Source organism: Pan troglodytes, chromosome 18 (genome assembly GCF_028858775.2).
Source record: "Pan troglodytes isolate AG18354 chromosome 18, NHGRI_mPanTro3-v2.0_pri, whole genome shotgun sequence".
Taxonomy (NCBI): domain Eukaryota; kingdom Metazoa; phylum Chordata; class Mammalia; order Primates; family Hominidae; genus Pan; species Pan troglodytes.
The window spans coordinates 50,200,771-50,272,859 of NC_072416.2; the positions used below are offsets into that span (position 1 = coordinate 50,200,771).

General features: G+C 38.8%; 1 long non-coding RNA gene across 3 annotated transcripts; it reads left to right on the plus strand.

The window, feature by feature from the left end:
- Positions 1 to 35,175: 35,175 nt before the first annotated feature.
- Positions 35,176 to 44,086, plus strand: LOC112205876 (uncharacterized). 3 transcript variants are annotated; one of them, XR_002939983.2, is made up of 3 exons: positions 35,417 to 35,700; positions 43,426 to 43,507; positions 43,828 to 44,086. It is a non-coding gene; the product is annotated as an uncharacterized LOC112205876 (long non-coding RNA). The 3 variants fall into 3 exon arrangements; XR_010152619.1 differs by lacking the exons at positions 43,426 to 43,507; positions 43,828 to 44,086 and adding exons at positions 36,943 to 37,050; positions 37,533 to 37,885; XR_002939982.2 differs by lacking the exons at positions 43,426 to 43,507; positions 43,828 to 44,086 and adding an exon at positions 37,533 to 37,885 and having other exon boundaries at positions 35,176 to 35,700.
- Positions 44,087 to 72,089: the final 28,003 nt, after the last annotated feature.

Sequence of the window (72,089 nt, forward strand, 5' to 3'; positions counted from 1 at the left end):
TATTAAATCATGATGTCTTTCTTTTAAAAACCAATTTATAGCAGAGGGCTCCTCCATACCACTGCCACTTCTGCAAGGTTGCTTATAATTGCTTCATGCAATGCTTTGACTAATTAAATCACACGAGATTGTTTCTTAGTAACACACCTGGTCCACTCTTTGTTGTTGGCTTTCATTAAAGCACGGTGTCTCATGCTGCCTCATAGCATGAAAGGATATTAATCAGGTAAATGGCCATTAAAAGTCATATCAGTGTTTGCTATGCAGTGATTGTTTTCTCAAATCTTGAACAAAGGAGGTTTCTTTGAAATCTCAGGGCTGGCCTCCAATCACAGGGAGAATAACCAGGTTGAAATGCTTTGTTTTTCAACCTTACCAAGAAGAAGAAAAAGGAACAAAATGCAAGATGTGGCAAGAAGTTAAATTATATTTTTTGCACCACTGAGCTATTTGGGACAAAAAGGGACAAGGTGAACAAACTGCAATCAGTGTATGGCAAGTGGGGGACAACAGATAGGAAGTGTTTTCTAATGGCCCCCATTCCCTGGGAGAGCAAAGCTCGACTTTGGAGGCATTGCTGCTAATTAGGTTGCATTTCAGAGCTCTAGTTAGAAATAAAAATGCCCCGGGAATTGAATGCTACTTGCATATTAAATTGAAAAGGGAAAATGTTGCTAAATATCTCCTTTTGTCAAGAAAGTATCCTTTATGGTTTACTGATCAGGTACTGTATCTGGACATGGAATATGGTCACGCCAGTTTGATTTTTGAGTTACTTTGCTCCTCACCCACCCCCACCGCCCCAGAAAAGCCCCTACAAATTAACATGTATTTATATAGCCTAGCCCACATCTAGCAGAGCAAACATTCCATTCAGGAGAGGGAGAGAGGTGACTATAAGGCACCTGAATAAATGACCAGCTTGCCAAAGGCATCTGCGTATAATCCTGGATCCTGCAACCTTTTCTTGTTTTCTGCCATAAATGGCGATTTGTTCTGGATTGAGCATGTGGCCTCGTAGAAACTGGGGTAAAGCATTCTGCTTAAGAACCCAGGCTCTGGAATACACATTCTGGGGTTGGAATTCCATGTTTGCAACCTTATGGCTGTGTGACCGTCAGCAAATTACTTAAATCTTCTGTGCCTTGGCTTTATGTCTATAAAAGTCACAAAAATAACAGTAATAAGACTCCTACAGTTGTTATGAGAATTAAATGAAAGTATTATATATAGTCTGAGATACACACACCCACATATATTTATATATACACACATTATGTATATACACACGCACAAACACACACACACACATATACATATATATATAGAGAGAGAGAGAGAGAGAGAGAGTCTGGTTCATAAGAAGTCCTCAATAAATGTTAGCTGTTAATAGCTGCCAAAGGCTTACACAGTATATGTATAATAATACATATATTTTATTCAAATCAGAATGTCAAATGGAGACTCAGTAACTAAATACTCCTGGCGGGTTGCCTTTTGTGATGCTGTATCATGAGAGAAGGGTGTGAGCTTGAATTGGTGCTAACTGAGTTAGTGGGGAAATGAAATCAAGGTGTCCTGTTTTGGGGCACTTCTATGGCTCTCCAGTGGGATCCCAGCAAGAGGCTTCTGCCTAAAGCCAAGCGTACCCCACTGGGGCAGCCTTTGAGACGGTTATCCACGATGCCCACTGCACAAGAGCACCCAGAGAAGGAACGGGGGCTGAAATTGAGACCGCGGCCCACAGTCCACTCTGCATGCATTTGAGCCAGCTATGCCTGACAGGGTCTTCCAACAGAGGGAACCTCTGGGCATCTTCTTTTGGTGTAGCCTCAGTTGCCTGCACAGGGGCCTTCCTGACACTTCCCAAAGGACAGAACGGGCAACTGCAAATGACAGAAAGGCCAACACCACTTGGCTCAGGCAGGAAGGCCAAGAGCTTGCAAAACCAGGAATTGCTGGGGGTGGCTCCAACTCTGAACACAACACGGCACCTCCAGGGCCCTGGGCATTTCCAGGGTCCAGGGCCCTGGGCGTCTTCAGGCTGCCTTCTCTCTCCCAGCAGATCCTCGTTGCACAAGGCTGTCTAGTGCTCCATGGTGACCAGAAGAAGGGCAGCACCTCCAGCTCACTAAAGCACCTGTGCAGCTCTCAATGCTCCAGAGAAACTTGCCCCTCATTGGTTGGGATCCAGTCACGTGCTATTCCTGACCCAATAACGCTGGGCAAGAGGAGCTGATATTCTGATTGGCCATGTCGGGGAGGGCGGCGGGGTGGTTCCAGGGTATTTCAGTCCCCATGGGTGGTGCCACAAGCATGTGACCTTCAGGGCTCAGAGTTGGAGACAGCAGGCGAGCTGGTTATGCAGGGGAAAGCGGAGGTGCTGTTACTAGAAGTAGCATGACTGGATGTTGGCTCAGTAAAATGGCAGACGTTCCGTAGAATGGAGAAAGGAGGAGGCCATGGAGCAGTGGGATGGGGCTTATAGGGAAAGCAACATGACAGGCGTTTTCTCCCTAGGTGTCTTTCTGAAGACTGTTGCTGACCGTTGAGCCGACATGGACAACCTGAAAGCCCCTGCTGTGACACACAGGGCGTCAGAAACTGACCTAAATCTCGAAGGTTGTGGTTCTCACATTGGTTGCACATTAAAATTACCCGAGGAGCTTTTCAAACATCTCTATGCCTGAATTCCACCCCCAGAGATTGATTTAACTGTTGGAGAGGGGATGGGAAGAGGTTAGGTGCGGATATTTTTTAAAAGCTTCCCCAAGTGATTCTGTTCAGCCATGACTGAGAACTACCATCCTAGGGCATCTGCCTGTATTCTTTAGCAAACTTGCTCACAGAAGGGGGAGAAATTACCAAACTCCCGAGAATCTTCATCCTGGTTAGCCATACTAATTTTCCCCACTCCAGGGCAGATTCTAAGATTAGGGGAATTATGCTAGGGGCACTTGGGAAGAGAATGGGGGGTTGCTCTTTTGAATGATGAGAAAATAAGTAAATTAAAAGGCACCACGCTTTATCTTCTCACTGTTTTGTTTTCACACTGCTTCCTCTAATATGCTTTTACACTGCTTTCAACAGCAATGATGTCATCATATAAGCTTACAAAAGAAATTGCTGAAAAGGTGGAACTTTTGGGAAATGTGCTCAGAGGGGGAAATTATTCTCCTGCCCTTACTCTCTCTGTCCACCAGTTTCATTTCTGTCCCCTTTCTCCAGAGAAAGGGGGATTCCTTTTTTTTTTTTTTTCTGATTGGAAGGAGACCCCCATTCAATGTTTGTATGGGTTCTTTTACTAATTACAATAAAAGAGCTGCCATTCAAGAAGCCAAGTTTCTAATGAGGAAGTGAAAATAACCATCCTGCATATTAACTGCCGACCATCTCCACTTGCTGGATTAAATGTCAAGAAAAGATGCATTCACTGCTGGGTTTCTAATCTGCTTTGATTCACTAGTCTGCTTATGCATACTAGCTTTCCTGTTTTTTTTTTTTTAAGGTGTTATTTTCTTTACTGTTTAACAGGCTCAGGAAAGGCTTAAATTCATAAAGAGTGGGCCTGTAATAGGTTTGCAAGCAGAAAGTTAAGAATGCCTGGGATGTGTCTTGGGGTCATCACCAGTGTGGGTTACTATTATATTCACACACAGTAGCCATCTGTTGATATTGAAGGCAGTACTAGAACACAGCCAAGTGGTACTAAAACACAGTCTCTACCCCCACCCCTACCCCAGTCTACCCAGTACAACAATTTTTATATGACTTACTAAGATTTAAAGGACCCCCTCAGATGCCACTCTATTCCATTACTTTCACATGGTCAGATTTATTCTGAAATGTACTCATCATGAAAGTTTATTGCATTCATTTTTTTGTTCTTTACATCCTCTCTTGTATTTGTAAACCACATCCATTTTACAGAACACTTTTATATTTGTTATCATATTTTAATCCTCACAGCCACCCTGGAATAATGAAGTATGTTAAGGACACAAATGCTGTTAATGATTCCACTCTTTAAGGTTATATCTTAATTAGTCAGTGAATGCACAGTTTCACGGCAGACTTTTCGAATGCTTTGGCATATGACTGCAGGTTAATGGCCTTCCCTGATGGGTGCTGCTATAGTTTGAATATGTCCCTCAAAGTTTATGTGTTGGAAACTTAATTGCCCTTTTAACAGTATTAAGAGGTGGGGGCTTCAAGAGGTGATTAGGCAATGAGAGCCCTACACTCACAGATGGATTAATGCCATTATCAGGAGAGTGGGTTAGTTATCATGGGAGTTCATAAAAGGATGCGTTTGGCCTGATTTTCTCTCTCTTTTTCATGTGCTGACTTCCACTTTCTGCCTTCTGCCATGGGAAGACCCTCACCAGATGACAGTGCCATGCTTTTGGACTTCCCAACCTCCAGAAATGTGAGTCAAACAAATTTCTATTTTCTATAAATTACCCAGTTTGGGGGTATTCAGTTATAAAAAGAGAAGATGAACTAAGACAGGTACATAACATTTTCATATAACCGAAAAGCACCAATTTTTATTATCCAGTATCATGTGCTACAGCCACCCTCAGCTGTTCTTTGACCCTGCCATCCCATTAACTAAGGATCAAGTTCAAATGCACACAGTGACAAGGAGGGAAGAGTAGTTTCATAGCAAAGGATGTATAGGGACTATGGCAAACCAGAGAACACAAGCCACTTATTGCCATGAAAAAACAAGGTCCAGGTGTTGTCAGATCTTTCACTTTCTCAAGAGAAGCTTTTAATCAAGATCCCAATTTAATATCTCTATCTTTACATTGTAACTAATCTTTTTTTACTGTCTCTCTTTCTAACTGTATAGACCACATCAGTCATTTTATTCCAGCTGGATTCAACCCGTACACTGTTATTTGTGTCTCCTGCTCATTCCTCATTTTTCTATTTTGATTAGTTCAGGATTGGCAATGACAACATTACTCACTCAAAACAGCCAAATCAGTATGTTATGGGAGAACCAAATGGTCAGTCATGTCAAAGTATCTTTTCTCGTGCCTGAGTATCTCCTGCACCAAACAATTTTGATTACCATCTCTGTCTGTTTCTATTGTAACTTAAATATAATTCTGATACCATACATATCCCATTGAATGGTAATTGTCTATGTAGATATTTCTCTCCTATTAGATAGCTCCTTAAAAGCTAAAACTGTTTCTTTTTCATCTTTCTGTCCCCAGTTGCTAGTCCACAATGGACCTCAATTTTTATTTAATGAGCATAGAAAACTTTGCACAGCTATTTGTAAAAGGAACAATTTTAGTGATTTGGAAAAGTGAATAAACCCTACTGTGATGTGTGTATACATACATATATATACACATACAAAGATACATACAGACACACGCACCACACCCCTAACAATATCGTCATCACACAACCGAATCCTGTGGTTGACCCATTAGGAAAGATAAGGCCAAGGTTCTTTATAATCACCAATAATAATGAATGTAGTTCTGAGAACAGAAGTAGTAAGCAATGAACTTGAACTAGATGCTTCCCCAGATGCTTAAACATTTATACTGGGCTCTTGAAATACACTTCCTCCTCCTTCTTCCTCCAAGCTTCCATGACTGATACCCATCCTATCACTTTGCCCTGAACCCCAGCCAGAGCAACATGGACACAGGCGTCCGTGTTCCTATGTTGCTTCCTCTCCCTGTACACTCTGTCCCTCCCCCGTCCTATTCATCCTTCGCAGAAGCTCAAACTCCATCTTCAGTAAAGTGTCCTGGTTGCTTCAGTTACAGAAGACCTCTTCCATTTCAAAACTTTTGTAGTGCTTATATTCTAGTCCTTCCACTTTGCTACTTTATTATATTTAGTCTTTCTTGTGTTAATGTGTAGTTGCATCCCTAATAAATCTTTATAATTATTATTATAAAGAATATTGTTTTTGAAATTGTTATTTTGAAGGATGAAATGGGAATGAGGAGACAGAGATCTACAGATTCACAGTAACAAAAGTTGTTATATTGTCTTCACTAATTTTGAGATTAATAGATCCTGTGCATAGCTATGAAATGTAAATATCACTGAATAAATCCAGTGTTGGAATACGTTTAACTTCTGCTCAAGCAATGGCCTTTGTCTTTTTATCATGCATATTCTTGATATCTTTTTCTCTCTCATTCATTCAGCAAAATTTATTGAGCTCCAACTGTGTGTCAGGCACTGATCTAGGTGCAAGGGATACAGCTGTAAACAAGAGACAAGATTTATGCTGTCACTCAGCTGACGTTACATTAGAACAAGCAAACAATTTCAAACAGCAATTACTACCATGAGGAAAACCAGGTTGACAGGCTAGAGAATACCTGGGCCTGTGAGAGAGGAAACAAGCTTGGTGTGTTGATGGAACAAAGGCAACACACAAAGCCACTCAAACTAAAAGATTTTGTCACAAGTACAAGTGTTTTATTTTTCCCCTTAAGTAGAAGTTGCTAGATTCTAGACTCTACTGGTTGCCTCACTTTATTTTTCAACATTTTAACTGAACTATAATATACGTATAGGAAAGTACACAATCATAAGTTTACAGCTCAATGAATTTTTTTCTCAGTGAAGACACCTGTGTATGTACTTAAATTAAGAAACTGTGTATCACTGGCCATGACTATCCTCAAAAATGCCCCTTGTCCTTCTTTTCAGTGACTAACTCCCCTTTTTATCACCACACATGAGGTTTACCTGGTTTTTAAATGTATATGAATGGAATTAAGGTGTTATTTGGTAGTCTCTTATTGAGTGTACTATAATTTATTTCTCTATTCTATTGTTAATGGGCATTTGAGTTATTTTTAGTTTTTGACTATTAAAAATACTGCTATTATGAAGGTCTTTGTACAAGCCTTTGGTATTTGTATGTATACATTTGCTTATATAGGGTGTTTGTATTTCCAGCGTTAGTAGATGCTGCTAAAGTGGTTGAACTAACTTATACTTCTAAACCAGAAGTTAGTAAAATTCAGTCACTCCATATCTTCACCAACACTTGATGTTCTCTGTCTCCTGCAATTTAGCTTTTCTAGTAGAATCACAATAATATCCACTACGACTTTAATTTTCATTTCCTTTATTACTAATAAGATATTGCTTTTCATATGTTCATTGGTCATTTAGATATCCTCTTTCTGAAAAGACTGTCTTTCACCTATTTTTTATCGGGTTAATTTTTCCTTTCCATGTAATTTGTGGAATTTCTTTATATATCACAAATATTTATTAGATATATGTCTTGAAAATGAATTATCCCACTCTGCTTTTTTACTTCCTTAAATTTTGCTTTTGATCTACAAAAATTCTTAAGTTAATTCAATGTTTCATTTTTTTCTCTATACATGCATATATATATATATGTTTTTCCCTTTGAGTTAGTGTTTTACAAAACCTTTGAAGAGATCATTAACTACCCAAATCTCATGAAGTGATAGAGCTGTGGATACACAGTGACAGCAGGGAGGAATAGGTTTGGTGTCCAGATGATCCACTTGGATACCTGTTGGTCTTGCTTGACAGATGATATCTGTAAATACACAAGTACAGCAGCCATGGCTTGGGAAGGGCATAGTGAACAGGAGCTCGTACTGCTCAGGAATAAGGATCTGGATCACAGCATCAGGTAAGCCACCGAGTTCAGCAGAGGTGCTAGGTAACAGTGAGGAGTATCTAAAATGGCAGAGAAGAGGGAAATGGTGACTATTAGTTATAGCTCTGAGACTAGCTGCAAGTGGCAGGAGCTGAAGATTATACCATTAGCCTTCATCTGAGTTTCCCTTGGGAAAAGAAGCCCATTGGAGTTCTGGCGTGGGGGTGGCTGTTCCCAGAAGCTCCCTGAAGAGGTGAATTGGAGTGGTACACGAGGTGGACTGTAGTGCATGTGGTAATCTGCCTCATTTGGTAAGTGGTGTATCCAGCAGGCCTTGCCTCAGGACCATAGACATATGATGGGTTATTGGACTTGCATCGTATATCCACCTAATACACCCAATTCTCTAATCCTTTTGTTCTTTCCTCCCACTGACTGGCATGGTGGTTCTTTACCGCCATTTCTGGTTTTCCTAGCATTTCTAGTTCATTTGGTGTAGGTCATCACTATTTTCATCTGTGTAGAAGCCACTCTAACAGTGTATTTGTGCCATCTTCCAGAGTCCTTGCCAGGATGTTAAACTCTGCATTTGACAGAGTGTTTCCCAATCAATGAATTGTGTCTTACTGAATGTTCTATTCTCTCCCTAGATCAAGCACCTTCAGACTACAGTCCCATGAATATTTTCTAGTTTCTATTCATACATGTTACCTAAGTCTTACATCTCCTTTAAGTCTAGACCCTTTTCTCCCTTATCAGGCCCACTATATCCCTGCCCAGGTTATTTTGGACTTGACCCTTGTTATTTATAGTCTTATTGGCCATGATGAAAATGGGGGCATATCCTGAAGGAGTGGTTGGCATGTGTCTTGCAGGGGAGAGATGTCTACAGTCTTCAAATAAGGGAATGTGGTAGGCCATTAAGGCAGTTGTGCACCATTTCTATATGTTCAGAGGCTCAGGGCAACCTTGATATGTAAGGTTTTAGTCTGCTTTAATTCTCCTCTTTCCTAATCAAAGACATAATAGATGTGCCTAGGTTTAGAGTTTAATTTCCAATGTCACTCATATGATTAAGTTTTGGGCCTGGTCCTCAGCTATCTCTGCCCTTATGCTGCATGAAATGTAAGTGTCTTTATTTGCTATCAAGCAGGACCTCTGCATTTCCTCTTTATCTTTTCACTGGCAATTAATTACTGTCAGTCATTCATGATCTTTTTCCACAGCATCAGTGGAGCTTAGTAATAGCTATCTGAGATGACTGTCCCTTTTTTATGGTTACCACATTGTTTCTCAAATGCCTGCTATTGCACCAGCTTGTGAATTCCCTTCTGCTAGTATGCTATCCTAGTTAACCAGCAGTAAAAACTCTAATAATTGCATTGCCACCTCATGCCAGGAACTATCTGTATTCTTACCACCAACAATGAGTCCTCCTTGCCACTTGGACAGCAGCAAGTGATCCAGCTCCAAAATCCCATCTCAGCATCTGCTTTCTCCAACTACTTCTAATACCAACTGTTGCAGATCTGATTCCCCAGAAAGCAGAATTTGAAATGGAGACTAGTATACAGGAAGCTTTTGGAATCAACACTTATGGAAGGGATGTGAATAAAGTGGTACTGAACAGGAAAAGTTGGACTATAATACAGCCTCAACAAAGTCCTCAGTCAACTGTATATGGAACTGTACAGCTACAACCCTCAAATTCAAGTGACAGAGCTGGGATTTTGCACATGCACATCCACCAGTTATTGAATAAGGCTGCTCTGAAAAGGGAGTATGGCCTAGAGCAAGGTGACTCCCTTAACTGAGGCAGCTGTAAAATGCTGGGAGTGCTGCCTGCAGAGAGCCCTCAGATTTTAACCCCTTTTAAAGTGTGGTGTAATTTACTATACCAACAGAACAAAGAAGATTAAGTTGGCACTTTTATTTTTACTTCAACCCAAATACTTATTTCTCTCCTCTTACTGTACTGAGCCTCTGATATGGTGACAAATACAAGTAATGATAGTCAACATTTTTGTTTCACTCCTAGTTTCAGGGAGGAAACCTTTTACATTTTACTAATAAATATCATATTTGCTGTAGGCATTTTTGTCCATACCTTTTATTAGGTATTAATTTCCCTTCTCTTTCTAGCTTTTAAGGAACAAATATTGAATTTAATTAAATGTATCTTCTGTATCTATTGAGATAATTATATAATATATTCAGATTATTGTCTTTTATTCTATTCACATGGCAAATTATAGTAATTTTAAAAAGCTCAACTGGAGAGATGGGGGACAAGATGGGTGACTAGACAAACCAGGAAACACTGCTCCCATGGAAGGGACCAAAATATCAGGTAAACCAATGTAATTTGAGCAGGTCATCAGAGAGAAAACACCGAGAGTGGATGGAGAGGTGACACAGACTTAGAGGCTGAAACAAGGCGAAGCTTGGAACCCTGCATGGTGTACTCAAATTCCAGGGCAAGTTCCTAGCAAAAGGCTCCTGGGGAAGGGTTGAGTGAAGGGACTGAGGCACAGGCCACTCTCACCACTAATCTCCGGGATCCTAGATACAGAGGTTCCTGTGACCCCCATAAACATTTGAGCTAGAAAGGGGATCTGCTGAGAGAGTAAGCCGAGACAGGCCTTCAGCCAGTGCAGAGTCCAGGGGCTTTTGTCTGTGGAGCAGCTCCGGTGGAGTGGGACCATAGGCACCCATCCCCCAGGGCTCCCCATCTCCCTCTGAGAAGCTCTAGCCCTAGCTGACTGCTGGGCCAGGAGAGAAGAGAACTAGCTTCTCAATGGGAATGGGGTGTGTGTGTTCTGCAGGCCATCCTGCTCACCAGCCCCTTGCTATGCTTCTGCCTGGCTGTCCGGCAGGAGCATGTGCCCAGTACAGTCTCTGCTTCCCAACCTGGGTGCTTTGCTCCACCTGAGTACTTTGCTCCACCTGAGTACTTTTCCAGTGACCTGGGAGAACTTTGGATCCCCCAGTACAGCCAGAGCCCAACACTAAGCCATGGGCCAGTCAACACTAGAGAGTGCTAAGCTGAGATCTGTGCCAGAACTCAGACTGGGGAAGAGCCCCAACTCTCAGAGCACTGACAGGGGTGAGACACACAGGTTTGTGGGCTGGTGTGGGAGCAGGGTGTGCCTTTCTTTACAGGGCCAGTCCAGAAATGGTGTGGCCTATCTCACTGCTTCAGCCTCTACCCAATGAGTCCCATAGCCAAGAACACCTAACATAAGAAACATGGGTGTGGTGCCAGTGATTGAAGGGGCTCCCCCAAGGTCCAGGGGCAGACCTGGTGAGGAGGTCAATTCTCTCTTCTTTACCAATGTAGAGCACATCTGCAAATATGAGGAAATACAAAAGAGACACATGGCTAAGAGCCTACCAAACAGCCATTACTCTTAAATGCCAACTACTGGATAGCAGTTCAGCCTACACCACCAAAAATATTCTGCTAACACCTTTGAACCCAAGAGTAAGAATCCAGCCACATGTAAAAACCCTGTACAGAGCCTTGGCCCTCTGAAAGCATATAGAAACTAAGCCAACTAAGTATACTTATCTTACACCACAATTGAAAGAACACCAACCTTCCCAGATAAGAAAGAATCAGTGCAAGAACTCTGGAAATTAGAAAGGCCAGAGTGTCCCCTTACCTCCAAATGAACCCACTGGCTCCCTGGCAATGGTTCTTAACCACACTAAACTGGTAGACACAGAATTCAGAATCTGGATGGCAAGGAAGCTTATTGAGATTTAGAAGAAAGTTGAAACCCAACCCAAGGAATCCAAGAAATCCAGTAAAACAATACAAGAGGTGAATGATAAAATCACCATTTTAAAAAATAACCAATCCAAGCTTCTGGAACTGAAAAGTTCACTACAATAATTTGATAATACAATCAGAAATATTAACAGAAGAATAGACCAAGCTGAGAAAAGAACCTCAGCACTCAAAGACCAGTTCTTCAAATCAACTCATCAGATAAAGTTTTTTAAAAATCTACAGAAATTAACAAAACCTCTGAGAAATATGGGATTATGTAAAGAGAAAAAAAACTATGGCTCATTTGCATTCCTTAGAAGAAAAGAAAGCACCTCGGAAAATATATTTGAAGATATAGTCCACAAAGGTTTCCCTAATCTCACTAGAGAGGTTAACAGAAAAATTCAAGAAATACAGAGAACCTTGGCTAGATACTATACAATATAACCATCTCCAAGGCACATGGTCATCAGATTCACCAAGGTCAACACAAAAGAAAAAATTTTAAAGGCAGCTAAGAAGTTACATAAAAAGAAAATCCTTTTAGGCTAGCAGTGGACTTCTCATCAGAACCTTACAAGCCAGAAGAGATTAGAGGCCTAATTTCAGTATCCTTAAAGAAAATAAATTCCACCAAGGAATTTCATATCCCACCAAATGAAGCTTCATAAACAAAGGAGAAATAAAATCCTTCTCAGACAAGCAAACACTGAGGGAATTCGTTACCACTAGACCACCTTTACAAGACATGGAATTGAAAGAATGACACTTGCTACCACAAAAACACACTTAAGCACATAGCCCACAGACATATAAGGTAACTACACAATCAAGTCTACATAACAACCAGCTAACAACACAATGACAGTATCAAAATCTTACATATCAATATTAACCCTGAATGTAAATGGGCTAAATGCCCCACTTAAAATACATAGAGTGGCAAGCTGGATAAAAAGACAAGCCAACCATCTGCTGTCTTCTAAAGAACCGTCTCATATAACAAAACCCACACAAGCTCAAAGTAAAGGTGTGAAAAAGACCTACCATGCAAACAGAAAACAAAAAAGAGTTGGAGTTGCTATTCTTAGATCAGATAAACAGACTCTAAAGAAGGACATTGCATAATGATAAACAGTACAATTCAATAAGAGTTAACTATTCTGAATATATATGCACCCAATATTGGAGCATCCAGATTCATAAAATAAGTTCTTAACCTACAAAAAGACTTAGACAGCCACACAGTGACAGTGACAGACTTCAACACCTCACTGACAGAGTTAGACAGACCATCGAGGGGGAAAACTAATAAAGAAATTCTGGACTTAAACTCAACACTTGACAAATTGAACCTAATAGACATCTATGGAATATTCCACCCAACCACCATAGAATATACATTCTTCTCCTCTGTGTGCAGAATATATTCTAAGATCAACCACATGCTCGGTCATAAAGCAAGTCTCAATAAATTCAAAAAAATCAAATCATACTCAAGCACACTCTCTGATCATGATGCAACAAAAATAGAAATCAATTCCAAGAGGATCTCTTAAAACTATTATTATTTATACCTATTATATTATGTATAAACAATAATAGTTATATATTATTATATAATAATATATACAATAATAGAACTATATTGCAATAGTTATCTAGATAACTATATTGCGATAGTTATCTAGGTAACTATATTGCGATAGCTATCTAGGTAACTATATTGCGATAGTTATCTAGGTAACTATGTTGTTATAGGCAACTATATTGTTATAGTTATATATGTTATAGTTATATATAGTTATGTACAATATAGTTATATATGTATGTGATACATATATAACTATATATGTATGTGATACATATATAACTATATATGTATGTGATACATATATAACTATATATGTATGTGATACATATATAACTATATATGTATTATAGTTACATACAATATAGTTATATATGTATATATACATATATAGTTATATATAATACATATATAACTATATATGTATTACAGTTACATACAATATAGTTATATATGTATAAAATACATATATAGTTATATATAATTATTATAGTTATATATAGTTATATATGTATTATATATAGTTATATATGTATTATAGTTATATAAAATATAGTAATATATGTATATAACTGTAGTGTTTTTATATATAAATATATAAATATATATATATATATACACACACACAAAACTTAGATTCTTAGGATAAACCCAACTTAGTTTTTTATTCCTTTTGCACATCTTTTGAAAAATTTTTTGCCAGAATTTTGGATTAAAATTGTTATGTCTATGTTTTTGAGATATTGGTCTATAAGTTTCCTTCATTGTACTGCTTTGTCAGATTTTGCTTTCAAGGTTATAGTGACTTTATTAAATGAATCAAGAAATGTTCTGTCTATTTGCATAAGACTGGTGTATATTCCCTAATTGTTTGGACCAATTCGATAGTAAATCCATTTGAGGCCAGGATTTCTTTGTGAGAAGGTTTTTATTGAGGATTCTTTTTTTTTTTTTTTTTACTAGATATAAGACCATTCAGATTTTCTCTCCCTTCCTAAGTCAGTTTTAATAAGTTATAATTTATTAATACATCCATTTTATCTTAATTATCAAAAGTTTCTACTTAGGTTCTCGTCCTCCTTCTGCTACTTTCTACATGTTTTTTTTTCTCCCCTTTGCCTTGAACTACTTTTTAATTGGAGATTGCTTTGAGTGAAAAAGTGACTGAGACTATTGAACTTCTCTGCACTTTCATTCTCTTCAGCATCTTGACCCCTCAAGTCTTCCTACCAATGCCTTCAAAAAGATATCTTTTTAAGTTTTATTCAGCATTGCTAGTTTGTCTTAGCAGGAGGATCAGTCTACCCATCCATGTTAGTTCAAAATGGAAATGCTCTCCATATTGTTAAAATAAATATCTGACTGATAAACGTAAATTACATGCTGTAATTAATCTATCTTGTATCAAAATAATGTTACAAATTTTTTTGTAGGAAAAACACTGATTATTCTTATATTGCATTCCATTTCTCCTCTATTATATAGCAATCTCCTTAGACACAGAGACCATGTATCTCTGCATAGAGAAATAAATTTGAATCCAGTTATTGAATACTTATTCATGCAATTCAAAAAACACTAGAATTATTACTTTCAGCATATTAGAGATTCTCAATTAATGTAGTCTATTATAATCATTATTATTATAAGTGTATTATTCTATTTCTCCAATGCAATTATCAGTAAAACAATAAAGTTGTTACACTAATAAAAGTTGCTGAGACTGACTTAGCTATTTATCTAATTTGGCAAACTTAGTTTAATGGACAAAGCAATCATCATGTAAAACTAAGGTCCTTAATTCTTCTCTTACCTAAAAAACAGACTATATTTATCACCACTTATGTTAATCTCCTTATTAAGATCAAGAATTATTAAGTTTTACACTAGACACATACATACAACAGTGTAACAGTCATCAAATACATATGCTAGCAAAGGAAAGTTTATGTAGACAGATGAAAAATAATCCGATAAATTCAAAATTTAACCAAATTTGTCCACCCTTTTTGTTTAAGTATTATAGATAAAGGTAAATTTTAACGGATGTAAACTCTTCCCATTTGTCTGAATATAAGCCAACTTCATTAAATGCTTTCTGAGTTTCTGTTTTGTTTTGAGAGCCCACAGGGTCAAGCAGTTAGTATTTGCCAAAATATCCCATGTCATTAAGACAGAAATTAAGTCATCTGGACCAAACTTTGTAGGAACAGCCATATTTTGAAAAAATTAAGATAAATTCTGGCTGCAGGTCGAAATGATAGTGATAGCAAAACTTTAACTGCTATTTAGCCTGGTTAAACTCTGCTCTGAAATGTCTTTTGTTAACCTGATCTCTCTATTTAGAACTCCATTACCCTGTGTTTAAAACAAAGGCACCTCATTCAAAGCAGGCTATAATTGCAGTCTTTCAGCAAAACAGCATTTACCAAAACATGTCCTTTAGAATGTGGTACAATTTATCACCCCCACGGTGCATGACACACAATTACATTTGTCACCGCTTTAATTGGATGTTACATGTCAGTAATGACTCATCAGCCCCAGAAGTTATGAAAGATGAATTCCTTACTACCATACTTTAGAATTTGCTCCAAAAATAAAACTAAAGAAGAGTTTATTTCTCACTCGGGGTAGAAGCTACATTTGGGAGAAACACTAATCCGTGCTTTAGAAAAATAACTATGTATTTCATTTATTGACAGCAAGATGATTGCCTGCAATGTTTCTCATTACCCCTAGATCACAAATGAGTAAATCACTGTCAGACAAACCAAGGTTAAAACTGTGTGTGTATATTTTAACAAGATGCAAAAAAAAAAAATTAAAAAACCTCCATCACTAGGAGAGAATTGTTAATTTAGAGAATTTTTCAGATTCTGTGATCTGATAAGCTCTGCAACCCAGTCATCGCTGAAATTAAATTAGGTTTCAGAAAATGAATATTTCATTTTTAAGATTCTGTTGCTTGGAGACCTGGGAAGACAAAGCTGGTTTAGCCCAAGACAGGAGAGATGTTATAAGGGGCAGCATTTTCTATGGGAAACTGCCAGAGAATGCCTAGGAAAAATTACACAACGGAGACAAACAATGATGATGGTACAAATGGATTCATTACAAATGCCACAATGCATGTTATTTCTTCTAAGCTGAAGAAGTCTCACTCTATCCTTCACCCGTGTTATTCAGACTTAAATTGGGAAAAATATCATCACACCGCAGACCTAATCTACCTACCTTTTGTTTTAACAGACACAAGGGGGAAAACAAGCAAAGCAAATGTAACCTCAGTGGCAAAGCAAAGGGTACTTTCTCTACCAAGGATGTTCACTAAGTTATAGGGATATGTAAACCCAATTCTACATGTTGCTTGGGTCTATAGTCACCTGGCTACATGTATTTTAATCAGCATCATAAACATTGATTACACTCCTTTCACTATCAGTGAAGGTACATGGTTTTAAGAGATCTTCCACATTTTGAGTGTGGTGGAATGCTAATTGTTTCCCAGAATCTGTAATAGCAGAATCCCCTGAGCTTTACCTGGGTGCAAGTTTACTCACCTGAAGATTACTTTTCCCAGCCTTGCTTGTAGGTAGGTGTGGCCACTGCACTGTGTTTGACCAATGAGATGCTGGCGGAAGCCAAGTTTGTAACTTGAGATTATATTTTTTACAAGGGGGCCCCTTCTTGTGAGCTGGAGTGGGAAGGTGATGGTGTGAGCCAGATTTAATCATGTGAAGCTATACGTAGGGCATGGCAGAGCAACACAAAGAAGTAACCTGCGTCCTTTAATCTCATGGAACAAAGTAAATTAATCAATCTGTACCTCCTGCCCAATTGTAAACTGTAAGGTGAGAGATAAATAAATGTTTATCCATTAGTCTGCACTGAGGGTATCTTTTTTATAGCAATATAGCCTGTACCCTAACTTTCAATTTTAATAGTCTCAAGAGATCGTTTTTCCTCCTATCATTTGTTTAAGTTTACCACCATTCTACCCACTCTGATTCTCATCTTCCTTTCTCAGTTCATTACAGTAGATGCAAATTGGGGTTGCAACCTAACTTTTCAAGACCTTATCTGCACCACCCCTTTTTTTTCGGTTACTGCTATCCCCTACCTAATCCCCACCCAGAATTTTAACGTGTGTTCCTAATGTGAAATGCATCTATCTATGTGACCCTGTCTCCATGATCACAGTGATTGCCTTAGAAATTGGCACATGCCACATGCAGGAACAGTCAGTTCTTTCCTAGGATCTTCCTGGGGAATGGGCACTTTCTCTCTTCTGAAATAGATTCCCTGACTTGTAAAGGACTTCTTACAGTGGGAAAGAATGAGGCTGATTTAAGGAAAGGAAGAAGACAAATCCCAGTGCTTGTCTCCAGTTATCCTAAGCCAGAGCCCTAAATTTCACAGGTCATTTAAGTCCCCCAAAAAATTATCTTGATATAGGCTAGTTTGAGCTGGCTTCTGTCATTAGCAAATAGAAGATTTCTGATTAATACTCTCTGGAAATTAATTTCATTATTGTGACACTGTCCTATTATACTTAAAACATCCAGGCTTTTGTGGTATTTTCCCCCAGAAGCATCAAGAAGCAAACAATCAATGACTTAGAAAACCCAATGTCATATAATATCTAGTTTTAGATCTATTTCTTATATATGATTAAATTTCACTCTTTAAAGCATGGTTTTATTCTTCCAGGCTAAACATAAGTTGCTGCAATCCATAAATGTTACTCTAATTTTGTTCCTGCCATGCTACACCAAGTGATCAGTTCAAAGCAGCAGCTAGATCATAAGAGAAAAAAGTTTATTTCTGTTAGACTACTCAGCACATGACATGGAGGTTAACCACCTTGAGAAAGAAAAAAAAAATCATAATGCTAAATCTAAAAGCACATGCCACACCATAAGAATGACTGCTCTTTTCAGTACATCTGAATGTTGGAAAACGAAAAGGTTGATCAGCTGTCTGTTCATAAAGTGAGGGCCATTTTACAGGCCAGGTTTGATTAAAGAATTAATCTCAGTGATCTAACTGAAACATTTTTTAAAAGAAATTGAAGGGGAAAGAGGCAGGCGCTTCCAACTTTAGAGTGGGGTACTCTGTGAATCTTACAGAGATGGATGTGACTGGCTGCATTAGTGGTGACTGGGTAGTTTCCACATTGCCAGTGCAGTATGATCATTTAAGATAAGGCACTCTCTTTGAATAACTGATGAACAGTAATTCTCCCTAGCAGACCGAGACTTAATTTTAATCAAATAAAAGTGCTTGCTGGAAAGGGTGTGAGAACCATTTCCGAGGTGTCGGAGCTCATGCGCAATACACATTTAAGGAAGAATTTCTTTCCTGTTCTTTGACACCAGAGCTACTCCCAAGAATCAAAGTACAGAAAAATTCCTATGACGAATAGGGTCTGACAAGGGCCACCATATCAAAATTCTCTCTGCAGCTGCCAATCATCACTGACTGAACAGTCCCTGTTGCTAGAGCCTTAAAGACGAACTTATTTTTAATCTAATATCCAGTAGGAATATGTTCTAGCCTTCTACTATGATTTTGTGACTCGTACTAATATTCTATTTTCAGCAAGGACTAAGAGACACCCCTAAGGAAGAAAAGTAGTAGTAGGTGAGTCATGGTTTTCCTTTTCCTGATAATTCTTAATTGTTCACAGCATAACTATTTTTCCTCGGATTATGTCTTTGTGGGTGTCTGCCAATTTACAAAGCTGGGTCAAGAAATGATTTACTTTTTTCTTCAATTAAGTAATGAGTAGTTATTGTGTAAATGAATGCATAGAATTGTTAGGCAGAATAGAAAGGAGAAAGTACTAGACATTCTTTTCTAAGAAGTTAATAATCCATTTGAGGGGAAGACAGAACTCGGAGTAGAAATCAATTTAAAACCTCAAAAGACAGCAGTCCACTTGAGTGTACTTCTGCATAAGTGGAACAGACTGATATTTCTTAAATTTCAGTCGCATGCTTGATAATCTGATGCCGTTTCTCTTGCTACTTTCATATGCCGCTGGAATTATTATCATTTACTCAGTGTTTTTATGTAAGTGAAATCATTTATTTTTTTCCTTAAATAACCTCATAATCAAAGGAAACTTTAGATAACTACCATAAATGGAAACAGCCTTATTTGCCATGAATTAGAAAATATAAAAGCAAATATACTATTAGTCTGGTGCAAAAGTAATTGCGGTTTTTGCCATTGCTTTTAATGGCAAAAACCGCAATTACTTTTGCACCACTCTAATAAAAATAAAATAATGTTAAAGTTTCAGCTATGTTTGCCTGCTAAAGGGGCTGAGAACTACTATGCATCTGTAAAATCTCAAATCACTTTTCTTTCACCCAGTCATCATGGTACCACCAGTAATATGTGTCTCATACTTAGGGAGACATTACTTAAGAATAACAGTGAAAGGAATTCAGAAGAGGGAACAATCTGTGGGCCTGGTGATCTGCTAAGGCTTCATGGAAGATGCAAGATTTGAGTAGGGCTTGAATCCACAGTCATGGTTGTCCAACTACTGGACCCAGGGGCAGAAATGATTTGGGCATTTAGAGAAAAGAGTTGAGACATGGGAGTAGTATACAAGTGATGCTAAGCTTGCTTTCTTAATCGACCATCATATCTGACCTAGGACTTCAAAAATGACGGCCGATTAACATTTACTAGTAGCTTACTCTGTCCCAAACACTAAGCTAGGCATTTTCGCATATTTCCTCTTTCGATCCTAATAATATAAGGAACCTGTTATTATCCTCATTTTATAGATAAGCAAACCAAGGCACAGACTAACTCAAGGTCACATAGCTTTAAAAGTAATTGAATTGGGGATTTCAATCCAGTTCCTTCTGTGTATCCAAAGCCCATATCTTCTACGTCACACTATGTTTACAGTGAAACTGTGAGGTGACAACCATTGGTCATTTCAGGCAGTTCTCATGAAAAGACTGTAGTGGAAGCTAAGAACGGAGAAGAGAGGAGGGGAGCTTCTCCTTTGCTATGTCCCTAAACGACCTGAGTGACGGAAGCTAATAAACACCCAGGTAAACGTGAGCATTCCAGCATTTTCTTTGCTTCTGGAATGCCATAATTTGTCCTTCAGCAGTGAAAACAAGAGCTTCATGTGAGTTCTCCCTACTCCGAAACTGGAAAATATCAGCTGTGCCTATCAGCAGCATCAGTGACCAAAAGTTGACCTTGCTTAGTTAATCAGTAGAGAAACTAATCAGTTGGAAAAATGCAAATTTGTTTTCTGCACAGAGTTGGAAACTCATTACCCTGAACCACTCCTTAAATTAAGTTCAGAGTAGTGACTCAAAATCTGGGTCAGATAAGGAACAATGTAAAGCTGTAATAAGCAGGCTTGAGAGCAGGAGCACTCTTTGAATCCCATCATTGAAGGCATTTGTGTTCATTTCTTCTTAGGCCCCTTAACTGTGTCTACAGAACAGAAAATGGCCAACTCAGTTTGGATTGGATTGTTTTTTCCTAGCTGTCCCATATTTATGTGGATGAAAATTTTCTTGTAATGCGTTTTAGTTTCAGTTTGAACAGTGCCCTCTGATCCTTTAGCCCAACTGTCAAACCTTAAGCTACTTTATCTTTCTAAACAAACGGTGGATTGCTATAACCTATTACCTGGGTCATCAGATTCCAGAGGTGAACATCTCATGGACTAACCCTGTCCCTTGCTACCTGGAACCCCTGGGTCACTGTGAGAAAGTAGAACTGTGTCTTTGTTTTTGAAATGCTAATTATGATTTAAAATCAGTGGCTGTCATTCAGCGCCCCAGTGGGACAAGCCAACAGTGGTACACCATTTCCTTTTCTCATTCCCCCCAAATGATAAAGCAACTTTAATAAAATTAGCCCTAGGCCGGGCGTGGTGGCTCATGCCTTTAATCCCAACACTTTGGGAGGCCTAGGAGGGCAGATCACTTCGAGGCTGGGAGTTTGAGACCAGCCTGGCTAAAATGGTAAAACCCTGTCTCTACTAAAAATACAAGAATTATCTGGCTGTGGTGGCATACGGCTGTAGTCCCAGCTACTCGGGAAGCAGAGGCATGAGAATCGCTTGAACCCGGGCAGCAGAGGTTGCAGTGAGCCAAGATCAAGAAAATTAGCCCTGCACTTTTGCTAACTTCCCTTCCAGCATGCCTTGGAGAACATGTGATTGATTCCCAGGCACGTCAGCTCAGAAGGCATCTGCCAGAAAGTGGCACTGAGGAAGAAGACATTTAATGCAATGCACAGTGTTTCTGTGCAGTAGGAGATTCTCTAAGTTAGTACTTCTGTTTTATAATGAAATCATCAGCAACAAGAAAGAGTCGTCTAGAACTTTGAAACAAAATGCCTTAGGATTCCAAATAAATGTTATTTTGACTAATGCATTCATTACTTTATGTACCTACTATGTTCCTGGCATCAGGCCAAGTTGCTGGAGGTTCAAAAGTTAATTGGCCAAAATACCTTGAAAAGCTCACAATGGATCTCATAGGTGAGGCAGATGAATTGTGACAAGTGAGACAAGTGCAATGATAGAAGTGTCTACAGGTGCAACAGTGGTGCCATTTTCTCTTTCTCCCTCAAAAATCTTAAAGTTAGCAATAGGTAGAACTTTAACCTGGAGAAGATATGAGAGGAAAGGTTGTGGATATCAATTGCTGTCATCAGATAGTCAAAGAGGTACCACAGAGAAGGTAAAATAGTATTTCTCTGCATTGCTCAAGAAAGCTTATCTGGTTAAATATCCACAAGAGGTATTTTAATTTGAAAGCGGTAGGAACTTTCTCCTAAGTAGGGTATTCCTGTAAGATGCTATCTTCTTTAAGAATTACCAAACTATCCTATTTTTATGCTACAAGTGGCCAGTCATACATTTTTCCACCTTGCTAGGCATGTTTCTTTGCCATCAGCTCACTTCTTTTGTGAGAACGTCTCTTATTTTTATGCCCTGTGCAGAGACAGGAGCACTTAGCCATGTTGTACCTCATGATCACACCCCACCCCATCCTAGCTAATTGATCCATGATCAGATCTATAACCCAGGGCCAGGCAATCATTGGCTCTCTTTCCTGAAAACTTGAATTAAGAGCCAAAGAAACTGTGGTCGTTCAGTCACATGTGTCCAGTTGGTAGACTCATGACTCGTGGCACTGTTGGGCTGTGTGCATAGAAATATAGCCAGCTCAAAGAGAGGCTGCCAAGAAAACAGGACTATGGCAGAACACAGATGCTAAGAGAGAGAAACAGGACCAAGTAGCTCCTGAAACTATGAGTGGGATTTTCATTTCTTCTGATTTCTAGTTCCTATGACATTGGCTGTGACTCTGAGTTTGCCCATCATATCCTTAAAATAATCCTTCCTTCCTTGAGCTAGATTCAGTACATGTCTGTCCCATACAACCAATGATACCTACTCTAACATTACCAAATATAAACAAGTTTATATTTCTCCTTCAAGAATTAAACAGCATCTCTACACACTTCTGCCTGCAACCTTAAACAAAATTATCCTTTAATTAAACATCGTTCCTTGAACTTCATTTTTATAATCATTATTGTATTATCATCCTTTTCTTTTGTTCTTACACATGAATAGTTTGAGAGGATCCAAAAATGCTGAAGTCAGAATCATTTTCCTCCAGAATTGGGAATTACTACTCTATTATTACTAGTATTTTTATATTATACATGATTATATTATACATTTTATATTATAGAAGTATATTATACATACATTTTTATATTATATATAATACAATGCCCGACTGATTCTCCTTCTTTAATAAATGCTACATCCTTTTTTCTGAAATTGTGTAGGTTTCTCTCTACATATCTTAATAATTCAAAAATAGCACTAGTATATGTCTCTGTGTGTTTCTTTTCCAAGTCACTGCCTGGCATTTAGTGTCCTCTTTTAACCTAAAGACTCAAGAATTTCTTCATTTGAGGGATTTATCCATTTGTTCTATTATCACTTTTTTTTTTAACTTTTCCCCCCATCTATGTTTGTTCTTTCTGTAACGCCCATTTGATATCCCATCTCATAGATTTATCCTGTGTATCTTCTCTTTCATCCATAATTTTAATTTTGCTCCTTTTTGCTCTGTATTTTAAGGAAATGTCTTTTGTTAAGTTATCAGTTTACTATTTCACTGTTTGGCTATTTAGTGTTTATAGTCTATTTTTGATTTGGATAAATATTTGTTTTCTATGAACTCTTTCTGTCCTTCAATTACCTCTTTTTTTTTTTTTTCTTTTTTTTTTTTTTTTTTTGGAGACGGAGTCTCGCTCTGTAGCCCAGGCTGGAGTGCAGTGGCGTGATCTCGGCTCACTGCAAGCTCCACCTCCTGGGTTCACGCCATTCTCCTGCCTCAGCCTGCCGAGTAGCTGGGACTTCAGGCGCCCACCACCACGCCTGGCTAATTTTTTGGGGTTTTTGTTTTTTGTTTTTTTGAGACAGAGTCTCACTGTATTGCCCAGGCTAGAGTGCAGTGGCACAATCTCGGCCCACTGCAACCTCTGCCTCCCGGGTTCATGCCATTCTCCTGCCTCAGCCTCCCAAGTAGCTGGGACTACAGGCGCCCGCCACCACGCCCGGCTAATTTTTCGTATTTTTAGTAGAGACGGGGTTTCACTGTATCCGCCAGCATGGTCTGGATCTCCTGACCTCGTGATCCGCCTGCCTCAGCCTCCCACAGTGTTGGGATTACAAGGCGTGAGCCACGGCGCCCAGCCTACCTCTTTTCTTTTTAAACACGTACTGCTCTTTTAAAAATTTTATGCACATTTATGAGATTAGTAGTTTAAATTTTTTTAATTTTTATTTGTTTCCTTCATGAGATTAATTTCACCTAACAGTAGAGCATAAAAAGAAAAAAAATCAAAAAGTATGATCAGATTCAAAAACAAGATTTATATCTCCTTGGCAGAAATGGAAGACAAATGTAAAACATCTAATAAGGTGAAATTGAGAACTTGCAGCAGGGGCTAACACTGTGACTCCCACTGAGTATTTGGATCTAAATGTAACCCACGCAAGACGGCAGACCATGGTTAGAAAGCAAGGGACACCAGAAGGGAGCAATAGATTCACTTTGAAAAGGAAAAAATCAACAGGCAATACAAACAATTCCTGTCATCCTAGAATGTTAGAGTTCTCTAATTTTTTTGTTTTTTTAAGACAGAGTCTCGCTCTGTGGCCTAGGCTGGAGTGCAGTGGCACGATCTCGGCTCGCTGCAAGCTCCGCCTCCTGGGTTCACGCCATTCTCCTGCCTCAGCCTCCCGAGTAGCTGGGACTACAGGCGCCCGCCACCATGCCCGTCTAATTTTTGTGTGTGTGTGGATTTTTAGTAGAGACGGGGTTTCACTGGATTAGCCAGGATGGTCTCTAACTCCTGACCTCGTGAGCCGCGCCCTCGGCCTCCCAAAGCGCTGGGATTACAGGCGTGAGCCACCGCGCCCGGCCTCTAAATTTTTATTCAAAGAGGGGGCCAGAATAAATGTTTTTAGACATATAAAGATTTAGAGAATTTGACAAGAGATTTTCTTTCTTAAAGTATTATTAGCAGACATACTATATTAGAAGTTTAGGGCTCCAATTATAAACAGAAAGCTTCACATCCCAATACAGTATGTCTGATAATAATCACTTTATTGAGTGTGATCTCTGGACAATTACATTTACATATATTTAATAAAATCATATATCTATATGTGTATATGTACATGCATATGTATGTATATGTGCATATATGTGTGTATATATACATATATACACATGACTGTGTTGTTTATATAAAAAACAAGCAATCTGAAGAAAATATGGCAAAATGTTCACATTGTTAGATTTGTCTGGTTGATGGTGTCAGATATGGTGCTATTTTTCTGTACATTTGAAACATTCTATGTTAAATATTTTTAAATAATTTCAAAATAGAAAGTCAATGAACATGCCTCGTACAGAAGCATACACTCCAGGCATCTGAGAATATCAGTAGGTGTTCCCTGGCGGGCTCATCAGATCATTGGTGTTGAAGCTGTTTTTTATGCTTATCATAGTAATGCTGCCTACAGTGAACTGTTTAAGAAAAAAACAAAGACAATTTTAAAATCAGCCATGCATCTTTGAGAAATATTTTTCACTATTCGAGCTTAGGTTTACTTGAGTTGTAAGTCTTTTTACTGTGGGGAAGGGACCAGATTTGGCAGGAGGATTGTTGCAAAAGAATGGTGAGAGAAAAGCAAGTGCTGTCTCCCCTGGTGAAGGGGGACTATCTTTAACAGTCTCTTTCCTTGGATTCATAAATGGATTTCTGCCTCATCTTGCAGTAAATCTGAGACCAAAAGAATTCATAGGGCCTCCTAATGCACGTAATGCAGCATGACTGATGAAATGTGGCAGGCACAACCCAATATCTAGTTTTCTGAAAACCACACTGAAATGAACCATCCTGGCCAGAAAGTTAAAACAATACACAGACTTGAACAACCACCAAAGTTATTTTCCTTGATTCAGTCGTCTTCTCAAGCACTTTGCAATTTGGATTACAAAGCACTGTGTATTTTCTGATGGTGGGTGACAGCTACTGTTTATTCCCAGAAACTCAAATTAATGGTTTTGTTAAATCGACTTTCACCACTGCACACATAAGTCATCCCCTGGGGATCTGTCTAAAGGTCTAAGCCAGTTTCATGTACTTCAAAATGAGTGCTCTTAAGCAAACAGCAAGAAAATTGGTTACCTGAATCTTGAAAGTAAATTGAGGTGCTGCCTGCAAGGACACAGAAGGGTCAGAAGAAACAGGTGTAAAATAAGAACCAACTTCATTGGCCCTTCCCTAGCATAACAATCATGTCAGTAGACTGGACCAGTGATTCCAACACAATGGGAAAGGTTGGGATTAGGAAGCGTTCTGTTCCCATTTTGTTCTTTTCCTGTGTCTCTCAGCCTCAGTTGTTCGATCTGTAACACTGGATTCCAGCTTCCTGTATAATGATTCCATAGATGAGGATGAAATGCAATTACAAATGGGAAAATATCCGTAGATGACACAACACCATAAATGTATACAGTCACCTTCTAGATAGTTGGGTGAATGTTTCACATTGGTGACTTAGACTCAGTGAAAGCAGCATACTGAACTACAATGACTTCTCAGGGCCTAAGATTGTCATATAAAATGGTTGTAATCATGTAAAGGCATTATGAGAAGGGCAAGAGAAAATAGCTGCAAAATCACATTGCAAAGTTAAAAAGATGGGGCAAATATCAGGTGTGGTCATCTTTTATGAGTGTTCTGACAGCACCCTTCTGTCACAGGTTGATGAAAGAGACAAAGAAACACCAGTTCTTAGCAACAATGTCAAGGAAATGACTGTAGGGCTCTGCATGTGGGGCAGATTTGTCTCCATTATTTGGATATTTCAAGGAGAAATTGTGAGAGTGTTTTCTTATTTAATTTCATGTGAGTTGCCTGGAAAATTGCCACCATTCTCGATTTCATTTTTTTATTGGGCATTCTGAAATAAAATGATTAACCAGTGTAGGTAGGAACTACATGCTCATTTTTGGAGGGATTCTGAAGACAACTTATAAAGGATGCTATAAAGGTTAGGTAATGACACATGTCTTATTCAGGGTGAAAATGTTGGGTTTTCTTTAGTAATATAAATTCTCCAAATACTGGCCTGCCTAAAAGATTTAAAATTGATATCATCTACTCAAAGATCACGGGAAAGAACACAAATGGGTTAGACCAAAACCATAGACCTATTTAAGTGCTTGAAAACCAAGAATGAAAAGTCAAGATTGACAAGGATTTGATTCAGGTTCCAATGAAGCCCTTGCCAGAGCAATGGAGCAGTAGGAGTACAAGGTTAGGGATCTCTGGTCTGCAGGCAGGCACTTAACTCCCACATTTGTGTATTCTCCTGTAAAGTGGAGATAATTCTACAGTATTTGCACTTTCCTGTACAAGGCTATAGATGGGAATGTGGTTTCAAAAATATAAAGCCCTGTGGAAATGCAAGTTATCTTTGTTACACTGACAGGCAATTCAAGAGTGTTTGGTTTCCACCACTCTGTGCTGGTCACCAAAATAATGCGGTAGTCATAACGCAAAAGCAATATTTAGCACTACCCTCCAAAAGAAACTCTGGACTGGCAATATTTTGCATGCTCTTACACAGAGTCTTCAACCAGGTGTGTCCACAGTTCTCGGGGAAGTCCATGGATTCACTTCAATGGAGTCTCTGTTTCCTCTAAAGTTCTATCATATACGTGTGTTTATATGTGTATGTGGTCAGTATGTGTGTGTGAATGTGAGTGTGCACACAGAGTTTCATCAAAGTACCAAAGGGATCCATGCTTCTCTTCATGAAAAGCATCACTTCCTTTTGGTAGTTACACATCCTCTACATAATCTGTATTTCATTGTAATTGTTCCCATTTTTATAAGGAAAAATAGCCTGCAATGTATTTAAACTGAACAGCCTATTCTCAGACAATGTATTCCCTAAACATAGTTATTTACTCAAAGGTTGTCATTTCTTTAAATTTCTATTCTGTGTACTCCCATTTCTGGCAGGCATTGAAATAGTGTATTTCAATGAAGGTTGAGGGTTGACTCTGAAGGCCAAGATGCAAACCTGGCAAGCAGAAGGCTTGTGGTTTTGATAAATCCCGAGCCATTGTTTGATAGGAAAAATGATCATAATGTGTTCTGTAGGAAAAATAGCAGGCCACAAATATTAAAGCTAAAGACTTTCATTGCAGCCTTGATGCAGACTGGCCAATGGACAGTACCTCACCCTCAACTGCCTTATTACCTAGTTGGTTGAGAGTTTCCTGATAATTCTCAGAACATAATAACCCTTCCAGTGATGGCAACAGACTCTCTCTTCCACAGCTGCTACATCAACGGTAGTCATCTCTAAGTGGAGTGGAGGACTCTACCACATCACAAACAAATCTCAACCCAAATCTGTTGAAGTGCTTTGTTTGGTTCATGGATTCTCAATTCAATTCTAATGACATTTGTATGCTCCCAATATCACAACATTGATATCTAAATTTCCTTTGGTTCCTAAATACTAGGATTGCCACTTTGCTATAAGAAGGTATATGTTGCCTTCTATTTTCATTTGGTAAATAATACATTTTTGTTAAACAAGGCTGATTGCCATAGAAGCAGCTGAGCTCAAACAATAGATACAAAGCTTGAAATGTAGTGATACTAAAGATCTAACCATCAGCACAGTGAGAACTTCTTGTTCTTGATCATGATAATCAAAACCAAGCTTGCCAAGGCTTCTTAAAGTAGAAAGGGCTGGATAAAATGCCATTGTCTGATTCTTTTGTTTTATAGGGTAATATGCAAAATCTTCAGCTTTTCCTAAGCAGTATATAAATGTCCTCAAAATTCTACCCTTTAGCATAGTGGAATATTTTGATGCTTTTATAGTGTTTTGTTTTGTTTTGTTTTGTTTGTTCATTTTTGCTTTTTGCATTCAGTATTATTTACAACTTTTACTAAAAAAAAAAAGCTTTAAAAAAACTTCCATAAAACTTGCTCACCAACTTATGAGTAGGATTACTTTAAAAAAGAAATCGGAGGCTGGTGGTTAATAATGTGCCTGCCTTAAAGCTTAACAAAATAACTTCCATCGAGTATCTGTAAATTAATGACTAATCCAACTTTTAACACAAGTTCACTAGAAACAAATTTTTTACATATACATGGCAATCAATAAAGAAGACAAAAATATACGGATGTGTTTAATCATTTATTTCTTAAATTCCATCATGTGTGTTGGTGTTTGGCATGCAAATACCATGGTTTGTTGTGAAAATATAACATACGTGAATTGAATTCATGGCCAAAATAGCAAACAAATGGTTATTCTCATGTTTTAATGTTTAACAATAGTATTCATACATTTAAATACAAATATATGTCTATGTGAGTGGATATACATATGTGAACATATACATACACGTGAAATTCAGACACATAGACATTTTAATCTTGAATCTTTTGTTTTTATTTAAAAATCAAAAAGTTTAGTTAACATCTCAAGTTTCAATATCAGATTTTTACAGCCAGAATGCAAACAGCAAGGGGGTTAAAAAGCAGTTACGTCTTGTATGTGTTTGCCTCAAAAGCATCTTCTCTAGAGCTGACCCCATTGGCTAAAACCTTCTTCTCTTGTGCATTGTTCTTGATTTGGTGTGTCACCTGTCTCTTGTTTGTCTATAGATTAGCACAAAAATGTCATTGCAAACTAAGTGAATAGGGCACAGCCTCAGCACCTGCCACTTTTAAAACTCTTTAGAAGATTCCCTTGTTTATTTTGTAGGCACCCAGGGGGGCACTTAAATAACTGCATTGAAACAAACAATACTGGTGATGATTAAGGAGGCTTTTCACATGAAAATTCACTTCAGAAAAATGTTTTGCAGATGTACTGAAGAAAACTGTATCACTAAGAACCACTCAAAATACTTTGGTGGACCAAAACACCTTTATATTTCTTCTGGCAACCTGCCAAGTTCACTGCCGGCTTGAAAAGAATTCTATAGCTGGAGGCTAGAGCAGAAACTGCAATGATTTAAAAGAGAATTGGCTACAGTAAGAACGATAATGCCCTATATCGTTAAAATGCAACTGGCATCTCAGTCTCCCTACAGCTCTTTGAAAATGTGCTTACTCTTCAACTATTTACAAGGAAAAATGCGGAGACAATTGAAATCATAGGAAATAAAAATTATTTTAAACGGCTGAGAAGTATTTGCCAAATGATTTATCAGTAGTGCTTATAAAATAATGGCATGTTCTCAACTGTTAAATGAGTAAGAAATCCATGCAGAAATTCTGCTCATTATGAAACTCACCCACCAAACACAAACCATTTTCATGATGCCCTAAATTAATTAATGCAGACTGTAAACACAAAAACAGTTGGCTGAAAATTAAGATGTGAACACAAACGGACACCGTTCTGATATGATTGGTGTATCTTAGCATTTGACAGAAACAAAGAGACCTTTGGTTACTTTTCTGGGTGATTATGGAGAATGAATATGTGGTCTGGCAAGCTAAGGAAAATCACAGAGTCCATGGACCAAATTAAAAGGGATCTCTTCAGCGTTTGTACAAAAACCAACAGGAACATCTGTCCAGTAGTTTAGATTATAATAAGCCACAAAGACACACGTATAAATTCAGCATTCAACACATTATACAAAATCCATTATTATTTTTTCTTTATGTAAAAAATAAGTAGAATTCTTCTTTCAGTTGAATGCAAATACCTCTCCATTTAAATTTGCTCTCGTGAATACACATAAGTCAATGTGAGAGTCAAGAGTAATTTGCAAGGAAACTCAACGTGGGAACTGTGGAGAGGAAGCAGTCGGTTTAGCAGACCAATCTTTCAATGCATGCCAAAACTTAAATAAGCCGTGCTGGCACCTGGCCTCAAGGGGCTTAATGCACAAGGGCATAATGTAAATATATGATATCAGCCAAGGTTATTGACTCCTCTCATAGAGGTATGTCTCAAGTGTAGTGGGAAGATTGACAAGGAAACATTTTCTAAAAGCCTAAATGTGTGCAATCAGATAAAAACTCATGGAGTGGGACTTTTGCAGCTCTAATCCAAACGCCACATTTCAATCCCCAATAGCCATGCCCATCTTTACAGTCAAAAAAGAATAGTTCTCAGTTATACCTGCCACTAATTACTGACTTCTTTCTTTGCTGTGCAAACAAAAAATCACCGGCGACATATGACAAAGTCTTGACTAAAATAACCTATCACTGAGAATTTAATTCAACTTGTGTTTACTGTTTTATCCTCTCCTGATTGTTTCAAGTTCCATCAATATGCTAAATCTGTATTTACAGGCTGAACCTGCTTCCTGAGTTCCAGACGCCTAAATGTGATCTCCTTCTTGATTTCTAGATGAGTCTCTCCTGCCTCCAACTCAACAGTCCTTGTAGAACTCATCATCTCCTCTAACCTTACGTAAACCTGAGCACATCCTCCATTAACTAACCACGCAGTTACATGAGGCCGGGCATTGGGTGTCATTCCTGGCTTTCCCTTCTATACGGTTCCCGCAATTATATCCAATCAATCCACTGAATCTAGTCCTGTTGATTCTACCTTCTTAGTACCTTTCAAATATATCCTTGGCCTCCATCCCTATCCCAGTATCCTAGTGTTCAGGGCACCATTGCCTTTCATTAGATTGCCACAGGAGTCTCCTCACCTGATTCTCAACTGCTACCTTGTCTGCACATAAAACAGCTTTACAATAGCCAAAATGATCCTTCTAAATTTAAATTTTGATTTCTGCACTACCCTGCTTGAAACCTCACAAAGGCTGCCCACTGGCCATATGACAACACATAATCATAATCTAGTTTCTAAATATCACTTCAGATTGTTCTCCTCCCAGGACCCAGGGGACATTCCAAAATAATGCGTTCTTTCAGGCTCGCAAAAGAACCACTTCCAGGCGAGTCCTTCTCTCACTTCATTGCTGACTAACTCCGCAGCTCCTTGGAATTTAGCATAGCTATTACCTCTTTCCAGAGCTGTTTGCTGACACCCCAATGGCTGCCCTAGGTCCTATTTTCCTGTGCTTACTAAGATCTTAGCATACAAGCACATGTCGTTTCATTGCACTTCACCTTATTGCACCTTGTGGATATTGTTTTACTGTGTTGTCTAGCAGTGCCATATTTTCAACAGCACATGCTCACACATGTCTCTATATCACATTTTGTTCATTACCACAACATTTCAAACCTTTTTATTATGATTATAACCATTGTGGTGATCTGTGATGAGTGATCTTTGATGTTACTATTATAATTGTTTTGGGGTACCACAAACCTCACCCATATAAAACAATGAACTTAATTGATACATTTTATGTGTGTTCTGACTACTCTACTGACCAGCCATTTCCCCATCTCTCTCCCTCTCCTTGGGCTTCCCTGTGCCCTGAGCCCATACATCAAGTCAATTTTGACTTTCAAGTTTTATTATTTTAGAAATACGTTTCATAAGGCTACAGCTGCCATACATAGATAGTGATTCCTCTATGGATCTGGGCAAAGTTAATTGAAAACTCCCTGGAAAGGATTCACCATTCCAGATGTCATTAACAACAGTTATGATTCATGGAAGGAGGTGAAAATATCAACATTAGCAGGTGTTTGCAAGAGGTTGATTCCAATCCTCATGGATGACTTTGAGGGGCTCAAGACTTCAGTGGAGAAAGTAACTGCAGATGTGGTGGCAATAGCAAGAGAAGTAGAACTAGAAGTGGAACCTAAAGATGGGAATGAATTGCTGTAATCTCATGATAAAACTTGGAAGAATGAGAAGTTTTATCATGAGATAAAATAGAAGCTGCTATGAATATTGTTGAAATGACAATAAAGGATTTATAATATTACATCATTAGTTAATAAAGAAGTAGCAGTGTTTGAGAGGATTGACTTGAATTTTAAAAGAAATTCTACTGTAGGTAAAATGCTTTCAAGCAACATTGCATGGTACAGAGAAATCTTTTGTGAAAGGAAGAGTCAATGGATATGGCAAACTTTATTATTGTCATATTTTTAAAACTTGCCACAGCTACCCCAATCTTCAGCAACCACCATCCTAAATAGTCAGTGATCAATATTGAAGCAAGACCTTTCCACCAGCAGAAAGATCATGATTCACTGAAGGCTCGGATGATAGTTAGCATTTTTGAACAATAAAGTATTTTAAAGTATTTATATTTTTAGACAAATACTATTGCACATGTCATAGACTACAGTATGGCGTAAACATAACTTATACTCACAGAGAAACCAAAAATATTTACGTGACTTATTTTATCACAATATTTGCTTCATTACAGTGGCTTGGAACCAGGACCCACAATATCTCCAAGGATGCCGGTATATCCCACTTCATTTCAATGACCCACTTACTGAGTTACATTCCATACTACATTATCAATGCCTCCAAGTCAGAGACTATGTCTTACTTTTGTTTGTATGTCTAGTTGCTAGAATAGTTCTGAGTGCACAGTAGGTGATGAGGTTTATTTTGATGTTGAACAAATATGTACAACCTGCAAAGATATTTTTACTCAATGCTTTATCCATTCAGATTTTGCCCTCATGAATCAAAACTGTAGTTATAAATATAAATAAATATATAAATGCATATATATGTGTGTGCATACAATCAGTTGGCCCTCCATATCTGTGGATTCCACATCCTCTGATTCAACAAACTGGATAAAAAGTATTTTTAAAAATCAATAAAAAGTACAAGCTAATAAAAAATACAGTATAACATCTATTTACATAGCATTTACATTGTATTAGGTATTCTAATTAATCCAGAGATGATTTAAATTATGAGGGAAAATTTATGTAGATTATGTTCAAATACTATGCCATTTTATATACACACACACATATACACACACACATATACACACACATACAGATACACATACATATATATTTATAACTACCTATATATTTATTTACGTTTATGACTACAGTACATCATATTTACATAAAAAACTCTGGGCAGAATAATAACTATGGAAACAGAAATGGCAAGTATAATAAATAGGCCAAAACACAACAAAAGGCCCCAGGAATACAGAAGGAATCATCAATCACCACGTTTCACAAAGATGACTAAATATAAAGAGTCCCAAAGTACTACTTAGACTAGGTAACTTGCAACTTAAAATTCCACCACTGAAGATTGCTGCTTCCAGATAGAACATGACTACTCCCAGAATTATTTGTAAAATGTAAATACTCTTAGGAAACAGGCTCCATTAAGTCTCCAGATATCTTAACGCTAATTAGTTATGGAATCTCCTTCTGCTGTAATGGAGAATCCTGGGAGTCGAGGTTGAGTCTAGAGAAGACGACAGAAGCAGGCTTCGCCTCCTTCATCATTGTATCCAGAACTGTTTACATCAGGGCCCTGTGCTTGCTAGATGTTGGTATCCTGGGCTTGGTGGGTCACACCTATAATCTCAGCACTTTGGGAGGCTGAGTCAGGAAGATCAGTTGAGGCCAGGAGTTTGAGACCAGCCTGGGCAACATAGTGAGACCCTGTCTCTACAAAACTTTTTTAAAAAGTAAAAATAAAAATTGAGAACCAACAAAAGATTGCTACTTTGTTTCAGCTTTATTGAGGCCTAACAGAAGTACACTAAATTGCATCGACTTAACATGCACCATGCGATGGGTTTATTTTTAATTTAATTTTAAGTCCCAGGATACATGTGCAGGAAATGCAGGTTTGTCACAAAGGTAGATGTGTGCCATGGTTGTTTGCGGCATCTATCAACTCATCACCTAGGTATTAAGCCCTACATACATTAGCTATTTAACCTGATGCTCTTCCTCACCGCAACCCCCAACAGGCCCCAGTGTGTGTTGTTACCCTCCCTGTGTCCATGAAATATGCATACACCTGTGAAAGCATCACCACAATCAAGACATTTTTACCCCCCCAAAAATTTCCTTGTGCCCCTTTATAATCCATCCTTCCCTCCACCTTAGCCTGTGCAACTATTGATCTGATTTTTGTCACTCTAGATGAATTTGCACTTTCTCAAATTTTATGTAAATGGAATCACAGAGTATGTGCTCTTTTTGGCAAAGCTTCTTTCACCCATCATAAGAATTTTGAGATGTATCCATGTTGTTGTGTGTGGCAACAAACTTTTTACTTTACTAAAGTGATGATATCTTTTAAACCATTCTTTCTACTATCATAATCATTTTGTAAAAGAGAAGGCCTTTTAACCATCAAAAAAGAGACGATGTGTCCTCCAAGTAAGAATAGTTGTTCTCCAGAATGAGAAATTGGCAATGTCATGCTGACAAAGAGGGGGAGTCCCTAGGTAAAATAGTATAAACCTCATCACCCAAGGCCAGTCCTTCTCCTGGCCATGAAAGGGGAAGCGCTGCCCCTCACAAAGCCCTATATGCCTCATTCAGGGAGGGAGAAAAGCAGTCCCTCTTGAGACCTGTTTCCATGGTAACCAGTGAGCAATTGACAATGTGGCTGCAGTTGGGCCTCCTTGAAGGGGAAAAATCTTCAACAGGAACCAGGCCACTGAGAGACAGAAGAAAGGACAGCTCATACCCAAACCTCACGAGGAGGCTACAGGAATCACTGGACAGTTCCTTTATTGGGAAAGCCCCCAGTGACTTTCCAATTAAATGGATAGAGAAGGGAAAAGAGACCCTTCGGAATCAGATGAGTCCATGAACTGGCAGCAGTCAGGGCAGTGATGACATCACAGAAGGAGGATGGGCCTTAGACAGACATCACCCTTTAGAATCCCTGCAACTTTGAGCAAGTTTGTGAATCTCACTAAGGCTCAGTTTCCTCCATAAAATTGATCAATACCAGGGCCTCTGCATTGGACAACTCCAGAGGGCACCATTTGGGTTATACCTTATGTTTGCCTAACCTTCATTGCAGTGGGCAGGTGCATGCTTTCTACAACGTCCTAAGGTCTAAAGGGGTAGAGTTCTGTGTGTGGCATTTTAGGCCTGGGAAGGATGAGAGTCTACAAAACCAGAGAAATACTGCAGGTGAGTGAGGGGCTAAGATCCAGATACCCCCTGCCACATTGATCCTCTCCAAGACAGGAGGCCCCAGATCCCCAGATCTGAAGCCCTTTTTAAGAGCAAGAGTATCAGCTGATGAATTTCATGCATTGTGCCCCGTGACTCCCAAGATGGTCTGTCAGATCTCCAGGTTCTGGAGGTTGGAGGTTCCGCTCAGTGACAGCCTGGCGGTACAGCATACCCAGGTTCAAATCCCAGATCTACCACTTAATAACTAGGTAATCTTGGACGGATTACTTAACCTTCTTAAGCCTCATTTACCTCGTGATAATTTATTTTATAGAGTTGCTGAAAGAATCAATGTGAAAATGTACATAAAGTGTTTAGCAAATACAGTAGTGCTCAATAAATGTCAGCTTTGTTGTAACTCTTCAGATTTTCCCTGGGCAAAGTAAAAGCTTTCTTGGAACCTTTCTCTTAATCAGTCCTGCCTCAAACACCCCTTCTGCTGAAACAAGCTGTGATTAATCCACTGTAGACCCGACACTCCACTAAATGGGGCACAGTGCAAAGGTCCGTAATGAGGATCTTTTTAAAAGTAAAGCATATACATCAGTCTCAACACTGATAAACATCAGAATTACTTGGAGAGGAGGTTTACAAAAATGCAAATGACATTTTGGAAAGCCTAATTCAGTAGGTTAGTTTAGAGCTGTGATATTGTGATTTATAATAAATATATATTTGCTCTTGGTCTCTATTCCTGGCACAGAGCTCCTAAAGTCCTTGGAATGTCCTAAGTGGTGAGTTTATGCTAAAGAGGTGACTTTTGGAAAACCTCTAAGGATGGGGGGCTGGTTGCCAGGGGAGCCAACCATGTGATTAGAAGGTTGGAACTTTCACCACCCACCACCCTGACCTCCAGGGAAGGGAAAGTGGCTGGAAGTTGACTTAATTTGCAATGGGCAATGATTTCATCAATCATGTCTATGTAATGAAGCCTCCACAAGAAAAAAATCTTAACAGAAGACCTTCAGAGAGCTTCCAGGTTGCTGACCACATGGAGGTCATGCCCAGAGAGGGTGTGAAAGCTCCACACCCCTTTTCCGTACCTTACCCTACTTGTCTCTTCCATCTGGCTGTTTCTAAGTTGCATCCTTTATATTAAAGCAATAATGTTGTAAATGAACTTTCTCTGAGTTCTGTGAGGCATTCTAGCAAATGGTCAAACCCAAGGAGGGAATGGTATGAACCTCTGGTTTACAGCCATTGGTAGGAAGCACACATGACAACGTGGACTTTCCATCAACATTTGAAGTGGGAGCAGTCTTGTGGGATCAAGCTCTTAACCTGTGGGGTCTGCTACTAACTCTGGTAAGTGTCAGAATTGAATTGAATCATAGAAAACCCAGTTGGTGTCCATAGCAAATTGGTGTGGACCCTACACGTTTGGTCACAGAGGTATTCTGTATTGGGTGTGCATATAGACAGAAGAAAAGTTTGTTCTTCCCTATTCAAAGGCAGAGTTATTTATCTATGTTGTTTTGTTTTTAAAGATTCCCTGGGTGATCCTAGTGTGTAGCCAAGATTGAATATTATTGACCTAGAGCAGAGTTGGCAAACTTTTCATTTAAAGGGCCAGTTAGTAAATATTTTAGGCTTTGCAGACCACCTACATATTTTGCCACATATTCTTTGTTTGTTTAAAAATGTAAAAATAATTCTTAGATTGCAGGCTGTACAAAAACAGGCCATACCCAGATTTGGCCCACAGGTCACATTGCTTATTGATTCCTGGTCTAGAGACCATAGCCCTGGAGGTTCCATGATCTAATATATTTTTTGGTTTCATCTAGAATCCAATGAACACATGGACCCAACACTCCTTTGGCCAAGTTGATGATTCTCCACCATTTATTTGCCTGCCTCACTATATACTTCTAGCAAGCCACTGCAAGGCTGCATTGCAGCTAAGAGGAAGCCCTCCTTGAAGGCTGCACAGCAAGGAGTGTTGGCAGAGTAGCTGGGTTTCCACTGGGAGAGCACGAGTCAGCACCATGCTGGGCTCAAGCATGGATATGCACTGCTGCTGCCAGAGCATCATAATTTGCAAGCATTTATCGAGTACCCTTCATCTAATTTTCATCCTGCGGAAACTAGAAATTGCTACACTTGCACACAATAAACTTCTAGCAGTTAGCCTTCTAAACTGGGACACTACCATTTGGGAGGGAAAAGACCTTTCTGGTGGTTAAAGATGGGGCTTCCAGTTAGTGCATTTGTTTTAATACCGTCTATTCCATAGAGCCATCGATGGAGACTCATTATATAACCTTTCGTGGAAAGCTTCTGACTTCTTTCTCAATGCACAGGTGGGATGTAAAGGGACATCCCCATCATAAGGCACTTGCCCCAGGCTAGGAACTTAACTCTCCCACAGTCGACATGTGGCTCTTTAGATTTCATGCCGTAAGTCTCCAGAGGTTTCTCAGGTCTTGCCCTGCAGAAGCAGAAGTCATGGGAAGGAGCTGTCGCATAGCTTTTTTTTTTTTTTTTTTTGGAGCTTGGGTGCTGAAGATCAGTTCCTCCAACTTTTTGGTTTTTTAATGTTTCACTCCAACTGCAAGTTTCACCCCATTTCTAGTGTACTGTCCTTGAGAGAAGTGAAGTTTCAGATGGGAGCAACTTCACTTGAAGCCCATATTAAATATGGGAAACACATTTTCTGCATCATAAGATGGGAACATTTTTATGATACCAGTACTCTTAGGAAGTGGACTGTTCAGAAAAATGATTTGGATTGAAGAGGGCACACATATAGGTGGAAGAGTTGGTTGTGAAACAAGGGGAAGAATTAACTGGTTTCTCCACTGAAGGAGGGAGGAAAAAAATAAAAGGAAAGAAGATGGGTATATCCAGCAAGACAGACAAATGTATGCTCTCCAAGCACTCTCTCTCTCACCTGTCCCAGTTCTTTCATGTTACAAAATTCACAAAATGGCTGTGTGTACATGAATTTTGGTGGAAACAGTGAAGAAACTGAGCTTCATGCTGACATTGACACAGAGTAGGACAGCTCTAAGGTAGCCTATGTGAATGAGCAATGGAGAAAGAGGGAAAAACATAAGGAGTTAACCCCAAAAAATTGGCCATGGGTGGTGGCTCATGCCTGTAATCCCAGCACTTTGGGAGGCCAAGGAGGATGAATCACTTGAGGTCAGGACTTTAAAACCAGCCTGGCTAACATGGTAAAACTCCTGTCTCTACTAAAATACAAAGATTAGCTGGGCATGGTGATGGGTGCCTGTAATCCCAGCTACTAGGGAGGCTGGGGCAGGAGAATTGCTTGAACCCAGGAAGCGGAAGTTGCAGTGAGCCAAGATCGCGCCACTGCACTCCAGCTTGGATGACAGAGTGAGACTCCATCTCAAACAAACAAACAAACAAAAAACCTCCCCCAAATTATGGAGAGGGCTCCAGACTTTCTCAAGATTGTGCAGTTAGCTATTGTTTAAAGTTAACTAAATCCCGATCTGATGTTTATTCTCTTATTTTTAGCTATTGTTTAAAGTTAACTAAATCCCGATCTGATGTTTATTCTCTTATTTTTATTTTTAATTTAATAAGTGCTTCATGTGACTTTTGAGTTACAGCTGACTGCCCTAGCTCACATTTTAGTGCCAGAGTAAGTATCAAATGGTAGATTTATTTCTCTTTTTTTATAAAAGAAAATCAATAACCAGTTTGCAATGCCTTTGGTAGAAATTCAATGACTAACATAAGGTTTTACTTTATCAAGAAGCTGGGATATTGTCAACAGCTATCCAAGTAACTGATTCAAAATCCAATTGTGAAAACATTCACTGGGCACTCTCTGCATGCAAAGCAGTGAGAAGGTGCTGGGAAGATTAAGAAAAATCAGGTGCAGTCTCCCTCCTTAGGAGAAATGGCACAAAATAGCATGGTCATGGAACCAGAGCAGTGATTCTCACATGCATTTCAGAGACAAACATGGTGGAGGCCATGTGACTTAATCAGCAGGATGGAACTAAAATAGGGCTGCCTAGGATTATACAAACTATGCTGTTGCTGCTGGAGATTCCCAAACTACGGCCTACCAATGTCATGGCAGGTGGGGGATAAGTGGACGGTGAATCCCTTCAGTGCACCATTCAAGGGCTTTCAGCCTGAAATAAGCTAATACTATGAGCAGAATTCCCAGGAAGGGTTTATGAAGGGTATACCATACTCCCAAGATCAAAATCACCTCTTGAGGAATCTCTCCCAAAGGACTCACAGTCATCTTCCAAAAGGCTTTTAGAAAAAACTAAAGGATATGTTTTTCCAAGAGCCTGATGTCTTAGTGGTCTGGAAGACATCCTGGGAATTGTCTGCAAAGGAGGCATTGGACCTCTAGCTGTGATGAGATATAGGAATAAGGAGTGGTGGGCTAAGTGTGCATGTAGTATGCAAAATGGAGAGAACAGTAAGTGTGATGAGAATAAGAAGGTAGTTGCCCAAAAGCAAATGTAATTCTCTCCTACTCCTACTGGAGAGAAGAACAAGGGATTTGGAGGAAACACAGCAATGCGGCATCCACAGGCACATAGTATATGCTCAATAAATATTTTTTTCAAATAATATACAAATATAGAAATAAGGTCTACAAACATCACTTGAGAAGCACAGGATGTGATTCACTCTTCAGAGCCAAATTCTATTTATGGTATCACTTTAAAAGGCAGCAGCAGCAGTGCTACTGAGACCATTTCCACTGGGAGAGAAGTTCTGAGGACTCTGAAAACTTATAGGAAGAGGCAGGCAAGACCAGAGATAGTGATAAGTAAAGTGATTAACTGAGGAGCTGTGTCGGGGGGAAAAGGATGTCTCAACTTAGCCAAGGTTCAGAGATAACAGAAGCTTTTCACCAAATGAAAGGTGACTGCGCAACCAACTGTCACTGACTTCAGGAATAACTTGCAGACAGAACAGGTAGACTCAGACAGCATTCTCAGGTGAAGGCCTCAAGGGAATTCAGCTAGTTGAGGCAGCCCCAAAACCCCGTGGGAATCCAGCTCATTTCTGGGAAACCTGAACAAGAACGGATTCATAGATCTCAAAATTGTACAAAGAGAAATTTACCAATAAACACAGGAAAAAATAAAATTTCCTGGAAATATCAGCTACCAACAAATATATTTTCAGGTGTGCTTCAGGATTAAGGTTTATAAAAGTGTGTTAAGAAATGAAAATATTGTTTGTGTGGGTGGTGGTTGTGTTCCTGGGGAAAAAAAAAGAGAGAGAGAGAGAGAGAATTGCAACTCCAACTCTTCTTTTTATGTATGAGAAAACTGAAACTTGGAATGATAAAGTGACTCACTCAAAGTCTCCACACCTACTTGGTAGCAAGTCTTTGTTCATAGCTGCATATAATATATCACCACCTGACATATTATATATTCTTCTATTTGAATATTCTTTCCATTAAAATGGGACTTTATTTGCTCACAATAATATTCCCAGAAGCTAGAACAGTGCTCGGCACTAAGGAAATACTCAGTAAACATGTGCTGAATGAGACAACGATTTAAATCTTTAGACTCATATTCCAGTGCCATTTAGATTACACCATCCTGTGAGTTTGTGTCCTTTGCAGGGACATGGATGAAGCTGGAAACCATCATTCTCAGCAAACTAACACAAGAACAGGAAACCAAACACCACATATTCTCACTCATAAGTGGGAGTTGAACAATGAGGACACATGGACACAAGGAAGGGAATACCACAACACGGGGCCTGTCAGGGGGTTGGGGGCTAAGAGAAGGATAGCATTAGGAGAAATACCTAATGTAGATGACGGGTTGATGGGTGCAGCAAACCACCATGGCACGTGTATACCTATGTAACAAACCTGCATGTTCTGCACATGTATCCCAGAACTTAAAGTATATTAAAAAAAAGATTACACCATCCTGTTCTCTAAGTATAGGGGAACTGGCAGCACTCAAATCAACATATATTTACCAAGTACACATCACATGCCTGGCACTGTACTTGTGGGAAGAAGAGATGTATTAGTGAGGACTCTTTCAGAGCAAAATGCAAAAACTCAACTGAAACTAGCTTAAACCTAAAAAGGTGGAGGGGAATTTGTTGGTTTATGTGACTGAAAAGTTCTAGAGTAATACTTTCAGAAACGGCTTGAACTAGAGCACAAACAGAGTTATCCAGGCTTGCTTTCTTACCCACGGCTCTGCTTTTCCATGCATTGGCTTCACTCTTGGTCATGATTTCTCCAGAAAATAACCTTGGTGCTTCAGGAAATAAAATTCCTTTATCCTAACAATTCAAGCAAAACTCTAGGTAGGGCTCTTATTGGTCCAGCTTGGATCATGTACCCATTCACAAATGAGTTACACTGATGCAGTATTTTGCTTAACCAGAGTGGATCAAGTGTCCACCCATGGAACCAGAGATGAAGTCAGCCCCTTCTAAACTACATTGAACTGGACTAAGTGTGATCCTCTAAAAGAAAATTGCAATACCCCATCCAAAAGAGGAGATTTGCTGTAAAGGTTAAGATCATACACATCCTCCTGCACCCTGCAAAGAGGGTATGGGGGTCAAAGCATTTAAATGAGTCTCTAAGTCTCAGAAGGTTAAAACTTTCTTGGGGGAAAAACATAAATCAATAAGTAATATAAAATAGCACTTCATTAATATCAAATATGAGCTCCTATTTATCATGGGCTTATTACACTGTATAAAACCATAGCAATAATTATAAAAGCTCAACATCCTTTTAATATACAATGTTGTGTTCTGTACATGGACACCTCTACACAACCTGTGATTGATATTTCTATATCTGATCCTTGTAAGCTATCAATATGGCACGGCCAGGTAGCCAACAGTTCAGGTTCGGTCTTACTGTTATCTTTTTAGAGCAGTGTTCATGCAATTGATGGCCATTTTATTGTTTTCTGCTTTTAAAAAATAAAAGTAAAGAAGAAGAAAAAGATAGTACATGAAATGATTATATAACTATATAATAATAATTATGTTTAATTTCATGAAGCTCAAGCATGGGCGTCACTAGGTGAGGGAAAATTAGCAAGCCTCCCTCCTCAGTTGAATGCTCTTTGGACCACAGTTGACTAGGAGTTCAAATATAAAGGAAGACAATTAAAGAATAGATACTGGACTCAGGAAATGTAATTTTGTCAGCTTTCATAATAAGTCTACCTATTGCACGTATTTCTCTCACATACCTTTCGGGACTCGGTTGTCTATGAATGTGCAGGGCATGAGAGCTATCTAGATCTGTGTTGATTAAACTTTTGTTATTCACAATGTTTGCTCTATTTTCCTAACTCCTCTCCTATCACTTAGCATTTCCCCTTAATTCCCCTTTTTACTTAAGTACATTTATTTTTAAAGGAAGATCTGTGTCACAAACATAAATGGAACGCTGGTATCTCTGTCATAAATAAAAAGCATCTGAAAAATAAAACAATCTTATTAAATTCCAGATAGATATTGCTGCCAAGCCTCTAAGCCCAAGGACTGCTCTCTCTTTATTAAGAAAAAATGATTAGCAAGCATCAGAGAGTTAGTAAAGACATATTAGCACCAAACTTGAACTTTTTCCCTTGCCTTGAAGATAAGAATTGAAAGAGAATCAAAAGGCAGTGACTTCATCACGGTAAGACATTGTTTAATCCCTTGTTCATGTGCTACCTACAGAGATCCCAGACCACCACCCATGATCCCAGGCTGGAGGAAGCAGCAGGCTAGAGGAATTCAGGACCAATGAGCCAGGAAAGAGGTACTGGTGAAGACTTCCTGGAGGCAGTGACACTTGAGCTTGTCCTTACAGGGTTGGAATGGTTTTGACTCTCTTCTGTGGGAAATGCCACTTGGTAAGGATGCAGGCAGGAACGGCACGCAGTTAGTTCTGCCTGAAGGACCAGTGGTGCCCAGTCCTGTCGGAGCCTCCTCAGAGCCAGGGTATTCATGCAGTGTAGTGGGGAGGAACAGGGAGCCTCTATTCCGTTGGCTCTTCAATCTTTTATTTTAATCAGTTGCTTCTCCAGTTAACATTCCTCAGCACAGATCTTTGTCGCTAATGGCATGATTCTCACCTAGGACCCAATGCAGAGCTCACATCCCACCCTCCTTCCCCCATGACAAAGCACTGGCAAGCCCTGCCAAAGAAAAAGCTTGGCTGCAAAGCAGTCTGGAACTGGACCCGGGATAGATTCACCAGGAGCTCACCACCACAGGGAATGCTGCACTTTGACTGGACAGAATGCATCCTCCATGCCCACAGAGCATGTGCCCAGGATGAATCTCACTGTATCCCAGTTCCTCATGCTGGGCCCCAAACCTCTTTTTCACAGTAATAAAGAAAACACACTTTACAAAAAGGCAGTTCATCTATGAACATATTGGCTAGGATAACACATCTTAGAGCTAAATGTGTCACTGTAAATGGACTCATTTTATATCTCCACATACTGTAGATGTTTAAAAAAAGGTACATGCACAGAAACTATGGGAACTGAACTGGAGTATGAGCCAATTACCCTAGACTTTGCTGTAATCTGACTTTTGTGTAGCACATTTTCTTTAGCATTTTTCTTAATGGGGGATGGGAAGTGGAGGCAAAGGAGACAAACTGACAGCAGAGCATTTTATTTAGACAAAAGAAATATATTCAGCCTGTCTTAAATTATTTGTCATTATAATGACCTTTTCTAATTTAAAAGTATTTTGCTTAATAATATATAATTGAATATTATATGCAATTAATCATATCATAGCTCTTTAAAGATTTATCTCTCAATATCTAATTAATTACGAGGTCTTGTTTCTTCCATCTTCAAAATACACCTGGAATTTTTACTTATTCCTATCTCTACTCTCTTAAGCCTAGTCCAAGTCAGTGTCCTCTCTCATTAGAAAACTGTGGAAACCTCCTCCTTGGTATCCTGCTTTGCATTCTTGTCCTTAAATAATCTATTCTTCAAATAGCAGTCAGAGGACTTTTCTAATCCTATTGTTCTCACTCTTAAATCTCTCAGAGCCTCCCCACCGATCTCAAGGTAGAGCCCAATTTCCTTCTAGAATCCTATAAGGCCCCTATCCAGCTTCATCTCTCACCACACACCCTTCCTTGCTCATACTCTGCTGATCTTGAGCTCTGGCCTGGAGACAAGCCTTCTTGTGTAGTGGTTAGAGATCCTGGCTCCCCACCTGATTAGCTATATGATGTTGGATGAGTTACTTAACCATTAGACTTGCCTCGTTGCCAAGGCAGGGGCAACAATGATCCTTATCTCCTAAGCTCATTTTAGAAATATATGGGTTAAAATAACTTCAACAGGTTTGCACTAGCCAGAGGCTGGAGGGCATTTTAAGATTTTGTTCTCTCTGGGAAAAAGGGACCTTCTTTCCACATCTCCTTCGTACCTTGGATAGATTCACCAGGAGCTCATCATCACAGTGAATGCTGCACTTTGACCAGACAGAATGCATCCTGAGTGCCCACAGAGAATGTGCCTGTGATGAGTCTCACTGTCAGAACACACCAGTGCAAACCTTACTTACCCATCGGGTCCTATCTGTTACGGGCTTCATTGTGTTCCCCCCAAAGTTTGTACACTGAAGCCCTAAACCCCAGTAGTTTAGAATGAAACTGTATTTGAAAACAAGGTCTTTAAAAGGTGATTAAGTTAAAATGAAGCCACTGGTATGGTTCCTTACTCAATCTTACTGCTGTTCATCCAAGAAGAGGAAATTTGGACATACAAAGTGATGCCCAGGGATGCAGGCACGCACGTGCGTGCGCGCGCGCGCGCGCACACACACACACACAGAAAAGCCCATGTGAGTACAGAGTGAGAAGACAGATATCTGCAAACCAAAGAGAGAGTCCTCAGGAAAAAAAAAAAAAAAAAAAAAAACCTGCTGACAGCTTGATCTTGGACTTCTAGCCCCTACAAATGTGAGAAAATAAATTTCTACATTTCTGTTGTTTAAGGCACCCAGACTGTCATATTTTGTTATGGCAACCCTAGCAAACTAACACAGAGTTGCAGATTTTGAACTTACCAAGACTCCACAATTGTATGAGACAATTCCTTTAAATATCTATTATCTAGCTCGCTCTATCTATCTATCATCTATCTATCTATCTATCTATCTATCTCATCTTATTGGTTCTGTTTCTCTAGCTAACCCTAACAAATATACTGTCCTAAGAGTAATTTCCTTAGGAGGGTGCCCTTGCCTGAACATGAAAATGGATTCTGCCATCGTGGATCCTTGGGATGTCTGCATGTTTCCTTCCAGCACCTGCAGGAACAAATGGTTACATTTGTGATTATGTATTCACCATCCATCCACCCATCACACAGTGATGTCCTAGAGTAAATGGCCATGTCTATTGTTTACTGCCACACCCCAAGGACCTATCATGTTAAATTAGTGTTGGATGAATAGAGACATGGAAGATCCTGCGAAGTCGCAAGTTCATATTATCTGTTTGCTCTTATAACTCACAAGAAAATTAAAAGAACACATCTTTTTGTAGAGCTGATTGATATATTCACCAATACGATTAAGGTATTCATCACCCGTCAGTCTCTTATTTTAAACCAATATTTTACTGGGTTTATGTATTCAGTGCGAGAAAAACTTTACTCCAAATCCCTTATTATTATGGCTCCTTGTACCTTAAAGTCATACAGGTGCACTCAATATAAACGTGAGTGGGCGAGGGATGGAGCAGCTGTGATTGACAACAGTGACAATAGACTGTGGAGCAAGAAGTGAGAGAAGTTTGCTGACTGGATTCTATATTTAATATTTCCAAGCAAATGAATTCTGTCACTTTTGTGAGACTTAGCTACGCTTCAGGGCATGACATTTTAGCCATGGTTTTTTTCTTCAGTTTTTTTTACATCTTGGATTGCAAACTTCTGGCTCTTAAATAAAAATAATGCTACATTGTTTATTTGCAAAGTAACCACATGGGACAGGGGAAAATGCACCAGAGGGGTAACCAATAGAGTGATCCAACTGGCGCAAATTGTGTGCTTTTCTTAGATACCTTCCTTCTCATTACCTCTATCCTCAACTCTCTAATGTCTGCTACAATAAGGGGATGATTTAGATATTTCTAAAGACTCCCTCCAACAATGGGAGCTTATGACTGAACACTTGACTCACCTGGCAGGTAAGAAGACCAGTGTCTTCCGTGCTGTGTCTCTCAGGATTTGTTTCAGAAGTATTCTCTACCCCGTTTTCTCTCTCTCTCTCTCTCTCTCTTTCTCTGTCTCTCTCTCTCTCTTTCTCTCTCCCTCTCTCTCTCTGTCTCACACACACACACACAAACACACACAATTATTAAGGTTTTATTATATTCCTGGTACTGTGATAGATGTTGGGGAAATATAAGGATAAATAAGAGTTCTCTGTCCTCCTGGAAATGAGAGGTAATGGGCACTGGCATTATTAGGTGATGAGTGCTCTGATAATAGAAGCTCTGGGTCCCCCTGAGTTTACATCATGAGCCCCTCACATAGCACTGTGTGGAGAGAAACAAGGGAAAGCTTCCTGGAGGGAGTGGAGCCTAAACTAACACTTCGAGGATGAGTGAGGTTCACCAGGTGAAGGTGTTGGAGTGTGTGTGTGTGAGTGTCGGCATGATGATCAGGTGTAAAGGACACATTACAGGCGAAAGATTCCAGCCACACTGAGCTCTTCCCTGCTCCCTGATGCTTACCATCTTGGTCACTTTAATCATTGGTTCCATCTGGAAACTCTGTCTGTCATCTCTAATGATTCATAGTCCACCCATCCTTCAAGGCCTGGGTAAAATACTGTCCCTTCCAGGAAGTCTTCTCTGATTACTGGAACATCCAGAGCCAGCCTAGGTGGTCCTCCCATCACATCAGTGATGAGTCACAATAGGCAAGCCACGTAAAACAGGGCCCCACAGGATACAAACATATATTCAATAAAATAACAATAATCAAAAAAAGTCTGAAAATAATTTCTATTATTAGTACATACTCTTAGGAAAATGAAGAAAACCATACAGACTTCACAAGAATTGTTTTTAATAAATTCTATATTCTTATATTTCTCATATTTAATACCAAACAGTTTCTAAACAAAACATAACCCACTTAGCTCTTTTTTGCTCTCTCCGCTTCAGTGAGTCATTCTCTCTTTTTTTCAGAATAATCATGGAGGGGTGCTAATATGCATGCATTTCCCCTTCACATTTGCATGGAAATTTGTGCTATCAATATCTTACCTGACTCACCAGGCCAGTGATTCTTGTTTAAGGCAGAGAGTTTCCCAGTTGGAACTTTTTAAACTTCTACCAAGGAAGTTCTCAAAGAACATAAAAAGATTCTCTCAGTGAAGAAAAAACAATGCATTCTGTCTTCACCTCCAATTTTTTTTCTTTATGTACTTAATTCTTTAGCATTTGTTGAATATGAACTATGACAAAGTATAGGAAGAAGACTTCCTACTCAAGTTCAGAGACCTTATGGTTTTGTGAAAATATAAAATTAAGTTTCAGAGGAGGTTACCTTAGGGAAGGCCTTCACTGGAGCTTTTTATTTTTTATTTTTTTATTGTTTTATCTTTTCTTCTGAGACATGATCTCACTCCACCATCCAGGCTAAAGTGTAGTAGCATGATCATGGCTCACTTCATCCTCAACCTCCAGGGCTCAAGTGATCCTCCCACCTCAGCCTCCCAGGTAGCTGTGACTACAGGCACATGCCACCATGCCTGACTAATTTGTTTTTTGTTTTTTGTGTTTTTTGTTTGTTCGTTTGTTTTAGAGATGATGTCCCACTACATTAGCCAGCCTGGTCTCAAACTCCTGGACTCGGTGCATCTTAATCTTAATCTTAAGAGTGTGCTACAGAATTGCTTAGAAAAAAAAAAGGAGTTAATGAGGCTGAAGTCTATATGAAGTTTAACTAGGTTTGCAGAAGGGGAAGTCTTTTTTTTTTCAGCATTGGTCTGTGTCTTTGGATACTGCCAGACATATTGCAAATTCAGGCCACTAATCACAAGAACAATCAGAAAAGAATTATTAATGCCTTAGAAAACCATTTTAAGACATTCCCACCTCAGTGAAACAGCCCAGCAAGAGCCTTGTGGTGGCAGGTCAACAGATCATCTTTGTACACAAAGCAGAGCGTTTTTCTGGTGCAGAATCTCAGAACTCCCCAGAAGAGGCTAAACATCAGGCCCATGAATAAAGCTGCTACATAAACACAGGAAAAGCTACTGACGCATAGACCCATAGTTTAAGAAGGAGCTAAAGGTATTTCCTTGAAAATTAAGCAAGCAATAAATCTTCTTATTCACAAGAATGACCCATGTTCCCTCACCTTTGATACCAATGCAATTTTACTCATCCAGCTGCAAAAGAATTATCAAAACTTATGCTAGAAATATTATAAAGAGCTGGCCTGCCTGTTTCAAAATTCCTCCCAAGAGGAATCTACACAGCAATTCAGCATAAGCTATGAATGTTACTGGATTAATTAGAACACATCAGAAAAATTTCAAGTGGGGAATTATAAAAATTCTGATGGAAATTATTCCCAGGAACGCTCTTAATATAGAAAAGTTACCGTATGAGGATTGAGATGGTGTGATAATTCATTAATGGCCTGAAAGTGTTCATGGTAAATTGGTACATAGCTATGAACACACATAATCTATTCATTATTTCATTCTCAATTCCTATGTAGAGTCTAATATGAATTGACAGTGTTTTGGTGCAAGGAACATGGTGGTGAACAAGCAGATAAAATCCTATCTTATGGACATACATTATAGGAAGAGACAGGAAACGTTTTCCTCTATAATGTATGGTCAAGATGCTAATAAAAGGTATAGGGAAGAAATGAAGCAGTATGAGAGAAAGGGAGGAAAGAGAGTTAGGATGGGATGGTTATCTTAGGATACTTCAGGAGAAATAGGAACACTTTTACACTGTTGGTGGGACTGTAAACTAGTTCAACCATTGTGGAAGTCAGTGTGGCGATTCCTCAGGGATCTAGAACTAGAAATACCATTTGACCCAGCCATCCCATTACTGGGTATATACCCAAATGACTATAAATCATGCTGCTATAAAGACACATGCACACGTATGTTTATTGCGGCATTATTCACAGTAGCAAAGACTTGGAACCAACCCAAATGTCCAACAATGATAGACTGGATTAAGAAAATGTGGCACATATACACCATGGAATACTATGCAGCCATAAAAAATGATGAGTTCATGTCCTTTGTAGGGACATGGATGAAATTGGAAACCATCATTCTCAGTAAACTATCGCAAGAACAAAAAACCAAACACTGCATATTCTCACTCATAGGTGGGAATTGAACTATGAGATCACATGGACACAGGAAGGGGGATATCACACTCTGGGGACTGTGGTGGGGAGGGGGAACGGGGGAGGGAGAGTATTGGGAGATATACCTAATGCTAGATGACGAGTTAGTGGGTGCAGCGCACCAGCATGGCACATGTATACATATGTAACTAACCTGCACAATGTGCACATGTACCCTAAAACTTAAAGTATAATTTAAAAAAAAAAAGGCTTTCTAAGGAAGTTTCATTTTAACAGAGGCCTGAATAATTGAAAGAACACGTCATGAGAGTTCTGGAGAAAATATCCCATATAAATGAAAGGAATGGGAATGAGCTTAGAATTCTGGGGTAATATCACAGAAATAGATGGTTAAACAGGCACTGTGGAGGAAAATGACCTTTGGAAGGGGGAGAAGAAAGAATGTGAGATGTCAACAGGTTGGATGGATCATTCTTGTAGATACAGAATATTCCCCAATTAATAAACATGTGACTATGTGAGAGACCTATTGAGCTGTTTAAACTGTCAAAAAATGGGATGTGGAGTGGCTCGAACATTAATAGATGACTGTATCAAAGAGAAGTTGTGCTGACAGCATGCATCTCAAAGGAAATGGTATTTAGGGAAGAAGAAAGGGTCTAGAAAAAGCAATGAGAAAAAAAGAGAGAAAATGTTCTATCTCTAGGCTCTGGTCCAAGATTAAAAAATAAGAAAAGTCGTCATTTGATAAGCAGACCAATGTGGAAAGCAGTTTGGAGATGTCTCAAAGAACTTAAAGCAGAACTACCATTCAACCCAGCAATTCATTACTAGGTATGTATCCGAAAGAAAAGAAATCATTCTATCAAAGAGACACATGCACTTGTATGTTTATTGCAGCACTATTTGCAATAGCAAAGTGATGAAATCAGCCCAGGTGTCCATCAACGGTGGTCTGGATAAAGAAAATGTGGTACATATACACCATGGAATATTATGTAGCCACAAAAAATAATAAAATCATGTTGACTGCAGCAATGTAGATACAGCTGGAGGCCATTACCCTAAGTGAATTAATGCAGGAACAGAAAACCAGATACCACATGTCCCCACTTATAAGTGGGAGCTAAGCATTAGGTACACATGGACATAAAGATGAGAACAACATATGCTGGAAACTACTAGAGGGGAAGGGGGGAGGGGAGAAAGGGTTAAAAAACTACTGATTGGGTACTATGCTCACTACCTGGCTGAAAAGATCATTCATACCCAAAATATGCCCATGTAAGAAACCTGCACTTGTATCCCCCGAATCTAAAATAAAAGTTGAAATTATAAAAGTTAAAAGAAAGAAAGCACCACAAGCTGAGGTGGGAGAAAACTTTGAGAGGTGATGGATCGGTCTATGGCTTTAATGGTGGTAATGGATTTGATATGGTTTGGCTGTGCCCCCACCCAAATCTCACCTTGAATTATAGCTCCCATAATCCCCACATGTCATGGGAGGGACCCTGTGGGAGGTAATTGAATCATGGGGGTGGGTTTTTCCTGTGCTGTTCTCATGATAGTGAATAAGTCTCATGAGATCTGATGATTTTATAAAAGGGCAGCTCCCCTGCACATGCTCTCTTGCCTGCCTCCATGAAGACTTGCCTTTGCTCCTCCTTTGCTTTTTGCCATGATTGTGAGGCCTCCCCAGCCATGTGGAACTGTGAGTCCATTAAACCTCTTTTTCTTTGTAAATTACACAGTCTTGGGTATGTCTTTATTAGCAGCACGAGAACAGACTAATACAGGTTTCATAGGTGTATAATTATCCCCAAACTGGCTATGGTGTATACATTAAATATAGGGAGTTTTATATGTCAAAGAAAGAGTTCCACAGGCTACAAATGTGTCAGAATTCCATAACCTTACATCTATGATCAAGGAAAAGATTGGAGTTGATAATTATAAAGAGCCACCAGGACGATACACTCAAGAGATGAAGCATTCCAACGTCTTGCCTTTTCCTCCTTGACCCTTAGCACAGAATTTAATTGATATCCAGGTTTATTAGTTACTGTAATACAAATTTTAGAGGTGGACATGTTACCTAAAAGGATATTGAGATTTCAGATTGCAGCTGCACTTTCAACTGATAGAAATATTAGAAGCTGAAAGATAAAACTGACTTCTCACACCCAACAGTGCCTGTCAACTTGACCAAATGTCTTATACTGCAGTACCAAGGGCACATCACCCACATGCACTGACTTTTCTATTTTGGTGAACAGAAGGGGAAGCAGCACTATCAGATAAGATAACATGATGAATGTTCCTGGACTGCACATGTACTTTGTAAGTCCTGGATCTCTAAAAGTTCCTTGACTTAGCTGAAAACCCAGAAATTGGATGGAACTCGAGTTGAGTATGTGATGTGAAATGAATCAAGCTACCCCCTCCTTCAGTGCCTCAAACACATTGTTCAAACCAATCAGCTTAAATTGCAAAGCGAGTTGTCTCATCCAAGCTCACAAGGTTCATGCTTCTCCTTTAAATTTCAAAGACAGTTATTGACAGTGTGTGAAGAGCCCGGGTCCTTATCAGCAATTGTTTCATTAAGAAATTTCATCCCTTGCAAAGGGGTGGACTGAACATCTGCTGCAGTTAGGAAAATATGGACAAAGAGTGGAACAAACAAAAGGAAAATAAAATAGAAAGGTGCAAACCTAATCAGTACACCTGTGAAGTAATGAGGAAAGGGAGAGAAAGCATAATGAGGAGACTCTAGAGGTCACTCTACAAGGCAGACAGTGCCTTCTCACAATTCAAGTAATGATTCACTCCATGTTGGATATTTTTGTGCCTATATTGAATTATGCAGCTTAGTTCTGAGCACCACTAAAAAGGATTCATTAGCAAAGAGCTTCATACACATGGATCCTGAACCAGATAGGAGGCTTATTCAGCTTTCTCCTTGTGCTTATTGAAATCTATTACTTCACTATCAAAAAGAAATGATAAAATGACCAATGTAACTTCATAGTTAGTATGAGGATAGTTTTCTAGGTTCACTGTAATTAGTTTTTATACAGATATGTGCTGTGATATGCTCATTTCTGGTTCTCCTGAAGCAATATAAATACATGTAGGATGTAATGCCTTTTTAGATGACATATCACCATTCCTTTTGCCCACCCATGTGTCCTCACCACCAAGAAAGGCTTTCTCAAGACTTTCTGGAAAGGACCGTATAAACAGAGACCATGGACACCTCAGCAGGAACCTGGGTAAAGAAAAGACCCCAGGAGTTTCCATGATGTAAATCATCATGGAAAATATGTTATGAATGCCTCATAAGACCTTTTGGCCTTGGTAGAACTCTTGGGAGCTGGGGGACATTTCATGATGGATCCTCACTCCATATTCAGTGATTGAGTTTCCTGTTCAGTGGCAAATCATGTTCACTTATTGAAAAAAAAGAAATGTATCCTTTGAGTGTGTGTTCTGAGATCTATGCTTAATAAACATGTCAGATTCTTATAAATCTGTAATGCACACACACACCCCTATATTTGTGTTCTATTTTAGAAGAATATACTGGAACCACAGATACCAACCTGTTAACAGAGGCTACATTAAAGAATTGAGAGAGAGTATGAGGCAAGAAGCAAAAAGGAGATTTTCATTTTGTTGCAATTTTTATTGTTTGAGGTAAAAGATTTTTGATAGGCAATCATTACTATTAAACTTTTTTAAAAGAGGAAAAAAACAAGAATACTTTGGATACTCATTTGCATTTATAATCCAATGGATTCTCCAACTAGCATGAATTTCTTGGCAGTTACTAGGTAAGTTGAGGTGTTAGACGACTCAGCACGTTAAGTGTGGTCCAGACCACAGCCAACCATTTAAACAAGCAGGAAGTCATTCCCAACTCTAAAGAAACTGGGGCCTTTATTTCTTCCTTTCCTTTTCCCTTTTCTTCCTCCATTTCACTCCCCCCCCCCTTTTTTTTTCTTTTTTTGAGACGGAGTCTCACTCTGTCGCCCAGGCTGGAGTGCAGTGGTGCGACCTCGGCTCACTGCAACCTTCACTTCCCTTTTATTCTTTCTTTCCTTAAACTAAATCAGTACAATTACGGTGGCCACTCCAGTTCCATAATCAATATTTTTATTGAAAACATAAGTCACATTCAGAGAAACAACACAGTCATTCATTAAATATGGAGTGAGGGTCCTTCATGGGCAATGTGAAAGGCACTGGGGATACAGAGGTAAAGAGGGCTGACTCAGTCCCATGGTGTCCTTGCTCTGATGGAGACCATATTCTACTGCAAATCTAGGTTGAAAATTCTGAGTTGAGAATAGGAAACTTCTAGAACAAAGAAATGTGCTCATTATGACTTGCTCAATTTTGCCTACATGAACGAGTAAAGGAGGCACAGAGGATCTGCACCAGACACGTCAATCTGCTTGCTACCATAGGAAATTTTGCCTTTTATGCTCCAATCAATGCATACATGGCCTCTGTTCATGCCCTGGTCATGGGGCCAGCACTGGGTGGTTCCCACGAGGGGCTATCTATGGTTGGGGCAAGGCTGGCTGAAGGCCTAATATGCAGCTTGACTGAAAGAAAAGCATTCTGGGCATACAGATTCTCTCCATCAGAAATCCAAATCTAAAAAGGACTTTGCAGAAAGATAACAGGATAGAGGGAAGTAACCCTTGGGGTGGGGCTGAGTCCCACTAATAACAGAGCATTGCAGGGAAGAGCTTTAAGTCCTGTGGTAAAGAGCTCAGACTTTGGTGCTCGGTATTTTTTCTTTTTTAATGCAATGTCCAAGTTGCCTTTGCCAGAAGACCCTGCAAGTTCTCTCTGTCCTGATGGAGTAAGAAGCACAAACTCAAAGTCAACCAAAAAGAAAATCAAATATACATATTGTATTCATATACATGTTGTCTATTTATTGATGGACCCTCATTCCATATTCAGTGAGTGAATGTGTTGTTTCCTTGGATGTGACTTATGTTTTCAATTAAAATATCAGTTAGGCAACTGGAATGGCCACTATAATTGTACCGACTTATTTTAAAGAAGAAAAATTCTCATTTCCATGTATCAGAATTTAGGAAAAACATGTAATTATATCTTCTGAGGTAGATAATATCTGAAGGAAGAATAGTCCAAAAGAAGGAAAAATAGTCCAGTGATGCCAATTCACTGTTCTTCTTTAGAAACTGAAGAAAGCAATGTGTATGTAACATAATAAAGGACCCCAATTTAGTTCATATAGAACTTGAATTAATGAGAGCAGTTGTTACTTTTGTTTTATTTAAAAAGTACCTATCCAGCACTTTGGCAGGCTGAGGTGGGTGGATCGTGGATCATCCGAGGTCAAGAGTTCAAGACCAGCCTGGTCAACATGGTGAAACCCTGTCTCTACTAAAAAAATAAAAAATTAGCCGGGTGTGGTGGTATGCGCCTATAATCCCAGCTACTCAGGAGGCTGAGGCAGGAGAATGGCTTGAATGGAGGAAGCTGAGGTTGTAGTGAACTAAGACCATGCCTCTCCACTCCAGCCTGGGAAACAAGAGCAAAATTCCGTCTCAAAAAAAAAGAAAAGAAAAAGAAAAAAGTTACCTATCAGGTTCACCTCCTATGAGGTAGGGCTTAACAACTGTTAACATTCAGTCCTCAAAACTATACCATTCAATTGACACAGCTATTTTCTCCACTATACATATGAGAAAACAAAGGCACAGAAAGGTTACAGAATTTCCCCAGGGTCAAACAGCTAATAAGCACCAAAGTTGAGATTCAAACCTGGGTCTGAACCCATACTTTTAACCCTCACACTATGCAATGCCTTTGCTACATGTGGGACAATGTTGTATTCCTCCATATCTTCCAAGGTCAAATATAAATAATACCAACCAAAATCTGGGATCATTTTCTATGGAGGAAGGGAGGCACTGAGCAGGTTACCACAGGTTAGAGAATTTGTTCGTTCTTGTGTGAAATCTCCCATGGAATCAACACATTCTATTATTATCTGCCCAGGATGGAGCTGGATACACTTCTTACAGTAGACATGATGATATCCAAGATCCATCTCTTCTGTCAGAGTTTGGTTTTCTATTCATATTCCAAAGCTGGCATTAGCAGACTCAAGAAGGGGTCCGTTGTTCAGTTTTTAAAAAGATTTCAAACTCCTACTTAAAGCGTTCAGCTTTAAATCATTTTTCTTTTATTCATTCTTCAGAGATTTCTGAGGGATTGCCAATACTTGACTCTGCTTTGACAAAGCTATCCTTGGATATCAGATTAGATAAGATGATGAATTGTACTTAAAACTCCACATAAGTTAAAAGCCCAGGAGTTTTTGCCAGAAACTTTCTCAAACACAAATCTCATAGCTTGCAAAGAATGGAGGGAGTTGAGTTTGCCTATGCAATAATCCAATTCATTAATGCTGTGGCTGGGATTACTGAAACCAACAATAGGAAAATGTTCTACATTATTTCCCCCAAAGAAGCCTATACAGCCAGCAGAAATCCCCCAGGTTATGAGAGGAAAACATTTAATTCTAAATGGAAGTTAACATCGACATTATGACCAGGGATAAAATTTCTATACTTCATAGATTCTACAATGAGTATTTTCACCTTTTCACCTCCCGGAAATTGGAATGCATATCATAATCACTGTTGGCCAGGTGTCAGTCATGAGGGAGTTGTCACTGTCTGCATATGGGCATCGACATGTGCAGAATGGCTTGCAATGGCTTGCAAAAAAAATTCTGAGACAATAGCAAATTCTCCTACAGTTCATCACCAAGGTGCTTAGTGGTAGCGAGCTTGCAGACACTGACAACCCAGGTGAAACAGTATTCAAAAGTGCAGGTGTTTTAGGAATGTCCCAACAAATGAATTTCACTTGTACTTCTTTTTCTACAAAGATGTGTCTAAATAAGTTTTAACTAAATTTTAATAGGTAAAAAGTCAAGGTTTTAGGAATATCCCAACACATTTATTTCATTTATATTTCACCTTTCTAATAAAAGTGTGTCCAAATGTGTTTAAAATAAATGTTTTACGAGGCAAAAAGTAAAAGTTCTGAGTGATAAGAAAGCAGTGGGCCTATGTAATTGGCAGTCTTTTTCTTTAAGTGTCTTAATCCTACGTAACATACTGGTTTCCCTTTAATCAGTGAGGTCTTAGATACGATGAAATATGATAATTATCAGGTAGTATAATACTATGTTTATGAACTCTGGTTTTGATGGCAGATAAGCTGGGCACAACTTTTGAGCTCGACAACATATTCCTTCAGTTAGCTTTCTCAAATTAGTCATCTCGAAGCCTCAGTTACTCATCTAGAAAATTCAGGTGCCTATTTCATAATAGCGATGACAATGAGAGAATGCATGTTGGACACTTAGCAGAGGGCCCACAAACTCTTAACATGTGAGTGGCTCTTGATTGTTCGTTGTCTTTGGCCAGACACTCAAAAACATTTCTTTTTTTCCATCTTCCTTGTGAACAGAAGGCTCTCAGAGAACTGTGGTCGATTTTCTTATCATTTCTGCAAAATCATTTTAGTGGACAGGGAGGAGAAAAATCCTCTAATAAAAAATCCTATCACTAAGTTGAGCATACATAAGCAGTACAACCCTCTCTCCTCACTCTGAAAGGTATATTTATAGCTGCAGAGGGCAGCCGAGGTCACCAGGAAGTGGATGGAAGAAGAGTCAGCTCATCACGGAGTGAACATTAACCAATTAGGAGCAAGGACCAGGAAGGAGTCAGACAGACAATTTCCCCCTCTCTTCTCCATGATGTGGTTCCTCCTTGCAGTCCTTCTAGAAAAGTCCAGAGTGCCAAGCAAATACACTGACTCTGGGGTCCTGCTGTGCTGCATTGTGGCTCATTGTGAACCAGTGGTCAATCCAGGGACTCATCTTTGTCAATGGTTTGCATCATTTCCTTTCCCTCCCCTTTGCCACTGGGGGCTTGCACTCCCAAATAAAATATCAGCACTTCAATCCATATCCCTGCCTTCTAGACCCTTAGCACACCCCCATGACCCACATGCTGGTGAGGATGTCGAGTTCATATGGAGCCTTGGTAATTTTGGTCAGAAGCATGTTTCTAGAATCAAGGCAATGTGGTTTAGTCAAATTCAGATGAGATTGTGGAGCCATGTGTCCTAGATTCCAGCTTTGGCTCTAGACCTTATAAACTAACCCTGTGGCCTTTAATCTCTCTCATCAGTCTAATGGAAATCATATTACCAGCCTTTCCTACCTGGAAATGTCATCATCAGGATCAAGAGAGATAAGGTTTGAGAAAGTAATGTGTAAGCCATTAAGTAGTACACAGATGATCATTACTGCTGTCAAACAGGAATTTGGTGCAATGAACTCTGTTGCCCTTTTCTTTCAACACAAGTGTTAAACGTTTATAAAATTATGAAAACTTTATGTACTGCATTATATTAGTTTTTAGGGCTTCTGTTACAAAGTACAGCACACTGGGTGGCTTGAAACAACAGGAATTTTTTTATCTGATGGTTCTGTTGGCTACAAGTCCAAAATCAATGTAGTGGTAGGATCATACTTTCTCTAAAGACTAGAGTCTCCCCCTTTTCAGCTTTTAGTAACCCCAGGTGTTCTTTGGGTGTGGCAGTGTAACCAGTTCTGCCTCTGTTTTCACATGGTCATCTCCCTGAGCATCTCTGTGTCACCAAGTCTCAATCTAAGGACACTTATCCTTGGATTTAGGGCCACCCTAATCCAGTATGACCTAATCGTAACTGGATTATAGCAGCAAAGGCCTTATTTCTAAATAAGGTCACATTCACAGGTACCTGGGTTTAGGTCTTCAACACATGGATCTATGAAGGTAACATCATGAAGAGAAGCTCAATTCTTTTTAATAAGCAAAATAATCTCGCTCTTAGAAATTTCTCATCCATGCTAAAACTGCCATGCTTTTAGTTCAAAATCTCCTGAGCCAAATATATCAAAACTTAGCTCTGTAACAGTCATTTAAGTCTGTGCCATCCTTTAAAGACTTTTCAACATTCCAATAACCAAATCATCTTGGGTAAAAGGAAAAGAGGAAAAAACGGAGAAAGGAATTCACATTTTCTTTTACATTTACAGTCTGTTTCATCATCCAAGAGTGCAATAACCATTTTATTTAATCATCACAAACAACCTATAAACATTGTTTTTGTTTGTTTTATAGATGAGCAAACTGAAGCTCAAATAGTAAAGGGTCATGCCTAAAGACTCAGCATAAATGGGAGAACTTTGGACTCTAATGCTCATGTTTTGAATCAAAACACCAAGACGGCTCTTCTTATTTTCAATTTAATTCTCAAGTAAACGCTGTGTGTAAAAACTGTCCCATCATTTTAGCAACTCAACATCAAAGATATAATCTGATCAATGAAGGATGATCCTCCAATCTCTTCACACTCTAGTGCCCAAGTTTTTTGGTTGAGGAATCTCTCACTTAGGAATTCTTCTATACACTGAATCCGAATGGCCCCAAGTGCTGGGTTATAGCTACCTTGCACCTCAGTCCTTGGTCATTCATTTATTCATCCATTTAGTGAATATTGTTGGACATCTATGTGCTATGTATAGGGTTCCAATAATGACTAAAACAAGCCCTTACGGAGCTTACAGTTTCTTGGTGGCTAAAGCATTGACGCTGCAGGTCAAACCAGCATTTCACTTTCAATGCTAAGGATGGAAATGACTTTGGTCAAATCAACCTAAATCTGAAAAGCCAAGAAGGAAAAAACGATGTTTATATACCTGATGTGAATCAGTTCAATCAATTCCTACAGGTCATAGACTTCTCCTTGTCTCAGAGCCCAGTAAATATTACTGGAGAGAGACAGAGAGAGAGAGAGAGAGAGAGAGAGAATGAAGAAACTGCCAAAAAATGAACAAAAGAGGGAATGAAAGGAATGTCCATCTATGCAAGCAACTCTTGGTTGCAATATTACCTTTTTCCATATCACAGAGGATGTTTGAAGAAAAATATTACTTCTAAGTGCACAAGCACTGACCTGCTTTAATAATTCAGATCAGAGTACAGGTTCTAAGATCTTCCAGAATGTTGCATTAAAATCTAAGATACACAAGGCAGGAAAATGTACAGTCAAATTCGAGCGCACAAAAGTCAGCCAGCATGGGTGGGCTGGAAAGGGGTGAGGGGAGTTCTCCCTGCAAAGTGCTAGGGAGGAGGTTTTGCTGATGTCAGAGAACAATGGAGACAGGGAAGAAGTAGGGAGAGTCAGAGGCACCTCAGATTAGTTTGTTTTTCCTTCCTATAGATTTCTATGTGTTTGAAATCTTTGAGACCTTTTTTCCCCTTTGTCTTCTGAAACACATGAAAATGTTCAGTGTAATGCATTTGTCATCAAGGCAGATAAAGCACATCTGCAGCCAGCCAAGAATAATGTAGCGATGGCTCAATTGTGTCTGGGTCTGCATTTGACTAGCTGTATTCAGTTCTCCAACCTGGACAAGGTCAGAATGAGCTCCTATCACCAGGCTTTATCAAGTAGCCATGAGTCTGGACAAAAGCAAATCATGCGTGTTCACTGCATCATTGTTTGCAATGGTGAAGACTGGGAGTGGCCCAAATATTACTGGAAGAGGAATTGATACTTACACTATGGTGAATTCATATAATGCAGCTCCATGCAAAGCATTCAGGCAAAACAGCTAGATCCATATGGAGTAACATGGCTAAATTGTACACATTTAGTGACACACGTACTGTAATATAATTATTTATGTGTGTTTTATTTATAAATTATATACATGTTCAATCATACTGGTATATTTTATACCTTCTAAAGTATATACTAGATGAAAATAAAAAAGAATGAGATGAAAAATAAAAATGAAAATATTTTCTTGTTGACCCCAGTGGATTATGTTGCAGACATAAAATTTGAAGACCATAGCTCTCATATATAGTGTTAACTGAAAGGGACACAGTATCTAGCATTTCCTCTAGCAGAGGCATTGGCAAACTTTTTCTATGAAGGGCCAAATAGTAAATATTTTCAGCTTTTGGGCCAGACAGTCTCTGTCACAACTGAAAATACTCAGCTCTGCCCTGGTAGTGTGAAAGTGGCTGTGGCAATATGTAAAGAAATGCACATGGCTGAGTTCCAATAAAACTTTATTTACAAAAAGGACTGCCTTTAGAATTTCACCTGTGGGTCATAGTTTTTTGACCACTGCTCTGGTAAAATATCATTTGTATAAAAGCCAAAAAACACACACAACCTACTTGAAGTTTTCACAACTGTATAAATGTTTAACACTGAACTTGTATTGACAGAAAAGGGCAACAGAGTTCATTGCATCAAATTCCTGTTTGACAGCAGTAATGGTCATCTGTGTACTACTTAATGGCTTACACATTACTTTCTCAAACCTTATCTCTCTTGATCCTGATGATGACATTTCCAGATAAGGAAGGCAGGTAATATGATTTCCATTAGACTGATGAGAGAGATTAAAGGCCACAGGGTTGGTTTATAAGGTCTAGAGCCAAAGCTGGAATCTAGGACACATGGCTCCACAATCTCATCTGAATTTGACCAAACCACATTGCCTTGATTCTAGAAACATATTTCCAACCAAAATTACCAAGGCTTCACATGAACTCAACATCCTCACCAGCATGTGGGTCATGGGAGTGTGCTAAGCGTCTAGAATGCAGGGATATGGATTGAATTGTTGATATTTTATTTGAGAAGTGTAAGCCCCCAGTGGTGAAGGGGAGGGAAAGGAAATGATGCAAAGTATCTATGGAGATGGCCTCCTGGATTGACCACTGGTTCACAATGAGCCACGATGCAGCACAGCAGGACTCCATAGTCAGTATATTTGCTTGGCACTCTGGACTTTTCCAGAAGAACTGTAAGGAGGGACCACATCATAGAGATGAGAGGGGAAAATTGTCTGTTTGGCTCTTTCCTGTCCTTTGCTTTCCATTGATTTCAATGGGATAAAACGACATAGAAATTTCAATAATCTTATCCTATAAATTTCGGTAATCTCCATTAGTGCTGTGGTTCAATCTGAGAAGACTATCACCGGGGCTTCTGTTATGATCCCATGGGCAGTTTCTTCAATCACCTACAGGAGATAAAAGGGTGAGTGTTACAGGATGAAAATATCACCCTGCTTTGTATATGTGTGTATTTTTAAATGAAACCTGTAGAATTGAAAAATTCAGAAAGTTATAAAGGATGATGTTATAATTATCAGTGTATCTAACGGATGATGTCAGAACTATTGAAGTATCTACCTTATTTGTGATAATATATATTTTAAGGTAATAAAACATGACAGGTAAAGATGAAGTCTCTTATGTTCTCCTCCCTATGCTTTCTTTTGAGGCAGCTATTCCCATGAGTCTGAATGTATATAGTCCATGTTTCATACTTTTCCTATTATGTGTTTATGTTTGTGTATAGATATCTACACACATATAGTAGGTGTATATATACAAGGGGATTTCAAAAATTTCAAAGAAACTGCATATTATAAATGAATTATGCATGCATGGATTTTGAAGTTTTTTAGCAACAAAAGAAACTCATGCTAACTTGTTATAACATGTCTGAACAGGATCTACTATGAGGCACTAAGAAGGATAAGACATCAGTTTGAAAAGAGCCCCCATCAAAGCAACAGAATTCTGCAAAAATTGAGTCAAGAGGAAAATATTAAATTTATGGTGAAGCTGAAGTGGAAAAATGGGGAAATCACTGATCCTTTACAAAAAGTTTGTGAGGACAGTGCCCCCAAAGAAATCAGCAGTTTACAAATGGATAAGTCATTTTAAGAAGGGATGAGATGATGTTGCAGATGAAGCCCACAGCAGCAGACCATCCACACCAATTTGCAAGGAAAAAAATTTATCTTGTTCATGCCCTAATTGAAGAGGACTGATTATTAACAGCAGAAACAACAGCCAACATCATAGGGAGCTCACCTGGTCCAACTTACACAATTCCAACTGAAAAATAAAAGTTAAGCAGTTTCCCTCAATGGGTAACAAAACAGTTGCACCCAGGTCAGCCACAGACAGAAAGAGAACCTTCAATGGAAATTTTAAACAAGTGGGATTAAGATCCTGAAGCATTTCCCTGAAGAACTGTAGCAGGAGACAAAACATGGCTTTATCAGTACCATCCTGAAGAAAAAGCACAATCACAGCAATGGCTACCAAGAGGTGGACATGGTCCATTCAAAGCCAAAGCAGACAAGTCAAGAGCAAAGGTCATGGCAATCATTCTTTGGGATGCTTGAGGCATTTTGCTTGTTGACTTTCTGGAGGGCCAAAGAGCAGTAACATCTGCTTATTATGAGAGTGTGTAGGGAAAGTTGGCCAAAGCTTTAGCAGAAAGAAACCCAGGAAAGCTTCACCAGAGGGTCCTTCTCCACCATGATGATATTCCTGCTCATTCCGCTCATCAGACAAGGGCAATTTTGCAAGAGTTTTCACGGAACATCTTTGGGCATCCACCTTACAGTCCTGATTTGGCAACTTCTGACTTCTTTTTGTTTCCTAATCTTAAAAAAAAAACCCATAAAAGGCCCCCATTTTTTTTTTCAGTTAATATTGTAAAGGAGACTGCACTGATGCGGTTAAATTCACAGGACCCTCAGTTCTTTAAGGATCGACTAAGTGGCCAGTATCATTACTTACAAAACTGTCTTGATTTTGATGCAGCTTATCTTGAGAAATAAAGTTTATATTTTATATTTTAATCCTTTAATTCCATTTTTTCACAAACTTTTCGAAGTCCTTTTGTATAATAGTGTGTAGAGTACATATATACATTGTATGGTAGAGTGTATATATATACAGTGTGCACGTATATGTATTTATGTGTATGTATGTGTTTGTGTGTGTGCATATATAAAATACCTAAATAAGAGAAAAACTCAAATGCTTAACAACATGATACTATTCGAATAAATTAAAGCCAACCCACACTATGAAATATTACATAGAAATTTAAAAAAATTATAGGCAGAACTATACATTCATGAAAATATGTGAGATTTGTTATTAAATAAACCAAAGCAAGTTGCTGACCAGTAAGTATTGTCTGATGCCATTTGTTTACCATGCTTCTTACATTCATAGAATGTATCTGGAAGGATTTAAAAGAAATTATTTATTAGTAGTTTGGGATTGGAAAGTAGACAAGTGGATAATTTTTTTTCTTTTCATCTTTTACCCCTTAAAAATAGCACATATTATTTTTCTAATTAGAAAATACCAATAAAAAGAAAGGGCTGCAGCAGTAATTCCCTCAGTAAAAGCAGCAAAAGAGACACTCCAGGCTTGAGGCAGGGGAAACAGCCTTGTAGAATGACATCAAAGGGTGGTACAGTTCTGGGAATCAAGAGAAGTGAATTTGAGTCCTGCTTCTGCCACAAAATATCAGGTGTCCCTGGGCAAGGTAAGCTCACCTGGCAAGGAGGTTCCTCCCTGATCAGTCACCTCCCTACACTGATTTCTCTTCCCACCACCCACCATGGCCTGTAGACCCTTGCTCATTCTAGGTTGCTTTGTCCCTTTGTGCTTGGACTCAAGCCTGTACTCCTGCCTGGATGCTTTCTGCCAATCATTTGCCTGACTAACCACAGATACCATCACCCCAAAGAAGCTGAGGACCACCCTCTTGCTTCCCAGGGCACCTGCTGCATTCTGCCACTGTGCAGGGGCATTGTCTGTGCACCACCTGCCTCTCCCCTTATGCCACCCTCATCCCCGAACTCTCAGCTCCTAGAAGGCAAGCATCTATGGCTGATTTACCTTTGTGCCTGGCCTAGGGTACACTTTAGCAAAGGTACTTTTTGGCTAAATATTTAAACGTTGTTCCAGTCACCTTCTCTATAAAATGAGGGAGGTGAATCATTAATTCAATTCAGCAGGTACTTACCAACACCTATACCCTCCCAGGCACCTTGTCTGACTCTGGGAAGGACAGAAAGGTAGGTGTAGCCCTCTAGTAAGGAGGATGAGCTAAGGCCCCTAAAATCCAGTTTTCTGATTCTCATAACCAAAATTTAAAAGATATGCATTCAATTCTTGGCTTTGCCCTGACTTGTTGAATAATCCTGGGAATATCATTTTAGCTTCATGGGGAAGGTCCCAGTAGGAAACACATTGAATAAGGTAGCCTGAACTCACCAAGGCAAGGAGGAGGAGAGTACTGCTTTTCCTGATATACAATACACTGTTACAGGGTTTACTGCTCTCTAATCATGCAATCTACATAATTTATCCTTTTAAAATGAGCCATAATCCCCAAAGAGTGCTTCCCTATTGATATCAAACATAAGAGGGTATTTTTAAGGCCATGGCAACATCACTGCTATACATTAACCTACACAAATTCAATCCATTTCCAAGTTAAGCACAGCCCTAAAAAATCACTAATGGAGCTCAGTGCAGTCTGTTCATGCGATGTGCAGTCAGGAATCATGCATAATGTAATAGTGCAAATGCTAAAAGCAGCTCCCACAAACTAATTTAATCTCGGTTTAATGGACGTAGGGAACTGATCCTCAAAAGAGACTGCCAATGAGATTCTTGGGGGCCTCCCAGCAGCCTGAGAGTAAGCTCCAATATTAGCTTTTGGTTAGTACCCTCTTTCAACTAGCGTCTATTAAAGGCAATCCAATATGGTCATTGAAATTATGAATAACTTGTGTCGATTTTCATGGGGTATGTAATAGAGATGTCTTCCATGTGTTCGTGTAGATCTCTAAGATTGAAATCTTGTACTCTGTACCTTTTAGTCCACGTGCTTCTACCTCAGTCAAGAGAATCTTTTACACTTTGGAAGATCAGAAAGCTAAATGATATCCACAGCCCTCAGGCCATGCCGGAGAGACAGTGTCTGAACAAAGATCGAGGATGTGAAACTTGTATACAATCAAAGGGATTAGAATCACACTGCTGTAGCTTGTCTCCCAGGGACCTTCAAAGCTCCTATATATGCACCTTCCATGTCACATGATTAGAGTAGGAAGAGCATTTGCCCACACAAACATGAGCTTGTGTGCATGCACACACAAACACACACACACAAAGACTCTCTTCACCCATGAGTCAGGTTTACATCAGATGTTCTAACATCAAATCTAGTTAAATGGGTTGTAGAATATCCAAATTTAGGGACCTTGGAATACATTTAGTTCAAGCCACATATTTCAAATTAATGTGCTGATTGGCTTTGGACTTTTACATGAGAAAAGCATAGGAAAGGCAGCGTTGATGGGCAGACAGAATGTACAATGTACCGGTCAAAGTGTGGCAGCAGAGGGTGGGACCTGGAAATGGGAAGAAGTGATGAAGGAAGGTTTAGGGGCTGATATCAAAATTTTGCAAGTCAAGAGAAAGTGGAGGAAATAAGAAATAGAAGTTAAATAAAGTTATTTAGAGTTGGAGAGGCAACTAATAGAATGTAATTATATAAAATTCAAACAGGAGGAGGAAATCCAGGGGACAGGTCAGCATGAACACGCTGAATCCTCATCTTCCATATTAAGGAGTTAATAGATATTGACTGAGTGATAAATCAAGCAATGGAGTTGTGAAAGTAGCCGCCAGAACTAAAAACAAATGTTATGTAGATTTTGTCTCTATAGTGTAGAACTGGAGGTGATGAGGAGTTATTTTCTTATGTGTCTATGTCATTTAATTTGTTATAATGCATCAACTATAATTTGATTTTTAGAATTTAAGTGAGTGCTCCTGGGAAGCTGAGGTGAGAACAGGGAGGGACAGAACAAGACAATGTTGGTTTTCCTTAAAAGCAGCTGGACTATTTGTGAAAAACCATGAGCATGTATAGTATGATGCCTCGTTTTCTTTTGTTTTTTCATTTAACTTTTATTTTAAGTTCAGAGGTACATGTGCAGGTTTGTGATACAGAAAAATGTATGTCACCGAGGTTTGCTGTACCGATTATTTTATCACCCAGATATTAAGCCGAGTATCCATTAGTTGTTTTTCCTGATCTTCTCCCTCCTCCTACCCTCCACCCTCCAGGAGGCCCCACTGCCTGTTGCTTCTCTCTGGGTGTTCATGTGTTCTCATCATTTAGCTCCCATTTATAAGTGAGAACATGTGGTTTTTGGTTTTCTGTTCCTGCATTAGTTTGCTAAGGATAACAGCCTCCAGCTCCACCCATGTCCCTGCAAAGAAGGACGTGATCTTGTTCGGTTTTATGGCTGCATAGTATTCCATAGTGTTTATGTGCCACATTTTCTTTATCCAGTCTAGTATTGAAGAGCATTTAGGTTGATTCTATGTCTTTGCTATTGTGAATAATGCTGCAGTGAACATACTTGTGCATGTGTCTTTATGTCAGAATGATTTGTATTCCTTTGGGGATATACCCAGTAATGAGATTGCTGAGTCGAATGGTTATTTCTTTTTTCAGGTCTTTGAGAAATCGCTACACTGTCTTAACACAATGGTTGAACTAATTTACACTCCCACCAATAGTGCATAAGAATTCCTTTTTCTCTGCAACCTCACCAGCATCTGTTATTTTTTGACTTTTAAATAACAGCCATTCTGACTGGTGTGAAATGGTATCTCATTGTGGTTTTGATTTGCATATCTCTAATGATGATGCCTTATTTTCTCTGTACAATTGAAAACAAATTGAAAATTTACACAATAAACTTTTAACTGTGAATATCTCTAGAATAATATTTTAACACATTTTCTATGATAATAAAAATGTTCTATTTCTGCACTGTTCAATATAGTAGCCACTAACCACAAGTGACTTGAGCAGTTAAAATGTGGCTAGTGCAACTAACCTATTTTTACTGTAATTCATTTTAATTAATTTAAATTGAAAAAGTGACATGTAGCTAGTAGATACCATATAGGGTAGCACAGCTAGAGAATCAGATGGAGGTGTACAAAAGTTTTTTATATCACTTTCTACATTTCTGTATTGTTTGAAATTCTTTCAATATGAACATAATACTTTTCTAATTTAAAAATCCCCGACCTTTTTAATTTGAAACAAAAAAATAAAAGGAAGAAAAAGGAAGCAACCATAAAATAATGCATTGGAAAGTAAGAATTCTACGAAGTGGATTAAAATATTCTGAGAAAAGTAACCAAATAGATAAACAAATACATATTCTTTGGGATGCCTTTGATCTCTGAACTTTTACATGATGCAAAATGCAAAGCAAATATCTTTGCATCATCTCCTTATACTGTAAGCACTTAGATTTCAGCTCTCTCTGCTCTGCTAAGCTAATTACTATTCTTTCTTCTTTCAGTCTTTCAAAAACACAGTGACATCTCTTATCTGCAGCCCTTCCTCTCTCATTTTATGTCTTTGTGGGTATAGATCTAGATACATGGTTATATAATTTTTATTCCTTTACTCCCATGTGAGTAACAGAGTATAAATATACACTTAGGTTCTATTTACCATATTTGCTACAGCCCAAGAGGAAGAAACTTACCAAGGTTTAGTGGCAATATGACCTAGATCTTCTAATCCCTACACCTGACCCCTTTCCATTTATCAAGCTGTTACACCATCTGGAATCTGATCACCTCTAATTATCAGACAAAACAATGACTCTGCTACTTTTTAGCTATCGAACTTCAATAAGTCACTTAATCAGCTTCCTCAACTATAAAATTAAAATAAACATTGAACTGCTCTCATAGGGTTTGAAATGAGATATTACACAGGAAGTGCTTAGCCCACACATGTCAAACAGGAAGCACTTAATAAATGGTAGCTATTGTTTTTTAAAATATAACAAAACTAAGAATTCTCTGCCTTGACTATACAAGGCAAGAGATTTCCAGTCTTCTAATACTTAAAATATCAATCTATCCTTTCTCTTTTCTTTTGTGGCCTGCCAATCACTACAGACTTGTTATAAAATTATAGTTACTTTTAGAGAAATGGCAGACAATACTAGAAACATGAAAAATTATGGTGGTAGGCAGTATTCCTCAATCCAATATGACTTATATAAGCAGGAAATGGGTCGTTTGATGGTGTAGCTCATCTCCTTACACAGAGTAGATACAGCCAGGTTAAAAAAAATTGCATCCATCATACATGAAGAGGCCATTAGAAGAGATCCTTGTCCAGGTCACAAAATGATGACCATTCCCAAACAATGTTTCTTTTTCCATTTTTTTTGTCTTTGAAATATTATAATAGCTTTCTTCTTATTAGAAAAGTAACACATACACATGGAAAATAATTTAGAAAATGAGGGTAAGAGTAAATATTATTCACAGTTCTACCACCTAAAATCACCAAGTATGAACATTGTTAAAATTTTGGTGAATGAAAATTCAGAAAAGATATGCATGTATGTGTAAATCTAAATCTAATTAAGTCCATATAAATATATACAACATAATAGGTATGCAAATATAATTAGACATGATGTAATTATAAATCATAATTCCAAGTTCTAAAAATATAAAATAGACAATAGATAACTTCATAAATACAAACATAAATGGGATAATACTGCCCATAATGTTTTAAGACTTCCTTTTATTTGGCTATATATTCTGAATCTTTTCATGTCAGAAGGTTTAGATCGGTATTTTTTTATTTAATATAATACTCTCATATATATAGGCTCACTCTGTTGCCCAGGCTGGACAGCAGTGGTGTGATCTCAGCTCACTGCAACCCCCAACTCTCAGGTTCAAGCGATTCTCCCACCTCAGTCTCCCAAGTAGCTGGAATTGCAGGCACATCCCACCACGCCCAGCTAATTTTTGCATTATTAGTAGAGATAGGGTTTCACCATGTTGACCAGGCTGGTCTTGAACTCCTGACCTCAAGTGATCCACCCTCATTGACCTCCCAAAGTGCTGGGATTACAGGCATGAGCCACTGCATCGGCCGTATATATATATATTTTTTTACCAATCTCCTACTGATGGACATTTAGATTGTTTCCTGTTTTTGAGATGTTTTGTTTGGTTTTACCACTTTAAACTTTGTTTTGTGACTAATATCTCCATACAACTATCTTTATGAAATCATCCTAGATGTGAAATCATTGGGTGAAAGACAAGCACATTGTTAAGACTTTTAATATTATGTGCCAGAATCCTCAGGAGTGTAGCCAGTTTCCTTCCCATTGGAAAGCAGTGAAAGTGCCATAGGCTTTATCACCTGTACTAGAGGTTATCAGCCTTCTTGTTCTAGCCAATGCAATAGGTGAAAAAATAATATATCTACCTTGCTTTTATTTTGATCTATTTTGCTTTGATTATTTTGAGTGTTTGTGAGGATTAATATCTTTCCATATATAAACTGGTCATTTGTGTGTCTTTTCTTTTTGCCTACAGACTTACGCATTATTCTCCATATTTAGAGGTAGGGATTGGGGATGAAATGGGCCCAGTAGTCCCATAGACCATTATTTTTGGATAAACATACAAATTGACCCTTCCGCTGTCAAAGCTTGAAACTTTTATTTGTTTTATCTGAGTTTCTTCCTCAGGAAAGGACCTTCAGGCCTCTCAAAAAACTATCAAGTACTGAAGCTCACCAGATCAATGCACTAGATGCCTCCTTGCCCCACCCTAGTTCTTGTTTTCTTAAACATTGTTACATTTTTCCCTGCTAAATATATATATTTTTCCCTTAGTTTTAGTCAGTCAGGGAGATGGATAGAAAACAATTGAAAATTTATACCATAAGTTTTACCTGTGAGTATCTCTCTCACAGTTTTAACTGGACTCCCATCTCATCGGCTGTGGCACCCAATTAAAGCCTTCTTCCTTGGCAATACGTGTCATCTCAGTGATTGGCTTTCTGTGTGGCAAGCAGCAGGACCTAGATCAACCACTGGTGTTTTGGCAACAGGGACAAGGAATGCCCTCCATACCTCTAGACCTACCTTTTTCAATATTCCCTTTTAATGCTAGCTAAAGGGCCTCCACATTCATGAAGTTTTTTATAGAGCTCCTCAGCCATCAGTGATTTTCTCCTCTAACTTCTTAAAGGTCATTTTACAAAGTACAAATGGAATCATATAGTCCATAATGTTTTGACATATCCTTTTCTTTAGCTATATATTGTAAATCTTCTTATGTCAAAGAGTTTATACATGTATCATTTTCATTTAATGCAATATTCCCATGTATATCTTATATACTTTTTTTATCAATCCTTTATTGGTATCAGCTATTATCGTGGCTTTAACAACCCTTTGCATTGTTCTATAGTTATTTGTTTTATCATCTTTCTTTTCCAAAAAAAGTCCTTAGTTTCTACTCTCTTAGAAATACCAAACAAGAGAATAGAATAGTCAGAAGATTACATGCCATTTTAAATACATACTTATTGTATATCTATTGGTAGTGAAGGAGGTATATATACTTATAAATATCAACACATTGATTGATGTATTTGCCTTAGCACCAAATGTCAGCAGCTAAACCCAACAAATATATGTTTCCTTCTCATGGGAAGTCCAACATGGGACCAGTGGTCTTTCTCGTTCAACTCTTCCATATGGAATACATCAATTCCAAAATTGTCTTTGCAGAAAAGGAGAAAGATGAAGGAAGTACACACACAGTTAGAGATCTTAGCTCAGAAATGACATGCATCTCTTCTATTCACAGTCCATTGGCCAGAATTGATCCCACTGGGATCTCATGACCCCAACCCAATTGCAGAGGGGACTAGGAACTGAGGCAAGTGCACTGAGATTCAGTGAGCATTATTTGCCTCTGCCATACTTGGCTTCAGTGTTTGGGGAATTTCCCAAGCATCAACTCATGTTTATCTATGATCTAGGTGGCTATCATTATCTCAGTCTTCCAGATGAAGAAAATAAGTTCAGAGAATTTAGGCAACTTGCCTAGGGTTACTCAGCGGGTAAGTGGTAGAGCTGGGATTTAAAGCTCATCT